Source organism: Microcaecilia unicolor, chromosome 3, assembly GCF_901765095.1.
Source record: "Microcaecilia unicolor chromosome 3, aMicUni1.1, whole genome shotgun sequence".
Lineage (NCBI taxonomy): Eukaryota > Metazoa > Chordata > Amphibia > Gymnophiona > Siphonopidae > Microcaecilia > Microcaecilia unicolor.
In genome coordinates, this window is record NC_044033.1 from 253962174 (window position 1) to 254033485 (window position 71312).

Consider the following 71312-nt stretch of genomic DNA (forward strand, 5'->3'; position numbering starts at 1 on the left):
CATATCCACCACCCTCTCTTTGAAAAAATACTTCCTGACATTAGTCCTGAGTCTGCCCCCCCTTCAACCTCAATTCACGCCCTCTCGTTCTACCACCTTCCTGTCTCCGGAAAAGGTTAGTTTGCGGATTAATACCTTTCAAATATTTGAACATCTGTATCATGTCACCCATGTTTCTCCTTTCCTCCAAGGCTTCTTATTCGTAACAAATTCCAGAAACAGGGAACAGCTATTAAAACAAAAAGAGATCCAGCACTGGCTTCACCTCCATAGGCTAAATCCTTTCAGAGAATCTTAACCAAAGCTAAGCTTCCCACGAGACACCCCCAGTTCTTTGTGATGCTCCAAAATCGTTTTGGCCTAGGGTGGCTGGTTGTTGAATTAAGAACACCAAGGCTCTGAGTTCAAATCCCTACCAGCTTAGATTTTCGCTCTAAAAAGGTCTGTGCAGGAGGCTGGTCACATTCTTAAGCTTCATTCTAGCCACAAGCCATAGGAGGGCGCCATTGCTTTTGCCATGGCACTTACTAGCCGATGTGCTCAGTGCTGCCCTCCCTGGGCTGATTTTCAAAACACAGATTGGATGCCACAATCCGGATTGCTCGACTTGCTGACACTGGACTGGAGGCTAAAATGTCAGCATGAGTTTGAAACGGGTTAAAGGATGGTGAGATCCCGGTTCATGGAGGCATTGAGCACTACTACATCGTACCACGTTGAAGCAAAGTGCAGCCAGGACACCACTTTGTTCAAGTACCTTGCGTACAAGGAAACTTCATATCTCTCACCTACATCCAGCAACTTCCCATGCTGTTGCGAGTTATCAAAAAAAAAAAAAAAAAAATATACACTCGAGTTCACTCCAGGACACGTTATAGAGACAGACAGCTACAGTGAAGCAGTTCTGTAATGGACGAGGCCCAACCATAGGAAGATTTCTGTCTGCTTAGTTAACACAAAACCTGTTTTACACCCTCACTGGTGACTACGGTGTAGAGGAGAGAAATCCCCCTCCGCAAGAAGGGAATGAATGTATTAATCTCTTCCCCAAATACTCCTCCTGTGTCCTTTGTCTGCATTAAGGACATCAACAGTCCTGCAAGCTTTCTGGTGTCTCTGGAGGGGTCTTTGCCCTTTGCACAGAGACAGCTGACACCGGACAGTACCCAGGTACACCCAGACAGTGACAGACCTCAACATGCACAGATGACTTACCCAGATATCTCAGAGCTGCCCCTACCGTTATCCTCTGCAAGATCACTGGCTACCAACCATCCTTCTCCTTCCTAAAAAGAGCAGCTGGTTTTTGCGGTCCACAGACCATTACAGAGCTTCAACTCCTATCCCCTTCCCTCCCTTCTGCCCACAGGCTGTGGGAACCCTTTCAGCTCTGGCAGAGACCTAGCTGACCACCCTCAGTAAAAGAGGAAAGATACCTCAAATATTGAAGAAAAAAAAAAAAAAAGCAGTTTTATTACAATCTACACAAAACTGTATCATTTACAAATCGATGCAATGCTTCCCCCCCCAAAAAAAAAAAAACCACACACACAGAAATATAACAGGGTAACAGTCAGACATGGCTGCAGTCTCTCACTAGGGTGGGGAAGGGGGCCGCTGACATAACTTTTAAACACTGACATCAGATCTTAGTTTAGGAGAGAAATGCACGAGAGATGTCTGCACCTCTTAAATCATAAGAGATGCTTCTTTTGGCATCCTGAAGGGACCTAGCAGCCGATCAGTGCAAGAGAAAACCTCTCATGCCGTAAGTAACAATGTTCATAGTGCCTGCTCAACTGATTCAAGTGGAGTAGGATGCACAGGCTGAGGGGGTGGACCCCCCTTCTTCTCTGCCCCTGTGGGACACTAGTTAAGGTGTTGCGTGCCTGGTCCAAGTTCTTATACACACATAATCTCGCTGCTCACAGCAACCCATCAGCTTGTTGCAAAGGCACTGAAGAATGAGACGACATCTCTTACACCATAAGAGACACTGCCCATGGAATCCTATTACCTTGTCGCGAAGGCACCCAGAAAGTAGGCAGATCGAAACGATGTCTCTTACATTGTAAGAGACGGCACTCACAGTGTTAGTTCCACTCATACAAATAGTGACAAACAGAGGAAGGTGGCGACCGATGCAGGGGCTGAGGGGCGCCCCCCCTGTTCTCCGGGAGGCCCGCCTAGGAGTAGCGAGCCAGCTTGTTGTAATCCTGGTCCAAGTTCCTACACAGACACATCGATAACGTCATGACAAAGAGCTGCAGGAAGAGAGAAAGACAGCAGTCAGTACTGTGGGCTGAAATCTCTGTGGACCATAAGGTATTGCGATTCCCCTCCCCCCCAGGTCCGGTGCACCTGTTGTGGCTGCCAAGGAATTTAGAGGAGGCCAAGGTCACTCAGCTCCTCAATAAAGATGCCTCAGGGCCTGTCACAAATATAGAAGGTACAAAAAAAAACCCCAAAAAGTATCGTGATCAACAGGACGCTTCCAAGACACCGTGGAGGCGAGTAAGAGATAAACAAACTTTATTATTTATTTTATTTATTTATTTGTTACATTTGTATCCCACATTTTACCACATATTTGCAGGCTCAATGTGGCTTACATAATACCGTGAAGGCATTCACCAATTTTGGTACGGGATTAGTACAAAATGTTGTATTGGGATAGGGAAGATAAGATTCAATCAAGTTGGGTTGAGGTAAAAGAGTTTGTCAATGTCCAATACGATCTTTGATAGTGAAGTGTTGCAGGGTTGAGTCACTTAAGTTGGGTCATTCGGATATTTAAAAAAGCAGGGTTAAAAAACTCAAAAGACTCGACACGGAGCCCTGTTTCGGTGAAAAAACGCATGCTTCGGGAGTCTTGTTTGTTCTGTGATTACTGAATGCACCAAGCATCAGCTTTAAAGTGGTGATAGAGACTATGAGAAGAGTCAATCTCAGTACTGCTGAACAAAAATGCTGAGGCCTGCCTCAGCATTTTTGGTGCAGGGGCCTAGCCAGACCTCGGCGGGAGGGGGGTCCACAGCCCGAGATGAGGGGGCACCTCCCCTGCCACTTTCAACTCCCTCTCCCTCCCGCCGCTGCCAGGTACCTTTGCTGGCGGGGGTCCCCAACCCCCGTCAGCCGAAGACCTCTTTAGTGCCAGTCTCCAGCGCGTTATTCAAAAGGAAGATTATTCCAATAGCAAACAGCTAAGAAAGAAAATGATTGAGAAAAAGCAGCTTTAAACTGCACCATTTTGGTTGAAGGAAAAGCTAAGAGTAAGTAACTACATGGTCTAGAGATTGTCCTAGATTTTAATACAGTCACCAACTGAGATCCACCTTCAGGGCAAGTACTCTACAAACACTTAAATACTAAACAAAGTGCCTTGAAAATGACCCCAGTCCTTACAGGCAACCAATGCAGTGTTTCCAACAAAGGACTTTTAATATCCAACCGAGTCTTCTGAACAATAAGCCTAGTGGCTGAATTCTGAATCATTTGAATTCTAGAAAGTTGCTTGGAGGACAGACCCAAATATAATGAGCTTCCATAATCTAAAAGTGATAGAATAGTTAGTTACATAGTAACATAGTAGATGACGGCAGAAAAAGACCTGCACGGTCCATCCAGTCTGCCCAACAAAATAAACTCATATGTGCTACTTTTTGTGTATACCTTACCTTGATTTGTAACTGTCTTTTTCAGGGCACAGACCGTATAAGTCTGTCCAGCACTATCCCCTTTTTGGAAAACAATGTCTTCCCAGAACACATAGCATGCTTCTACTCACCTTTAAGGCCTCTTCAGGGACTTTGTGCTGAATCTGTTCCAATACATACATATTAGCATGTAACGCCTGAGTTAAGGAACGGGAAAACACAGCACAATAGCAAAACTGAACCTGCTCATTAGCAACAGTGCTGGGCTAGAGAACCAAACGGTGCCGGTTCAGCGACAGGTATGTATGTTTGTTTGTTTGTTTAGGGTGGAAGGGTCCCCAATTCAATCAGAATCAATATGGGAGTCTGATGCCATGTATCTTCCTTTACAACTATCTGGGGAGTCCGGGGATTCCCCCCCCCCACCCCACACACTGCTCCCAGTCTTATCACAGCAACGGTCCTGAAGTTGTGTGGCCTAGTTGTGACAGAAACTATCTCCAGTCACTCCTGCTCAAGCCGGCCCCGCATCCAAAATAGCTGATGAGACTGCCAGGAGAGGATGCAGCAACCATTTTGAATGTGGAATTGGCATGGGCAGGAGTAACTGCCTCAACTAGGCCACTGGACCACCAGTGCTTAGTTGTACAATGATCTTAATGTGATCTTCTAAAAAGTAAGATCTTAGCAAGCGTAGCGGTTATAACTTGAAACAGGCTTTTCTAATTTGATCTGTGGCTTCATTGTTAAAGATGAATCCAGCATCGCTCCCAAAACTTTGGAGATTCTCTCTGCTTTGAACTTTCAAATCCTTGCTCAAAGCCCACCTCTTCAATGTCGCCTTCAGCACCTAACCACAATACCTCTATTCAGGAAATCTAGACTGCCCCAACTTGACATTTCGTCCTTTAGATTGTAAGCTCCTTTGAGCAGGGACTGTCCTTCTCTGTTAAATTGTACAGCGCTGCGTAACCCTAGTAGCGCTCTAGAAATGTTAAGTAGTAGTAGTAACTGAGATCCATCATCACCCAAGACTACCTGGGGAATTTTGGCTAAATCCTATGAAAACCATACTATCTTGGTCTTATCAGCATTAAGTTTGAGTTTAACCTTAGCTGACCATGCTTTAATCCTATTTATGCAACTGTTGATTTCATAAGAAATAGAATCTACAGAACATCAGGAGTCAGGACTCACAGAAACAGATCGCGAACGTGCCGGAGACCGGCGCTGAAGAGGTCTTCGGCTGGCGGAGGTTGGGGACCCTTGCTAGCAATGGTACCTGGCGGGGGAGGGGGGGCGGCGGCGGGGGCGAAAGTAGAGGGGGCCAGGGCTAAATCTGTGGGGGCCCATGCCCCCGTGGCCCTACCTAGCTACACCTCTGGCTTGGTGCATTCGCTAATTGCTAGTCTTTCTAAAGGTTTGATTTGGCTTACTTGCTTAAGCTGCCCCATCCATTGGCTTAGAGAACAAACAGACTCCTGAAGCAGGTGTTTTTTTTTGCCGAAACACGGCTCTGTGTCGAGTCTTTTTACACTGCTTTTTTTGAATAAAGTTTGCCTATCTCTTACTCGCCTCCAGGAAGCGTTGTGTTGATTACGCTACTTTTTTGAGGGTTTTTTTTTAAATCTTTACCCTGGTAGAGGATTTAGTTTCTCCACTTTTGTTGGGTTTTTTTTTTTTACAAATGTAGAATGGGCGGATACCCCATATCCTTATCTGGACCCTCCGTTCTTACCTTGCCAGCGTTCCCAGTAAAAGTCTCTGTGAGCCAGGGAAGGAAGAGTACATAGATGTTAGTAATGGAGGTTGGGGGAGGGGTGCAAGTGGTCATCAGCCAGCAACCCACCACCTTTGGAAAGAGTCACTTCAAGAGTTAGAAAGGTTTACAGACTTTATTGAAATATTGGAGAGGTGAGAAAGGACAGGACAGAGGAAATCACCGAGAGGTGAAATCCAACCCCCTGAGACACACGGCAGAAAGAGGGGTGCACAGGAAACATAAGCCCCCCTCAACCCCCCCCCCCCCCAAGAGTCACACACAGGAAAGAGCGTCCACCCCACCATCCCGCCCTCCAGAGACAAACACACACATACAAAGAGAAAGCAAAGAGCATGCCCCCCCCAGAGAAAAAACTCCCCCCCAGGGCACAGCACATGCTCTAAGCCACCTGACAGGGAAGAAAATCTCGCTGGAGGAGGAGACCCTTCTGATTTTCTCCTCAAGACACAGGAGCAGAGTCAGACACAGGACCTGCAGGGTCTGGGGAGAAGGGGGGTGGTACATTATATAACCATGCCCACCCCTGAAATGCTCAGCCCCTGCCCCCATGCACCTCCCGAGCTACTTAGCACCCCCAACCCTTCCTCCCACACTCTTACATCCCCTCAATTTCAAAATCCCACAGCAAAATACCTTCCCCATTCTCATGCACCCCCTCCTCCCCTAAATTTTTTCAGCACCACCATTCTGCAATATGCCACTTTTGTGGGGTCTGAGAGAATAGCACTGCCTACCACACCTCCTGCCCCCCACCTTCACCCCAGGGGAAAGCAGAGAGGACATAAAGACACTTCCTCTCAAAAAAGGCAGCATGATGGGGGAAGGGAAGGATCACGTGGTGGGGGAAGGCAGGGAAAATGGCATTTTAACATGCTCCAGAGTACCTGCCCCCCCTCACACTCCAAGGGACGATCGCGGTGGTGAGGTACCAACCTCCAGCAGTCCAACCCCCAGACAGACTCCCAGGATGGTATGTATGTTTCCAGATATCCAGGTCCGAATATTGATCATACAGCCCTGAAGAGAGAAGAGAACATAGAGGATAAGTTACTGGGCAGAACCGGGATACCCCGAGCATCGGCAGGTCCGGGCAAGACCAAGACTCACTCTGTGATAAACCAACCGGGAATCCTTCTCGGGGGCTGCACAGAAGCCCGACGAGAGCTGCTCGACGCTGCTGTTGCTGGAGGCGCTGCTGTTGCTGGAGGCAGGCGCCGGCATCGAAGCGTTGAGACAGGAGCAGGAGTACAACAGGCCGCTGGAGTTACTGACCCTCTGGTTCTCCTTCCAGTCTGTGGAAGCCAGCCAGCCACAGCACTGAAACTGTAAGAAATGGAGGCGAAGAGAGACTAAGCAGGAGACCAGAAAAGGAGACAGAATCCCCCCCCCTTTACCCCACCCAGCACTAAACACTCAGAAGCGGGTCAATGTCAGCTCAGGCTCAACACAGGTGCATTTGAGGAAACTACTTGGCTGATCTCCATCACCCAGACCATGCCGACAAATCAGCGCTAAATACGAACACCCAGGAACCGAAGCAAAACTGGAATCCAAGTCACCCCCAACACCACATTTCATCTCATCAGGGAGACTAATCCACTGCGTAGGGAAGAAAGTTTGGCTCTGCCATTTGTCCAGGCAGCACATCTGGGAGTTTAAAATCCGATATAAAGATGTTACAGGAAAATGATCTAAGAGCCCAATATATATATAAAAGAAACCCTTGAAAGATACAACCCCTCCTCCCTCAGCATTAAAAACTACTATAACAATTATTCAGTAGAAACATTCAACCAATTCACTCCAGAAATGTGGAGAGAAAAACTAAGCTGGAAACTCTGAGATATCAGTCTGTCTGTAGCGCAAAGAGCAGAGAAAAGGAAGTAGAAATGTATCTCCTCCTGTACTGAGCAAAATTCAAAGACAGAAGAGATGTTTCCCAAAGAGAAGAGCAATAAACAGAGAACAATGGACCACAAATTAAAAACAGAAATGTGTAGACACAAACTGAGCTGGAAACCCTGAGATGTCAGAGTCTGTCTGCAGTGCAAGAGCAGAGAAAGAAGCAGAAATGCATTTCCTCCTGTACTGAGCAAAATCCAGAGAGAAGAGACACATATCCAAAAGAGAACAAAGAAAAAAAACATAGAATGAGAGACCACAAATTAGACAAAAACCCTGAGATGTCAGAGTCTGTCTGCAGCACAAGAGCAGAGAAAGAGAAGCAGAAATGCATTTTCTCCTGTAATGAGCAAAACCCAAAGAAAGGAGAGACATTTTCCAAAGAGAACAGAAAAAAAACCAACAGAGAATAAGAGCCCACAAATTAAAAACAGAAATGTGCAGACACAAACTGAGCTGGAAACCCTGTGACGTCAAGAACAGAGATAGAGAAGAAGAAATGCATTTTCTCCTGTTCTGAGCAAACTCCAAAGAGAGAAGAGACACATTTCCCAAAGAGAAGAGAAAAAAACAGAGAATAAAAGACCAGAAATTAGAAAAAGAAACCTGCAAAGAAACTGAGCTGGAAACTCTGAGATGTCAGAGTCTGTCTGTAGAACAAGAGCACAGAAAGAGAAGCAGAAATGCATTTCATCAAAGGAGAGAAGAGACATTTCACAAAGAGAAAAGTAGAGAATAAGAGACCACAAATTAGAACTAGAAACCTGCAGACACAAAATGAGCTGGAAACCCTGAGATGTCAGAGTCTGTCCACAGTGCAAGAGCAGAGAAAGAAAAGCAGAAATGCAAGCAAAATACAAAGATATCAAACACATTTCCCAAAGAGAAGAAAGAGAAACATAGAATAAGATCACACATTAGAGTTAGAAACCCTAAAATGTCAGAGTCTTCTACAATGCAAGAGCAGAGAAACAGAAGCAGAAATGCATTTCCTCCTGCATTGGGCAAAATTCAGACAGGAGAGACATTTCCCAAACAGAACAGAGAAAAACAGAGAATAACAGCCCACAAATTAGAAACAGAAACGTGCAGACAAAAACCAAGCTGAAACCCTTGAGCCGTCAAGAGTGGAGAAAGAGAAGAAGAAATGCATTTTCTCCTGTTCTGAGCAAACTCCAAAGAGCGAAGAGACACATTTCCCAAAGAGAAGAGAGAAAAACAGAGAATTAGAGACCAGAAATTAGAAATAGAAACGTGAAGACACAAATTGAGCTGGAAACCCTGAGATGTCAGAGTCTGTCTGCGGTGGAAGAGCAGCGAAAGAGAAGTAGAAATGCATTTCCTCCTGTACTGAATAAAATCCAAAGAGAGAAGAGAGAAAAATAAAAAAGGAGCAGGGAAAACTGTCTAGTCCTGGGGGAAAGAACAGGAGCAGCAGCTGGAGCCACTGAATCTGTAATGTTCTGCCACTGGGCCAGACATGGGACAATCCAGCAACTGCCCCTGTCCCCTCTGGACCGTCATTATATTTCGCTGTGATTACTGCTGCTCTATCCTGTTTGGGGGGGTGGTATACCTTGTTTTTTAAAATTATTAAATAGTATTTCTATTCTGCACAGCTTTGGTCAACCTCTTGGACTCAGAAGGGCCATTTACAAATGTGACTTCTGTTTGATTTAGGTTCGGTCTTTTTGAGGAGAGAGCATCAGCAGCTGTCAGGACTTAAAAACGCTGCAGATGGTACAGCTGATGTACGAAAGGAGTTATGGAGGGGTGAAACAGTTCCCAGAGATACATGAACATGGAATTGACCTGCACAGTTTTCCTCAGACAATCTCAATTCCTCAGTTATGTCATGGTTCAGTGCAGGCACAGGCACGAATGAGGTGAAAGTTTGGACGCATTTTTAGCTGCTCTAAGAAGAGAATTTTCAACTGGGAAAAGCTACTTGGCTCCCGTATAAGTTTGCCAAAAACAAAGATTTCATTTTCAAAAGCTCAAGCCGAGAGCACCGGCAGAAACCTACCTGGGCAGCTGAGAGACAGGGGACAGGAGCAGGGTCTGGCACATACCTTGGTCTGGACAAAGTCCCAGCTTTCTTCCTTATCGCTCAGCTGGGATGCTGAACCATATTGGCTTATAATTGCCTTCACTTCAACTCCCACCATGCTTGTGAGCTGGAAAGAAAAACACAAGCCAATGAGGTCTAGCGGGAGCTTCTCCCAGTGGTGCCATGGAGTGGGGGAAGGGAAAGGACCTCTCAGAAGTGTCCTGACCTTGGGTTTTGGACAGGAGGAGACCTGTCCCTCCGTTTGAACTTCCTCTGAGCAGCAGATGTGCTGCCAGAGGATGTGGCAGCCAAGCCGGGGTTTAAGAAGGTTTAGACAAAGTTTCTGGAGGTGGGGGGTCCATTCATAATTATTAGGCAGGTAGACTTGGGGGGAGGGGGACCACCATCTTCTGGGAGTGAGCAACAGAGAACAGATCCCCCCCACATCGACCCAGCACAGCGCCCATTCTGTATTTACGAAGCCCCCTCCCCCCCACCCCCAGGCAATGCCCATGCCCTGGCATGTTACTTACAGTGTTCCTCTGCGTGTACACCAGCACTCCGACCGTGATCTGAGCTGCGAAGAGCAGAAGCAGAAACCCGAAATACTGAGAGAAAAGAGACAGGGGAGGGGAAAGAGGAGGACTGAAAATTACTCCGGTATGGTCACTTCTAGCCCTGCAGAGCCCTGGGGAAGATATATTGTAGGCTATCCTCCCCTCCTCTGGGGCATAAGGCCTCTCCATCCCTCCACCTCTTCAACCTCCCCTGTGCAATAGTTTCTGCACTTTCCCATAAGCTCTGGTTCTTACGTCCTTTGCTGCTGTTAACAGGGAGCAGGCCTCGCTGATGCAGGGACCCAGTTTCAAATCCCCTCTTGCGCTTCTTTAAGCTCTGATTAGATTTATTAATTTAACACACTTTTCATCACCAGTATTAAGGGGAAGGGGGGAGATACATGTAAAATTGCCTATCTTGCTCACCCCCAACCCCCTAATCAGACACACATATGCCCTTAAGTACATAAGTATTGCCACACTGGGACAGACCAAAGGTCCATCAAGGCCAGGGTCCTGTTTCCAACAGTGGCCAATCCAGGTCACAAATACCTGGCACGATCACAGAAAAGCTCAATACATTTTATGCTGCTTATCCCAGAAATAAGCAATGGATTTTCCCCAAGTCATTTTAATAACAGTCTATGGATGTTCCTTTAGGAAGCCGTCCAAACCGCGTTCCACTCCACTCATTATTTTATAGACCTCTATCATATCTCCCCTCAGCTGCCTTTTCTCCAAGCTGAAGAGCCCTAGCCGCTTTAGCCTTTCCTCATAGGGAAGTCGTCCCACCCCCTTTATCATTTTCGTCGCCCTTCTCTAATTCCACTATATCCTTTTTTGAGATACGGCGACCAGAATTGAACACAATATTCGAGGTGCGGTCGCACCATGGAGCGATACACAGGCATTATAACATCCTCATTCCCAAAAAACACTTCTTCAAATACCTCAGCCCCACTCAAAACACACACACATACAGAATCCCTCGTCATCAACCCGAATATCCCCCACCACATCAGGGCCGGTCTTAGGCAGAGGCGACCAAGGCGGCCGCATAGGGCCCCGCGCTTAAGGGGGCCCCGCGCAGGGCGCCTCAACTCTGCCTCTCCGCCCGACCCCCGCTCGGACCATATCATGACTTGATCCCGCTTGGCCACTCCGCTTCCGCCACCAGTTCGGTGACCACCCACCGCTGAGCCCGCTGTCAGCTCCCGCCTCCCCGGACCCCGACAGTTGCAGCGATGGCCCTGACAGACAGTAGGAGCGACGGCCCGGCCCCCGACAGACAGTTGCAGCTGGCCCCGGCCCCTGACAGAGTTGCAGCGACGGCTCACCCCAGCTTTTCACTTCCTGCTCAATGTCCCGCCTTCCTTCTGAGGTATTTCCTGTTTCCGCGAGGGCGGACGGGAGTCACTGAGCGGGAAGGGAAAAGCTGGAGCCTGGTTGGAGTTGAGCCATCGCCATCGCTGATGCGAGTCGACTTAAAATAAAGTGAAGTGGAGCTGGTCAGCTGGAGCAAGTTTGTGCCACTGCCTCCTGCACTGCCATTCCAAAGGCAAGCCAGGTATGATGATTATTAGCTTTTCTATAAGGTGGATAATAAAACCATGGAACCAAGATAATATGCTACCAGACAGTGATACCTAAATAATAAAATCCTGTGGTCAACTAAATTGAACGCATGGGATAGATTGCATTGTATAACAATCGCATTTTGACCTAGACTTAATAAAGATTTACCCTGTGCAACTATTTTCTGTACTATAATTTTTCCAGATCAAGCAATTTAACAATATACCCTGCCATTATTTTCACCAATAAGGGAATAGATGCAATTGGACAGTAATTAGCAAATTTTCCTTGGGGTTTTTAGGAGTAGGAGTTAAAACAATAATAGTAATGTGATGGAAAAACTCCGTTAGTTAAACAGTTGTGGAAACCATAGTCCCGTTCATGTGTTGTTCATAATTTATGCAGAACAGCTATCCAGGCTACAGCTCTTCTTGATAAATCTAGTATCCTTCATATTCATGGGCAAAAAGCCCTCCTAAAAAGTCAGTTGGTAGGTATATCACATAATACTTGTGACATCTCAAAATCCATGTCATGGTCTGCAGTTCCATTTACACAAAGCTGAGTTCTGATTTTAGCCACCTTTTCCTAAAAAAAAACTGCACTAATGCTGGGGGGGGGGGGGGGGTGGCCTTGATAGCATTGTGCTTATTATTACAATCAGTTTTGTTGTACAAGTTTAGCTTCATTTGCCTTTATTTGAAATTTCATAAATAAAAAATTTTGTAAAAATGGAATAAACTTTTCAATGGGGTGGAGCTAGGGTGGGGGTGGAGCTAGGGTGGGTGGGGCTAGGATGGGGCCCCAGCAAATTGGTCTGCATAGGGCCCCGCACTTGCTAAGACCGGCCCTGCACCACATCACTCCACAAACACCATCACCACCCATCACATACGCAACACCCGTTCCCAAAGGCTCGCAGGCCTCCCATCCCCCATGCATTCCCGACAACTCCCTCTTCCTTCCAACATATACCCCTGACATCCCTCTGCACCTCACAGACAGAGCCTCCACATCCTTTTCTGCTGCACCACCTCAAAAAATCTCATTGTGCTTTTCTATTCCGCTTGGACCAAAAAGAACGGCTCAAAGTAGATTACAATAAGAGGAAAAACTGAAATTAGGTAACATAACATAGTAAATGACAGCAGATAAAGACCTGAATGGTCCATCCAGTCTGCCCAACAAGATAAAGTATCACATACCATGTAAAATGAGTTTATGTGATACCTGAGTTTGATTTGTCCTTGGCTTTTTCAGGGCACAGACCATAAAAGTCTACCCAGCACTCTTCTTGTATTAAAATTTCTGAACCTAATGTTGAAGCCCCTTTAAATTTACAGTCCAGCCCATCCATATCTATTCAGTCACGATCAGGGCGTATACCGTAGAAGTCTGCCCAGCTCCCGTTTTGCTTCCCAATTACCGGTGTCGCCACCCAATCTCCACTAAGATTCCACGGACCCATTCCTTCTAAACAGGATTTCTTTGTGTTTATCCCACACGTTTGAATTCCATTACCGTTTTCATCTCCACCACCTCCCGTGGGAGGACATTCCACATATCCACCACCCTCTCCGTGAAAAAATACTTCCTGACATTACTCCTGAGTCTGCCCCCCTTCAACCTCAATTCATGTCCTCTAGTTCTACCACCTTCCTGTCTCTGAAAAAGGTTCATTTGCGGATTAATACCTTTCAAATATTTGAACGTCTGTATCATGTCACCCCTGTTTCTCTTTTCCTCCAAGGTATACATGTTAGGTAGTTTTCTTCGATTCTGTATCCTATACTATAACACTGACAGCTCATGCAATAGGAAAATATTTCTGAAACAAACACGGTTTCAACAGTCTGTGGTATCACAAATAGTTAGATTCACATTTTGCGATTCTAGTGGTTGAGTTTTCCCATAATTCTAGGTCAATATTAGTCATATGTTTCTTCACAGACTGCAATCTAAATGCACTGGAAAGTGATCTATTGAACTTAACTGTCAATTCAGGATGCACCAGGTGACTCACGAATACGTATATATTGGGACCAGACCAAGTAAAATTTTAAGCAGTTTAATTTTGAACCGTGTTTTGATAGGTAACCAGTGAAGAGATAACAAGGATTGACCCTATCCCATTTTATTTTTACCACCTTTTTGAAGGAATTCACTCAAGGCGATGTACAATAGGAATAAATCAAACATAAGCAATAGACAATTACAGCAGTAAAAATATTAAAATAACAATACAAAGTATAGCAAAGTTACTACTTACAATGTCAACACAATACATAATAGAGCATTTTAATAGACACTGTACATAAGTACATAAGTGTTGTCATACTTGGACAGACCAAAGGTCCATCAAGCCCAGCATCCTGTTTCCAACAGTGGCCAATCCAGGCAAGATCCCAAAAAAGTTCAATACATTTTATGCTGCTTATCCTAGAAATAAGCAGTGGAGTTTCCCCAAGTCCATTTTAAAAAATGGTCTATGGACTTTTCCTTTAGGAAGTCATCTAAACCTTTTTTAAACCCCGCTAACAGCCTTTACCACATTCTCTGGCAACGAATTCCAGAGTTTAATTACACGTTGAGTGAAGAAAATGTTTCTCCGATTCGTTTTAAATGTATTACTTTGTAGCTTCATTGCGTGCCCCTAGTCCTAGTATTTTTGGAAAGAGTAAACAAGCGATTCACGTCTACCCGTTCCACTCATTATTTTATAGACCTTTAACATATCTCCCCTCAGCTGCCTTTTCTCCAAGCTGAAGAGGGTATAAGATGGAACATATAGATGAGTTAGAAAATAAGGGGACTAATTTAAAGAAAGATGCACATGAGGTCAGAGAGGTGATTAAATATTATCTCTGCTAGGGTCGGAGTGGATAAACATGTCCTGCTGCAATATGTGCAGCCCATGATTTACAAAAATTCAATTTTGCAACTGCATTTTGTAAAGTTTATAATCTGAAGAATGGATCATCTTTTAATCCCAACAATACGATATTATAGTAATCTAATCTAACTTGTCTTATTTGTTGTAAATTACCAAAAACCTTTTTACTTAAAAAAATTATATGGGCTTCCACGTCAAATGGGCACTATATCCCATACCTCTGACCTCCTCCCTCACACACCTCTTTTCATAAAAGATTATTAAAATATCCCCTGAATTCTTTCTGCAGATGAAGCTCTGAACATCCTCTTCTCTGGGCAGAAAGGCCGATGGGCACCCTTCTCGGAGTACAAATGACGAGAACACCAAGAACAGTTCTGCTATTCTACTCTACTGGAGGTATCCTCTGCAGCACTCTTGCAGACAGAAAAAGAGCATTGCATGCACTCCCACCCTCCCCACAGTACCAGTCACACTTACAAAGTCACACTTACAAAGCCAAGAAGGCACTTGATCTCTTTCAGGGACCCCAGGCAGCCCAGGAAACCCAGTAGCATGGTAAAAATCCCCACACCGGAAAACACATAGGACCAGATCTTCAGTGCCAAGGACGCACCTGTGGAGAGGCGGGGAGAAATGTAATCAGAGGAAGAGAAGCAAAAGTCAGACATGAGGTGGTCAACCTTCCACGACCCGGTGAGCAGGTAAATTAATCAGATTACTTCATCCAGATCTTCAGCAGCGTTTATTCAGAACTATTCATCTGGTTCAAACTGCTGCTGACTAGATCGGGCTAATTTCTGGACAATGGTTTTTCCAACAGAATGTACCCACTGGCTGGCTGAAGTTTAACCACACTCCAGGAACTCACACATCCTTTTCTCGTTTCTTCTGGGCCAAAAGTTGCCCACACAAAACATAGAAACCAAATGGGGGAAAATTTCAAATGTCAGGGTCTATTGGGCTAACTGCAAAAGTCAGACAGATAAACCTTATCAACGCACACACCAGACACTGTGCCTTGACCCCCCTGTCTTCTCTCATATCTGCACGAGTCCATTTGCATGTGTGGGTATGCATATTCTCGTAGCATCTCAAGACAGGTCAGTGCCGCCTGACCCAGTCTGACAATACGCTCCTCTCCCTCCCTGCACAGGCCCTGGCCCACAGACAGGAAACATGAACTCTCTTCACCTACCAAACAACGAGATAATGCAGGTTCTGTCAAAAAGGATCCAGAGTCCAAAACTGAACAGCAGACCTCCCAGAACCTGCAAACAGACAGAAGGGGCGGGGAGGGGGGGGTCAGTAAGGATCTGTGTTGAATGTGGCTTACATTGCTGCTGTGTTACACCTGTCCTATTGTAGGGTTTGGGGGAGGGGGAGGGACTGTGTTTTCTGTGGTTTCCAGTCTGTATACAAAAGGGCTTTTAAGCACAGAATACTCACAAAGAAAAACAGATTGAACACAAAGAGGAAGTATTTGGTGACACTGAGACAGCCTTTTGTTGCCATGGTTCACGTCCTGTAAGAAAATTAAACCAGAAAAAGTTAATAAGGAGGGGACATATCTGTGGAGGCCTTGAGGGGTCTTGTGGAGGGGGCTCTCTCTAAAGCAGGGGCGAGGGTTGTCTTTGGAGGGAAATGAAGGTGTCTGAGCCTGGTCAGGCCACTCAGCTACAGGTTACAGAAGCGTGTGTGTCGGAAGTCATGACAATAACCGTGGTGGAAACCGAGGCCACTTTCAGCTCTGCTCATCTCACATCTGCTTTGTGCAGGAAGCAGCAGAAGAGAGAAACCAATGGGGGGGGGGGGGGGGGGGGGGAAGGGAGGTTCTATGCCCCACCACAGAATGTACACAGAGCCTCCCTTCTGGCTTTCCCCCCTTCGGTGGCTGCCACACAAGTAACACTTCCCCACTTTAACACATGACATCTTATTATCCTAAGAGTACTCCCCATTCCTTCAGGGCAGATTATAGGCCCTGTAGGTTTCATCTATGCCAAATACTGAATAGGTTGGTCTGCTCAATAAAGAGAGAGACCCCCCCCCCCCCCCCCGAGGAAGACGGGCACTCCTTCTCCCTCACTCTGTCTCCCTCTGAGACATGCCACCATCACACATGAATCCCGTATACAGTCATGCCTCCCACGCTGGGGCATGGAATAAAAACGCCCCATTACATAACGTCCCATCCCCGGCTTCGAGCCTGGGCACCTGTTTCCTTAAACTGCTCTTCTCAGCCCTAAATCCTCACCCGCTCTCCCGGAGTCAATCTCCTCTTCGGCTGTCTCGCTCTCTTTGGCTGCTTTTCACAACCTGTCTCTCCTTTCCTCCCCCTCTGACCCAGGGAGGAAAAGACATCCCACATTAGACCCTGGGGCCTCCAAATTGTTCCAGCATGTGAAAGAGGGAAAAAAATGAGGAAAAAGTCTGTTTTTGATTAAAAACCACTTGGCTGGATCCCATCCTTAGAGACTGTGATTTAACACCCGCCCCTCCCCAGTGCCTGCAGTGCACATGTACAGAGACAAGCAAAAGTGAACATACTAGACATTCACAGACCCACAAGTGAAGGTATTACAGCAGACACAGATAAGCACACGTAAAGACAAACAGGAGCGATCATGTGAAAACATGCCCGTGCAGTGAGGCACATGTGTGAACAAGATCCAGGTACCTTTGAATGAATGGCACATAAGTTATCCATCACCTAAGAGGGTTAGGGAGGAACATAGGGAGGGCAGGGGGGGGGGGAACTATGGAGGCAGGTAATGACAGGGGGAGGGGTACATGGGGTGGGGGGGGGGGGGAGAAAAGACCAGATGAATGGGGAATGAGATCCCATGATCACTCCTGGGGGCCTGAACCAAGGCAAAGGATGCATCCTGCCTCCCCCCCCACCTCCATGCAGGGGAAGTGAATGGGTGACAGCAGGGGAGGCAAGAAATGTGTGTGTGTTGTGGGGGGGGGGGGGGGGAGGAAACAGAGTTTGCTTTGCTCTGATTTTGCTCTGTGCCCAACAGGAACTGCATCCCACAGAGGCTCCTCCGGCTTCAGTACCACTTCCTGAAAATTCCTGTGGCAGAAAACACACCAGAAAACAACTCCGGCTCAGATTTACCAAAAGCTAGAGAGGCCCGGCACCTGCCCTTGTCTACAGCCAAAAAATACCCCCAAAAGGGAGAGAGACTCAGCACCTGTCCCCCATCTACCCCAAGAGGATGAGAGGTCCAGCAGCCCCCCCCCCCCCAAAGTACATAAAAGCATACTGGGTCAAATCAAGGGTCCATCTAGGCCACTATCCTGTTTTGAACAGTAGCCAGTCCCCAAAAGAAGCAAGATCCCTGCTATTGACCCCCAGGGAATAAGCAGCAGATTTACTCGGGTCTACCTTAATGTTTATGGACTTTTCCTCCAGGAATTTGTCTAAACCTTTCTTAAGTCCAATAAGAATATCCTTGTATTATTAAAAGTATTGACCAAGGCACAAGAAGAGAAGATTCAACAGCCCCTCAATTAAGTGCACCCAGTCATCTTCTCACTGGTTAACTCCCCCACCCCACCCCACCCCTGAAAAGCCTCTGGTGGGTAACTATTCAAACACTTGACCCTGAAACAGAAAACTAGAACTCAGCATCCAATCTATCCACTGTACTAAATATCTATTTCGACAGAGTTTTGTTCAAACTTCCTTGACTGGACTCTAAAATCAGAACCAGTGAATTAAAATGGATGTTTCCTACGACTCTGCCTTGTTTTTATCCTGAACAGTCCAGCCAAAATGACTTTCTGAAACTACTCCAAATAAAGATTAGGACACCAAAATTATAAGTACAGGTGAAATAGTCAAAAACTCAAGAAGATGCACAAGAAAAACTATTTACAAGAAAATATATTATGCTGTTCACAGCAGTAGAAACATTTTGTTCCCCACCCCCACATCTGTCCCTAGACTCAGGGATTCGGGCTGCATTTACCTGTCATGTTGAGGTCCAGCGTGTTAGATAAACATAATCCATTAAGGATGTTGGATTTAGCTCACCCCTTTCTCAGCTGAAGCTCAAGAGGAGTTTCATTCAGGTCCACCACCTATTTCCCTGTCCCCGGAGAGTTTACGGTCTAAGTCTGTACCCAAGGCAATGGAGGGTGAAGTGACTTTTCCTCCACGCCAGCCAAAATATACCCAAAAAAGAGAGAGGCCTACCACTTCCTCCTCTCCCCAATCTATAACCCAGAAACCCCCAAAAAAGGGCAAGCGGCCCAGCACTTCAACCCTCTCCATCTATAATCCAGAAATATCCCAGTTCCTCCACCCAGGGTGAGAGACCCATCTACAGCTAACAAATACCCCATTGAGGGCAAGAGGCATAGCACCTCCAACCCCCACCCGCTAATGTAAACACCCTGGGAGAAGTGGGAACACAGGTCCGATACCTGTGGGTGATCGCGACACCCAGTGGTTAAGAGAGTTGGAGAAATGGGTCCTTCTTTTTGGAATCGCTCGTCTCCACACGGCTCCCGCTGCAGCACTGGCCAAAGCGCTATGGAAGCTGAAATGCACTGCACAACCTCTGTTCCCATGAAATATTCAGAGCCCAGCCATCACACGATGCATTATTCATAGGCACAGATTCAAACAGCAAGACAGACAGGCAGAAGAGATCCACTCCTATTTGCCCTACACGTGAAGACAGACAGACAGACAGACAGACACACACACACGTCACACAGTAACAGACATAGGTTCTCATGTATGGAGAGAACCCACAGGCCAAACTCTCCACTCTCCTAATGGTTTTACAATAGGAAACTTAAGCTATAAACCATGCACCTCAGATCCAAATTATTACCCATTGGGGGGGGGGGGGGGAGCATGCTGTCTCTTCAGACTAACAGAAAACTCTTAAAAGTGAATGTAAAAACAGAGCCAAGGGCTCAGCTAAGCTGGATGATAAATGATAAATTCTTCCTTTTGTCATCAAAGGGGGGAGGGGGGAGGTACAAGGCCAGCATAGTTAAAAAAAAATAATATATATATATATATATATCCCAGGTGAGAGCAGGAGACCTGTATCCCCCATGTGTCCCTGCTCAGATTGTAGGGTGCAGTAACCCCCCCCCCCCCCCAAGGCTCTCTCCTATCTGCATCTATCTGCATCAGCAGGGGATGTGGGATGGAGGCACAGCAACAAAAAAGATATTTCCACAGACTGCAGCCTGAGCCTCCACCACAAGCAGCTCTTATCAGCTCAAAGAAGTTTCCTCTGCACTGCAAGTGGCCCCCACTCTACCCCCAGGCAGAGAGAGAGGAAGAGACCTATGAAAGACAACATAAAGGAGAGACAGACACAAAAGAAATACCCAGAGGGTATTGAAGGAATCTAAGGGACACAGAAAAGAGACAGGGCTGAAGCAGAGACAGCAGCATCCCCTGGCTCTGACTGCATCTCAGGAGAGGACATGCCAGGGTGGAGAGAAGAGACAGGGCTGAAGCAGACAGCAGCATCCCCTGGCTCTGAGACATCTTCTCAGGACATACTGGGGTGGAGAGACAGAGCTGAAGAAGAGACAGCAGCATCCCCTGGCTCTGAGACTGCATCTCAGGAGAGGACATACCAGGGTAGTGAAAAGAGACAGGGCTGAAGCAGAGACAGCAGCATCCCCTGGCTCTGACTGCATCTCAGGAGAGGACATGCCAGGGTGGAGAGAAGAGACAGGGCTGAAGCAGACAGCAGCATCCCCTGGCTCTGAGACATCTTCTCAGGACATACTGGGGTGGAGAGACAGAGCTGAAGAAGAGACAGCAGCATCCCCTGCCTCTGAGACTGCATCTCAGGAGAGGACATACCAGGGTAGTGAAAAGAGACAGGGCTGAAGCAGAGACAGCAGCATCCCCTGGCTCTGCTTCTCAGGACATACCAGGGTGGAGAGACAGGGCTGAAGCAGTCAGCAGCATCCCCTGGCTCTGAGACTGCTTCTCAGGACGTACTGGGGTGGAGAGACAGAGCTGAAGAAGAGACAGCAGCATCCCATGGCTCTGAGACTGTATCTCAAGAGAGGACATACCAGGGTGGCGAGAAGAGACAGGCCTGAAGCAGAGACAGCAGCATCCCCTGGCTGAGACTGCATCTCAGGAGAGGACATACCAGGGTGGAGAGAAGAGACAGGGCTGAAGCAGAGACAGCAGCATCCCTGGCTCTGAGACTGCTTCTCAGGACTACCAAGGATGGAGAGACAGGGCTGAAGAAGAGACAGCAGCATCCCATGGCTCTGAGACTGTATCTCAAGAGAGGACATACCAGGGTGGCGAGAAGAGACAGGCCTGAAGCAGAGACAGCAGCATCCCCTGGCTCTGAGACTGCATCTCAGGAGAGGACATACCAGGGTGGAGAGAAGAGACAGGGCTGAAGCAGAGACAGCAGCATCCCCTGGGCCTGAGACTGCATCTCAGGAGAGGACATGCCAGGGTGGAGAGAAGAGACAGGGCTGAAGCAGAGACTGCAGCATCCCCTGGCTCTCAGACTGCATCTCAGGAGAGGACATACCAGGGTGGAGAGACAGGGCTGAAGCTGACTGCAGCATCCCCTGGCTCTAGGACTGCTTCTCAGGACATACCGGGGTGGAGAGAGACAGGGCTGAAGCGAGACAGTAGCATCCCCTGGCTCTCAGACTGCATCTCAGGAGAGGATACTAGGGTGGAGAGAAGAGACAGGGCTGAAGCAGAGACGCAGCAGCCCTTGCTCTGCTGGCGCTGAGACACTGCTCAGGACATACTGGGGTGGAGAGACAGAGCTGAAGAAGAGACAGCAGCATCCCCTGGCTCTGAGACTGCATCTCAGGAGAGGACATACCAGGGTAGTGAAAAGAGACAGGGCTGAAGCAGAGACAGCAGCATCCCCTGGCTCTGACTGCATCTCAGGAGAGGACATGCCAGGGTGGAGAGAAGAGACAGGGCTGAAGCAGGACAGCAGCATCCCTGGCTCTGAGACATCTTCTCAGGACATACTGGGGTGGAGAGACCGAGCTGAAGAAGAGACAGCAGCATCCCCTGGCTCTGAGACTGCATCTCAGGAGAGGACATACCAGGGTAGTGAAAAGAGACAGGGCTGAAGCAGAGACAGCAGCATCCCCTGGCTCTGCATCTCAGGACATACCAGGGTGGAGAGACAGGGCTGAAGCAGTCAGCAGCATCCCTGGCTCTGAGACTGCTTCTCAGGACATACTGGGGTGGAGAGACAGAGCTGAAGAAGAGACAGCAGCATCCATGGCTCTGAGAACTGTATCTCAAGAGAGGACATACCAGGGTGGCGAGAAGAGACAGGCCTGAAGCAGAGACAGCAGCATCCCCTGGCTGAGACTGCATCTCAGGAGAGGACATACCCAGGGTGGAGGAGAAGAGACAGGGCGGAAGCAGAGACAGTCAGCATCCCCTGGCTCTGAGACTGCTTCTCAGGACATACCAGGATGGAGAGACAGGGCTGAAGAAGAGACAGCAGCATCCCATGGCTCTGAGACTGTATCTCAAGAGAGGACATACCAGGGTGGGGCGAGAAGAGACAGGCCTGAAGCAGAGACAGCAGCATCCCCTGGGCCTGAGACTGCATCTCAGGAGAGTACATGCCAGGGTGGAGAGAAGAGACAGGGCTTGAAGCAGAGACTGCAGCATCCCCTGGCTCTCAGACTGCATCTCAGGAGAGGACATACCAGGGTGGAGAGACAGGGCTGAAGCTGACTGCAGCATCCCCTGGCTCTAGGACTGCTTTCTCAGGACATACCGGGGGTGAGAGAAGACAGGGCTGAAGCAGAGACAGGAGCAGCCCCTGGCTCTCAGACTGCATCTCAGGAGAGGACATACTAGGGTGGTAGAAGAGACAGGGCTGAAGCAGAGACAGCAGCATCCCCTGGCTCTGAGACTGCATCTCAGGAGAGGACATGCCAGGGTGGAGAGAAGAGACGGGCTGAAGCAGAGACAGCAGCATCCCCTGGCTCTGACTGCATCTCAAAAGATGACATACCAGGGTGGAGAGAAGAGACAGGGCTGAAGCAGAGACAGCAGCAACCCCTGGCTCTGAGACTGCATCTCAGGAGAGGACATACAAGGGTGGAGAGAAGAGACAGGGCTGAAGCAGACCAGAATCCCTGGCTCTCAGACTGCATCTCAGGAGAGGACATGCCAGGGTGGCGAGAAGAGACAGGGCTGAAGCAGAGACAGCAGCATCCCCTGGCTCTGAGACTGCATCTCAGGAGACATACCAGGGTGGAGAGAGAGAGGGCTGAAGCAGAGACAGCAGCATCCCCTGGCTCTGAGACTGCATCTCAGGAGAGGACATACCAGGGGTGGAGAGAAGACAGGGGCTGAAGGCTGAGACAGCAGCATCCCTGCTCTGAGACTGCAGTCTCAGGAAAGGGCATACCAGGGTGAAGACAGGGCTGAAGGCAGACAGCAGCATCCCCTGCTCTGAGACTCTTCTCTGGACATACTGGGGGGGGGGGGGGAGTCAGGGCTGAAGAAGAGACAGCAGAATCCGGCCGGCTCTGACTGCATCTCAGGAGAGGACATACCAGAGTGGAGAGAAGAGACAGGGCAGCATCCCCTGGCTCTGAGACTGCTTCTCAGGACATACCAGGGTGGAGAGACAGGGCTGAAGCGAGAGACAGCAGCATCCCCTGCTCTGAGACTGCATCTCAGTGCAGAGGACCATGCCAGGGTGGAGAGAAGAGACAGGGCTGAAGCAGAGACTGCAGCATCCCCTGGCTCTCAGACTGCTTCTCAGGACATACCAGGGTGGAGAGACAGGGCTGAAGCAGAGACAGCAGCATCCCCTAGCTCTCAGACTGCATCTCCAGGAGAGGACATGCCAGGGTGGAGAGAAGAGGACAGGGCTGAAGCAGAGACAGCAGCATCCCCTGTCTCTCAGACTGCTTCCTCAGGACATACCAGGGTGGAGAGGCAGGGCATGAAGCAGAGACAGCAGCATTCCCCTGGCTCTCAGACTGCATCTACGGAGAGGACATACTAGGTTGGAGAGAAGAGACAGGGCTGAAGCAGAGACAGCAGCATCCCCTGGCTCTGAGACTGCATCTCTGGAGAGGACATACCAGGGTGGAGAGAAGAGACAGGGCTGAAGCAGAGACAGCAGCATCCCCTGGCTCTTAGACTGCATCTCAGGAAAGGACATGCCAGGGTGGAGAGACGAGACAGGCCTGAAGCAGAGACAGCAGCATCCCCTGGCTCTGAGACTGCATCTCAGGAGAGGAGGTGCCAGGGTCCACAGCCCAGTCATGTACCAGGCACAGAGGGTTGTACAGTGCCAGGAAGGCATATTCCTGCTGTTGCTCATCTTTTCCCAATTATGATTGCAAAAGGAAAGGGGTCGCACTCGCTGCAGGGGAGCAAGCAAGGGGCTGCATCAAAGGGGACGCAAAGGCCATGGGCGGTGGGAGTCCCCAGTGCAGCTGCGCGTGCACCAAACAGGAAACCCCTGCCATCCCCTGGGACCCGACTCCTAAAGCAGGGCCTGGGCTGTGCAAAGTCACCCACCAGAGGGGCAGACGGCAGCCTGGTATCGAGGGGCACAGGCAGGGAGCAACTCCATGGGCTACATACCTGTAGCTACCCCCGACTCTGATCCATCAGCTGGGCTGAGGCATGACATCATAATGCAGAGGTGATGTCACTATGTGGAAACGATGTCACAGACACACAGACATCCCCCCTGAAATCCCACGCTCCTCCTCAGGCTCTGGAAGGTCCTGCTATCATTGCCCAGAGGCCTTGCTAGAGGTCCCCAGGGGTCTCGTGCTGTCCGTCTCTCACAGGGGAGAAAGCCATGCTTCTAGAGAGGTGACCACCAGGTCCCAGAACAACCTTGCTTGGTTGCAAAGAATATGAATGGTCTTTGTGGACTACCAGGGGGGCTACAGAAAGGGAACTGGCCAGAACTGAAGGGTTTAAGGTCCAGCCAGCAGATTTGAGAAGCCTACCAGCGCGATAATGTAAAATTGTCTGTAGGACACTCATAAAGCCCAGGCTCCACAGTGTCACACAGGGAAGAGCTTGGACGCTCCAGACAAAACCTTCTCACGCAAGGGTAACGAGCCCGAAGGAAGGGCAAGGGGGTTAAAGTGGCCAGACGAGAGGAGAGTGATGGATGGCAGTGGTGAGGTCTGTGCTAATTAGTGGCAGAGCAGGAGGTTTGTCCAAAACCACAGTCTCCATGTGCGCCCGGACCAATGAGGTTTACCCCTTTAAACACAGTTATACATTAAGACCTTGGACTCTGGGGTCTAGCTACATCTCCAGCGAGATGGGCATTTATGGCGGATATCTCCATCCTCTGTGTATCACACAGTATGTTACACAAGAAATAAGTAACACTGCTTCCTGGGATCCTCCTTGTAGGGGAGGGTCAACAGACACATTAGCACAGGTTCCAGCCCTCAGTATCACGGCATAAGGAGAGGACCCCAGACCCAGGATGGAGGCAGGCCAGCTGGGGCTCAGGGAGGCAGATAGAGAATGACACCAGGACAAAGTTTGTCTCTATCCCCCCCCCCCCCCCCCCGGGTTGTCTCCATCCTCGTCCCATCCCCGCAGGTTCCGTCTCCGTCCCTGCGGGCCCCATCTCCATCCCCGTAGGTTCTATCCCATCCTCATGGTCTCTGTCCTCCCCTGCAGAAGCCTCAAACACTTATGATTTTATATTTAAATATTTTTAAGTATAAAAAGGAACAATAGCAGCTATAATTACCCCCCACCCCCACCTTTCCAACCCCAACAATAGCTAACTTCTACTACCCCAAGGAACCCTAATTCACCCTGTTAAATGTACATTCTGTAAGCTCTAGCAGGAGAGAAATATGCCCTATGAAGCACGGTTATGATTTTTTAATGTGTGAATGAATGTGGATTAATAAATCGTCAACAATCTCAGGATTCAGTATAGCTCTCCTGTCTTCCACAGTCCCTCCCGCAATAGAAGATGTGCTGGTAGCAGGAATGTACAGGATCCTCCATGCAAATTTTGCTAGCTGTGGCCAGCATGTTTGCTTGTTTTTCCAAAAGAATCAAAATATTGTCTACATCAATCAAACATAAATAACAGTCCAGTTCATTAACAGGCTTCAAAATAGAGCATGACATGGGGACAAAGTTCATCCCCATGGGCTCTGTCCCCATCCCATTCTCTAGTGGCAGACCTGAAGCAGCACAGCTGGGCTCAGGGTAGCAGAGAGAGGCAGGGACTTGATAACCCAGTTAAGGCTCAGGGGTGACAGAGAGGGTCAGCACAGCCTGGAGCTCACATCTGACTTGTGCAGTACCTACCGGCAAAGAGGCTGCAGGTCTCAGGACTCTCCGTTCAACACCCGACCTCCAGTGCAACCAGTGTCTCTCACTTCCTCCAAGTCTGTGCACAAGAGCAAAGTTTGTATTGCACCATCTGCTTTCTGCCCACGCACACCCCGCCCTGATGGGAGGGACTAGCCCCTGGGGTGGGGCCATGCAAATATTCTGCTCCTGATTGGCTACCAGAACATTCAGGCCGGCAACTGTGTCCACCCCTTAGTGGGCTGGATCCTGGCACATAGCCAGTGTGGAATGTGTCTGGTTGAACAGACTGGTCCCTTTACTGGATTAAGTGGGCTGGACTGGAGGATGCTCTGATCCCTATTCCCTGCCCTCTCCCCAGGGCAGAAGAAGCTCAGGATGTGTTTGCAGAGAGATCTCTGCTGCCTGTGATCTTTACCCTGGGCCAAAATTCACAACTCAGAGAGAGCGCCCACCGGTGGTCAATGAGCAGAGACACCCAGAGAATGAGACAAGCAACACCCACAGGCAGTCACTGAGCAGAGCTGCCAAGTTGCCCATTCCAGGAGGGAGACTTTTTGGCCAGTCCTGGTTTTAAACTTACATCCCAAAGCACTGTGGGACTTGTAGTCCATGATACTATCCATTGAAATCAGTGCTGCATGTCCCATAATGCATCGGGATGAGGTTGGCAGAAATCCAGGACTGGCCAAAAAGTCTCCCTCCTGGAATAGGTAATTTGGCGGCACTGACTGAGACAGGCAGCATCCACAGGCAGTCAATGAGCAGAGACACTCACAGGCAGTCACTGAGCAGAGAGATACAGAGAAAGAGACAGGCAGCACCCAAGGGGAGTCACTGAGCCGAGACACACACAGAAAAACAGGCAGCACCCACAGGGAGTCACAGAGCAGAGACACACAAACAGACAGCACCCACCCAGAGTCATTGAGCAGAGACCAGAGATAGCACCCGCAGAGAGTCACTGAGCCCAGAAACACACAGAAAAACAGGCAACACCCATAGGGAGTCACATAGCACAGAAACATATACACAGAGAAAAGGACCACACCCACAGGGAGTTAAACATCACACACACATATAGCCATGCAGTACCATAGGGACTCACAAAGTAGAAACACATAGCACCCACAGGCAGTCACTGAACAGAGATACACAGAGAGACTGAATGTTCTGTGACTCCCTTGTCTCTCTCTGCTCTATGACTCCCTGTGGGTGCTGCCTGTCTCTGTGTGTCTCTCTGCTCTGTGATTGTCTCTCTCAGTATATGTGTGTCTCTGGTCTGTGACTCCCTGTGGGTACTGTCTGTCTCTCTATGTGTGTGTCTTTGCACTGTAACCTGCCTGTGGGTGCACCCACAGGCAGTCACAGAGAGAGACACCCACAGGCAATCACACACAGAGAAAGAGACAGCAAGAGAGTCACTGAGCAAAGACATACAAAGAGGCAGACAGCACCCACAGGGAGTCACAGAGCCGACACACAGACACACCACCTCAGGGAGTCACAGAGCGGGGGCACACACACAGAGACACCCACAAAGAGTCATAAAGAAAAAAAAAGACACAGGGAGTCACAGAGCAAGCAGAGACTCCAACACATATGGTTCTTAAATGGGTGCCTTTCTCCTCTGTTGCAGACTTTGCTTTTTCCTCCTTGCTGAATCATCTGTCTGAAATAGCCTGAGTCACTTCACTCTGTTCCCTTCTTCCCATATTCAAATCCAGACGAAAATCTCATCTTCTCAACCTTAACAGATGGGATGGAAAATGAGGGGTACATGTGGCATCTGAAATATGATATTAAAAACAATAGAAATTTTTCGCACTAAATTCTCTGGAATTCATTGCCAGAGAATGTGGTAAAGGCGGTTAGCTTAGCGGAGTTTTAAAGAGGTTTGGATGGCTTCCTAAAGGAAAAGTCCATAGACCATTATTAAATTGGACTTGGGGAAAATCCACAATTTCTGGATAAGCAGCATAAAATGTTTTGTACTTTTTCGGGATCTTGCCAGGTATTTGTGACATTGATTGGCCACTGTTGGGAACAGGATGCTGGGTTTGATGGACCTTTGGTCTTTCCCAGTATGGCAATACTTATGTACTTATGTAACCACTTTTCTAGAATAAATACATTCCCAGTGACCCTCTTGTTTTTCATGTATATGTGTTTGGATTTGAAGGTAAGCTCTACGGAGCAGGAACTGTTTCTTATTGCTCTGCACAGACTGAAAGTGAGAAAGCAAAGGAGAGATGTCTCCTGCACATCCAGAGAGAATGCACCATCTTTAAACCATTCTCACCAATCCTAGTGTGACTCTGACTGGAACAGGCCCTTATTTTCTTCCACTTCAGATACTATCTCCCCACACCTTCCAACCTGTCCCTTGGCTCACCACCACCATTTCAGGGGTCCTCCCTCCCTCCTGACTCCCTTCACCATCACATCTAATGCTACAGCTGAACCTCCCTCTAAGAAGTTACAGTCATATGGGATTTAATTTACCACCTTACTCTGGGCACTAGAGGGCAGCACTAGAGCAGACTCTCTTATTGTTGCACCAAGTTCTCCAATGACATCATAGCCCCCCCCCCCCCCACACACACACAGCAGGAACCAATCAGAACACATGCAGTGTGATGCCATCAGTCAGGGCTGGTCTTAGGCAGAGGCGACTAAGGCGGCCGCATAGGGCCCCGCGCTTAAGGGGGCCCCGCGCGGGGCGCCTCAACTCTGCCTCTCCGCCCGACCCCCGCTCGGACCATATCATGACTTGATCCCGCTTGGCCACTCCGCTTCCGCCACCGGTTCGGTGACCACCCACCGCTGAGCCCGCTGTCAGCTCCCGCCTCCCCGGACCCCGACAGTTGCAGTGATGGCCCTGACAGACAGTAGGAGCGACGGCCCGGCCCCCGACAGACAGTTGCAGCTGGCCCCGGCCCCTGACAGAGTTGCAGCGACGGCTCACCCCAGCTTTTCCCTTCCCGCTCAATGTCCTGCCTTCCTTCTGATGAGGTATTTCCTGTTTCCGCAAGGGCGGACGGGAGTCACTGAGCGGGAAGGGAAAAGCTGGAGCCTGGTTGGAGTTGAGCCATCGCCATCGCTGGTGCGAGTGCGAGTCGACTTAAAATAAAGTGAAGTGGAGCTGGTCAGCTGGAGCACGTTTGTGCCACTGCCTCCTGCACTGCCATTCCAAAGACAAGCCAGGTATGATGATTATTAGCTTTTCTATAAGGTGGATAATAAAACCATGGAACCAAGATAATATGCTACCAGACAGTGATACCTAAATAATAAAATCCTGTGGTCAACTAAATTGAAAGCATGGGATAGATTGCATTGTATAACAATTGCATTTACCCTGTGCAACTATTTTCTGTACTATAATTTTTCCAGATCAAGCAATTTAACAATATACCCTGCCATTATTTTCACCAATAAGGGAATAGATGCAATTGGACAGTAATTAGCAAATTTTCCTTGGGGTTTTTAGGAGTAGGAGTTAAAACAATAATAGTAATATGATGGAAAAACTCCGTTAGTTAAACAGTTGTGGAAACCATAGTCCCGTTCATGTGTTGTTCATAATTTATGCAGAACAGCTATCCAGGCTACAGCTCTTCTTGATAAATCTAGTATCCTTCATATTCATGGGCAAAAAGCCCTCCTAAAAAGTCAGTTGGTAGGTATATCACATAATGTTGGAATGTAATTGTATTTTACATGCATTGCCTGTCACCTATTATTTCTCTGTGATTACTCTGTGACCTCTGATGTGAATTACTTAGAGAGGTCACACTGCTATGCAACTTCCTGTGGGGATTAGATACAGTAGACACAGCAGATGCAGCACATGGAGCACATGGAGCTCATGATCTCTCCTAACCTGAGAGGATCTATGGTGGTGTGAGCATCCATTACCATCTAAGCACATGGAAGGAGCTGATAATACAAATGTATAGTAATATGTATATATAAGCCTGTCTGATTATAATCTAACTACAAACTGTGAGTAAACAGATGTTTTGTTACTTCAACTTTAAAGTGACTCAGCAGTGAATTATTCTGGGGTGAATGAGAGAGAGATGAAGAAAAGAAATTAACATTTCTAAAGCTGAAGCTGTGTGTACTAAAATCTGCTAATTATTTACTACAAATAATCCAACAAAAGGGTTATGGGCCCAGGGTCCAGGAATTGAAAAAGAAGAGAAATATTACCAGGCAGAAAAAAAGGCCACATTTTTCTCTTAAGTTTTAAAGGAAAGATTCAGTCTGTCTCTCTCTCCCCCCCACACAGCAGACAGAAGGCTAAGAAAATGGCTGAGGGAAGAAATTCACCATTGTTCTATTTTCTCAAGGTGCCTAGATTAACTGAGTTTAATTATCGGCAGTGGGAACTAAGATTCATATGTCTCCTTCGAGCAAAAGGATTAAATATATGCTTAGACCAAGACAGAACAGCTGAAAATATGGCTGAATGGGACAATGCAAACTATTATGTGAAGTGCATGCTTTTGGAAGCTCTCTCAGAGAAACAAGCCATATTAGTGGAGGGAAAAGATACACCAAAGGACATTTTATATAAACTGAGAACTATGTATGCAACTACATATGCAAAGCAGCAACCAATTTGGTTAGCAGAGTTGAATGAAACCAAATTAAGGGATAAAAGTAAATGTAATGATCACATTATGCATCTTATGTCTTCATTTCAAAAGTTAGAACTTTCAGGAATTCCCATGTGTGATGCATTGAAAAGAGCATTTCTTTTTACCTCACTATCAAAGAAGTTTGATGTTTTTAGGTCTGTAAATGAGGCCATTGAAGGGCAATCTTTTGAACAGGCAACATCAAAACTAAGGCAGGAATGCATAATAAATGATTCTGAGGAGATGTGTTCTCAAAGCAAGTCAGAGAGAAATGAAACAAATTTCTTGGCAAAGAACAGAGGAAGGCGGAGCTATGGGAAAACTCCACCCAAGGGCAAGCTGATTTGCTACTCATGTGGAAAGGAGGGACATGTATCTAAATGGTGTAAGGAAACACAAAACACTCCCTCTAGCTCACCTAAGCCAATGGAACTAAAGAATTTTCAAACCAGGAAATGTATGAAGGACAAAGATAAACACAAGGGTTTTCTAATGGCAGAAAAATCTTTGACTATGGTAAATAATAATTCAAATGAAAGTACTTGGATTTTGGATTCGGGGAGCACATGCCATTTAACCAATTGTAAGGATTTCTTTCAGGAAATGTGTCCAGAGGAAGGTATTCTTAAAACTGCAAACGCAGGGACTGCTAAGATCCAAGCAAAAGGTATTGGATTCTTAAAATGCAAAGTGTCTAATGAAGTTAAAGAAATTCCTGTAAATGATGTCTTGTATATTCCCCAAGCAGTTTGCAATATGCTTAGTGTATCTACATTAGATAAGAAGGGATTTGTGATTCATTTTGAAAACAGTAAGTGCACAATCTCTAAAAATGATGAAGTGTATGCTGAAGCTTTTATGCATAATGATGTTTATAAGCTGAACATTTCAGGTGAAGCCTCACATATGGCGCAAGTAAGGAAGAATGATGGTAAATGTAGTCTGGAAATCTGGCATCGCCGCCTGGGACATCGTGATTCTAAGGTGATCCAGGATCTTTACAGTAAGCAACTAGCCACCGGCATTCAGATAAGTGCAGATGCTGGTAAAATGGAAAAATGCATAGACTGTGTTACTCAAAAAGGTGTGAGACCCTCATTTCCTGAATACACAGGAAATAGGAGTAATAAAGTGCTGGACTTAATACACAGTGACTTATGTGGACCGTTTAATATCCCATCATTGGGAAATAACAGATTTGTGCTAATATTCTTGGATGATTTCTCTAGATACTGTGTGGCCTATTTGCTGAAAGAAAAAAGTCAAGTCACAGACATGCTGAAGAAATACGTAGCCATGGTGAGCAATAAATTTGAAAGAAAACCAAAGGTTCTTCAGACCGACAATGGTGGTGAGTTCACTTCACAAAGCATGCGCACATTTCTAGAACAGGAAGGCATTCAACATATCACAACAGTAGCTTATACACCAGAGCAAAATTCTGTTGCAGAGAGAAAATTTAGGTCACTTGTGGAAATGACCAGATGTATGCTGTCAGATAGCAATCTCCCTAAAAGACTATGGGGGGAAGCCATTCTCACAGCAGTGTACCTACAAAACAGAATGCCAACTAAAGGCGCTGAGCGCACACCACATGAGACATGGCATGGTAGGAAGCCAAACCTGTCACACATAAGAACATTTGGAAGTACAGCATATGCTCATGACCAAAGCAAAGAAGGCATAAGCTGGATTCCACAACAGAAAGGGGCATTTTAGTTGGCTATGCTCCAGGACACAAAGGATATAGAATTTTGAATCTGAAAACTGGCATTGTTGGCATAAGACATGTTACATATTTTGATGAAAACAAGAGGGTTGATAAAGGCTGGATTATCCCAGATGAGCCTTATCATCCAGAATATGAAACTAGAACCATAATAGACATGCCAGTGTATATAAATGCCATACCAAGGCAGATGTCTGAAAGCAACTCACCTGTATCTAACGAGGAACAGGCAGAGGAAGCAGACACAGAAAGGATCATTGAAGAAGACAGTACAGTTGGAGAAGGGGAATCAATTGGAGAAGTACTCTCAGATATAGAGGATGCAGAAAGGTCAGACCAACCTGTTGTCAGACGCTCATCCAGGGAAAACAAAGGTGTTCCACCCCCAAGACTGTCTTACCTAACAAAGTCAGCAGAAGCTCAAGAGCCCTTAACATGGGATGAGATTGAGAAAATGGCAGCAGAAGAAGCTGCTGAATGGCATAAAGCTGCACAAGAAGAAATTGATGCATTGGATAAAAATAATACTTGGATTCTTACAAAATTACCTCCTGGCAAGAAAGCTATAGGATGCAAATGGGTATTCAAGTTAAAAAGGAATGCACAAGGAAAAGTGGAAAGGTATAAAGCCAGATTAGTGGCAAAGGGATATCTTCAAAAATATGGAGAAGATTTTGATGAAGTGTTTGCACCTGTAGTGAAACACACGACAATTAGAACACTTCTGAGCATTGCAGTCTCAAAAGGCATGCAAGTCAAACACATTGATGTGAAAACAGCGTTTCTTCATGGAGATATAACTGAAGACTTGTACATGGAACAACCAACAGGTTTCATAAATACAAAACAAAGACAGCTAGTGTGTAAATTAAACAAAGGTCTTTATGGATTAAAGCAAAGTGCAAAATGTTGGAATGATAAATTGCATGAAATATTGACAAATTTAGGATTTAAGCAAGGTGAAGCAGACAAATGCTTGTACACTAGGTGCACAAATGGACAATATGCATACATTTTAGCTTTTGTTGATGATCTGCTCATTGCAAGCAAAAGTGAGCAAGAGTACAAGGACATTGTAAAATGTTTAAACCACAATGTTGAGATAAAAGAACTTGGTAATGTGTCATACTATCTTGGTATAGAAATTGAGAAACAAAATGATGGTTCTTATCTTCTAAGCCAGAAGCAGAAAATAAATGAGCTTATTGAAAGTTTAGGTATGCAAGATGCCCAAGTTGTAAGCACTCCCATGATCACTGATTTTCTGAAGGATGAAACAGTAAGAGAACCTTTACCAGATAACATCCAATATAGATCAGCCATAGGTAAGCTTTTATATCTAGCTACCACATACAGGGCTGATATAGCAAATGCAGTAGGAATTTTGAGCAGAAGGGTCAGCTCACCTACCAAATCAGATTGGACTGCAGTTAAAAGGATGGTAAGGTATTTAAAGGGTACCATTGATTGTAAATTAAAGGTTTCAGCCAATAGTAATCCAAAACTAATATGTTACTGTGATTCAGATTGGGCAGGGGATCATTCTGATTATAAATCCACAAGTGGATATGTGTTTATGTATGGAAATGTACAAATTTCATGGGCCAGTCATAAACAAAGTATTGTGAGTTTGTCTTCTACAGAAGCTGAATATGTGGCTGTATCGGAAGCGTGCAGAGAACTGATGTGGATTGAAAAACTTTTACTGGATTTTGGAATAGCTGAAAAGAGACCAATCCAGATAATGGAAGATAATCAGAGCTGCATCCGACTGTCACAGAATGACAAGGTTCAGTCACGCACCAAGCACATCGCAACGAAATACCACAACGTGCGAGAGTTGGCGAAAGAAGGGGTCATCAGTCTACACTATTGTCACACCAGTGAGATGACAGCTGACATCATGACCAAACCGTTACCCAGAGAACATTTTGTGAATCTGCGTATAAAGCTTGGACTTTGTATGAATAAATAATTGCATGACAGTTATGCATGAGAAGGGGTTTGTTGGAATGTAATTGTATTTTACATGCATTGCCTGTCACCTATTATTTCTCTGTGATTACTCTGTGACCTCTGATGTGAATTACTTAGAGAGGTCACACTGCTATGCAACTTCCTGTGGGGATTAGATACAGTAGACATAGCAGATGCAGCACATGGAGCACATGGAGCTCATGATCTCTCCTAACCTGAGAGGATCTATGGTGGTGTGAGCATCCATTACCATCTAAGCACATGGAAGGAGCTGATAATACAAATGTATAGTAATATGTATATATAAGCCTGTCTGATTATAATCTAACTACAAACTGTGAGTAAACAGATGTTTTGTTACTTCAGCTTTAAAGTGACTCAGCAGTGAATTATTCTGGGGTGAATGAGAGAGAGATGAAGAAAAGAAATTAACATTTCTAAAGCTGAAGCTGTGTGTACTAAAATCTGCTAATTATTTACTACAAATAATCCAACACATAATACTTGTGACATCTCAAAATCCATGTCATGGTCTGCAGTTCCATTTACACAAAGCTGAGTTCTGATTTTAGCCACCTTTTCCTAAAAAAAAACTGCACTAATGCTGGGGGGGGGGGGGGGTTCATGATAGCATTGTGCTTATTATTACAATCAGTTTTGTTGTACAAGTTTAGCTTCATTTGCCTTTATTTGAAATTTCATAAATAAAAAATTTTGTAAAAATGGAATAAACTTTTCAATGGGGTGGAGCTAGGGTAGGTGGGGCTAGGATGGGGCCCCAGCAAATTGGTCTGCATAGGGCCCCGCACTTGCTAAGACCGGCCCTGCCATCAGTGACATGTCCAAACATGGCTGCCCCCCCCCCCCCCGAACAAAGCTTAAACTTCACTATTCAAAATGTCAAACACTCCATTATAGCCTGTCCCACCCCTACCCTGAAGAGCTCATACCCATCGGTGCTTCATAACTGGTAAGGACTTTTATCCCATACTAATGGATAATGCCCTGATGAGTCCCTTTTTGAGGGTAGTGCAGCCTGTCCATTCTCCAGTGGGTAGTTCCAGCATCTCAAAGCAACATGCCACTCTTACGTGGATAAAAGGGCTTCAGTGAAGTTTATTAACACAGAACACCAGTGTATGAACAGACACTTTTAATTTGTAGCTGAGACCATGGAAGGTAAAGTGATCACAAGGAGTCCAATACCTGAAACTGTCTCAGGTCCCAAAAGTTTGCCCCAGCCTGGCACTGGGATGCTGGAGAAGCAGGGAGAAAATTCCACCTTAAATTCTCTGGGGCAAGATTTGTGCAGTGTGAGGCTGCTGCCCTCTGGTGGTCTGAGCAGATACTGCAGTTCAGTAGGATGAGCCCCTCATGAGGCCACCAGCCCTGCCCCTAACCTGTCATAACTTCATTTTGCATTGTGTGGCTGTGGGAAACAGGCTCAGACATGTCTCTCAGCAAAGAATGTTGATACCATCAGATGCTTTCAAAGAATAAGTTTCCAACAGATGTCATGCTTCTAGGCAAGCATAGGACCGGCCTCTTGTCTTCCGTACTGGATCCACTGTCTTTCTACTTTCTTGGACCTGTTTCTGCAGCAGGCGTGAGCTACAAGGACGATGGTCAGAACCAGCACAGCTACGGCCAGACCCATGCGTGCTATATTCTCTTCTGTGAAATCACTTCTCCAGCCTGGGGGAAAAAACAAGAGAAAAACCCATGAGCGGAAACATGGCAGACAGTAAGCCAAGCTAGTCCCCAGGCTCAGAGATACCAAGTTCCCCGGTTCTAAGCCGGAGATGTTTTGGCCAGTCCTGGATTTGAACTTGAATCCCAAAAGCAGGGTGGAATGTGTAGTTCCATATCATCATGCTGATCAATCCATAGACTGGTGGGTTGTGTCCATCTACCAGCAGGTGGAGATAGAGAGCAAACTTTTGCCTCCCTATATGTGGTCATGTGCTGCCGGAAACTCCTCAGTATGTTCTCTATCTCAGCAGGTAGTGGTCACACACAGCAGCAGCTCTGGCTAGGCCTCCAAGCCTAATTTTTAGGTTTTGTTGAGTGCCTGGGGTTGAGGGCTCTTCTTGAGCAAGTGCAAACCTGGTGGCGCCAGGTCCCTCCTTTTCTCCCCCCTCCCGCTGGCTCCGTTAAAAAAAAAAAAAAAAATTTTGAACGTCCTTAAAGGCGTTTATTTCGACGTTTATTTAAACGTTTATTGCAGCTACTCACTGGGACACCAGGTCATTACAGCTCGGAGCGGAAAGCAGGTAATTTTTACCTTTTTATAGCGGGCAGGGGATTCCCCGATTGATCTCCACGTGGCATATGGCGTCGGAGGGCGAGGGCGCAAAGGGTCGCTTGGGCGCTTCTAGAGGGGATGCGGGGGTCTTAAAGTCTGATTCGCCCTTGTTGGGTGACAGTTTCGTGACCGATGAGTGTCCCGGTCCTTCCTCCGGTGTGGCGGTTTTTCCCGCCATAAACGCCCATCCCCCGCTGCTCGCCTCCGCCATCTTGGCCGGCCACGCGGCTCGGACGGCTTCTTCTTGGGCCGCCCTTGAGGTAGGAGACATTAATGCCATGAACGCCCTTAATTTGGGCGACGGCACAAAGGCGGCTAAAGTTAAGCGCCGTTCTTCCCGCGCGGCTCCTTCGCGGAGTGTCGCGCCGGACGCCATCTTGGATGCGCAGCATGTTTCTCCCCCGCTCTTGCGAGCGCCGGTTGAGGGTGCGTCTAGGGCTGTAGCCCAGGCTGCGGAAGTGCACAGTCTGGGGGGTTTCTCCCCCGAGTTTATTTTGCTGCTGCATCAGGCCTTCCTTATGCACAACGCTGCCCCTGCTCCCTCGTCTGGTAAAGAGGTTGAGGCCCCCGGAGGTAAACGCCCTCGGTTGATTCCCAGGCCTTGGAGGACTTTGTCTCCTCCGATGTAGATGAGGGCAGCGTATCTGAGTTCTCCCAACGGTCCTTTGCGGATTCCTTGGAGGAGACGGATCCCCGCTCGGATGGAGCGGATGACCCCTCTGCAGCGCGGCTCTTTAGCTCAGAGGATTTGCCCAACCTGTTAGTGCAGGCCATGGGCATTTTGAAGATTTCCTCTCCGGAGGACGTCTCTCCCTCAGCCCCTGTTGGCTCTGCCATTATGCTGGGGACGAAACGCCCGCCTAGAACCTTCCACGTGCATGATGCCATGCGCACCTTAATTTCGGCTCAATGGGATGTCCCGGAAGCGAGCCTTAAAGTGGCTAGGGCTATGTCCCGCCTCTATCCTTTGCCTGAAAGTGAACGTGAGGCCTATCTGTGGCCTACCGTGGATTCTTTAATCACTGCGGTGACTAAGAAAACGGCGTTGCCGGTGGAAGGTGGCACGGCCCTAAAGGACGCCCAAGACAGAAGATTGGAGGCGGCCTTAAGGTCGTCCTTTGAGGCGGCTGCTTTAAGTTTGCAGGCCTCAGTTTGCCGCTCCTATGTGGCCAGGGCGTGCCTGACTATGGTGCAGCGGGCTTCCCCCTCGGATCATTCCTTGAGGGCTGATTGGCCGGCCCTGGAATCGGGCTTAGCCTATTTGGCAGACTTGCTGTATGATGTCTTGAGGGCCTCAGCTAAAGGCATGGCTCAGACAATCTCTGCGCGGCGGTGGCTTTGGCTGAAGCATTGGTCTGCTGACCACGCCTCTAAATCCCGCCTGGCTAGATTGCCTTTTAAAGGCAAGCTGCTCTTTGGGGTCGAGCTGGACAAAATCGTGACAGATCTCGGCACGTCTAAGGGCAAGAAGTTACCAGAGGTCAGGGCTCGGGCTAGTACTCGCCCTGGTACCTCCAGAGGACGGTTTCAGGAAGCCCGTCGGTACCGCCCGGGCAGGTCGGGCTCCTCTGCCCCCTCTTCCTTCAAGAGGAACTTCTCCCCAAGCAGCATTCCTTTCGCAGAGACCGCCGTCCCGGAGGTGCTCCCTCCGGTCCTCCCCCAGGGTCTCGTACCCAATGACGGGGCCTTGGTCCACGCCCCAGTGCAGATTGGAGGACGGCTGTCCTCGTTTCTGGGCGAGTGGACCACAATAACTTCAGACGCTTGGGTGCTGGAAGTCATCAGAGACGGCTACAAGCTAGAGTTCTGCCGACCCTTAAAAGACGAGTTTGTACTCTCTCCCTGCAAGTCTCCGGTCAAAGCTGTGGCAGTGCAACAGATCTTGGACAATCTGATCCGCCTGGGGGCGGTCGTTCCGGTGCCAGAAAATCAGCTTGGCAAGGGACGTTACTCCATTTACTTTGTGGTACCAAAGAAAGGAGGTTCTGTACGGCCTATCCTCGACCTCAAAGGGGTCAATCGGGCCTTGAAAGTTCGGCACTTTCGCATGGAGACCCTCCGCTCTGTTATAGCGGCAGTGAAGGCAGGAGAGTTCCTGGCATCCTTGGACATCAAGGAAGCGTACTTGCATATTCCCATCTGGCCTCCTCATCAACGCTTTCTGCGTTTTGCAGTACTGGGCCGACACTTCCAGTTCAGAGCCCTCCCGTTCGGGTTGGCTACTGCTCCGCGGACCTTCTCCAAAGTAATGGTGGTCATCGCGGCCTTCCTGAGGAAGGAAGGAGTACAAGTCCATCCTTATCTGGACGACTGGTTGATCCGAGCCCCCTCTTATGCAGAGTGCGGCAAAGCTGTGAACCGGGTGGTTGCTGTTTTGAGCTCCCTGGGGTGGATCATCAACTGGGAGAAAAGCCAGCTGCGCCCGACTCAGTCCCTGGAGTATCTGGGAGTTCGATTCGACACCCAAGTGGGCAGAGTGTTCCTGCCAGACAATCGGATTGTCAAGCTTCAGGCTCAGGTGGACCGGTTCCTAGTAGCCTCTCCTCTTCGGGCTTGGGACTATGTGCAGCTGTTGGGCTCTATGACGGCCACGATGGAAGTAGTGCCCTGGGCCAGGGCTCATATGAGACCACTACAACAATATCTGCTGCAGCGATGGACTCCGATGTCGGAGGATTATGCTGTGCGCCTTCCCTTGGACCCAGCAGTGCGCAAGGCGCTGAGCTGGTGGACGCAGACAGACAAGTTGTCTGCAGGAATGCCTCTGGTGACCCCGGAGTGGATTGTCGTCACGACAGACGCCTCTTTGTCGGGCTGGGGAGCCCACTGCTTGGGAAGGACAGCGCAGGGGCTCTGGTCTCCTGCAGAGGCAAAGTGGTCTATCAACCTCCTGGAACTCAGAGCCATTCGGTTGGCGCTGTTGGAGTTCATCCCGGTACTGGCGTTGAAGCCAGTACGGGTCCTGTCGGACAATGCCACGGCTGTGGCCTATGTCAACCGCCAGGGAGGTACCAAGAGCGCCCCTCTAGCCAAGGAGGCCATGAATCTATGCCAGTGGGCGGAAGCGAACCTGGAACAGCTGTCAGCGGCCCACATTGCCGGAGTCATGAATGTCAAGGCGGACTTTCTCAGTCGCCATACCTTGGAGCCCGGAGAGTGGCAGCTATCTACTCAGGCGTTCTTGGGCATCACGAAGCGCTGGGGCCAGCCGAGCCTAGATCTGATGGCGTCATCGGCCAATTGCCAAGTGCCGCGCTTTTCAGCAGAGGACGGGACCCTCGATCCCTGGGAGTAGATGCTCTTCTCCAACAGTGGCCGACACAAGAGCTTCTCTATGTGTTCCCGCCCTGGCCCATGTTGGGCAGGGTGCTAGACCGGGTGGCAAAGCATCCAGGCCGGATAATCCTGGTGGGTCCAGACTGGCCCAGACGTCCCTGGTATGCAGACTTGATCAGGCTCTCAGTGGACCATCCTCTGCGGCTGCCAGTGGAGCAGGGCCTGTTGCATCAGGGTCCCGTGGTGATGGAGGATCCCTCCCCCTTTGGTCTTACGGCCTGGCTATTGAGCGACAGCGTCTGAGGAAGAAGGGCTTCTCAGACAAGGTCATCGCCACTATGCTGAGAGCGAGGAAGCGCTCTACATCTACTGCTTACGCCAGGGTTTGGCGTACCTTTGCAGCGTGGTGTGAAGCAGGCTCAGTTTCTCCATTCACTGCTCCAATTTCTTCAGTGTTGGCATTCCTGCAAGAAGGTCTGGAGAAAGGCCTGTCGCTCAGTTCCCTTAAAGTCCAGGTAGCGGCCCTGGCTTGCTTCAGGGGCCGTCTGAAGGGTGCTTCCCTGGCTTCGCAGCCAGATGTGGTGCGTTTTCTCAAGGGAGTTAATCACCTGCGCCCTCCTCTGCACTCAGTGGTGCCTGCGTGGAATCTCAACCTGGTGCTAAGAGCATTACAGAAGCCGCCTTTTGAACCCTTGTCGAGGGCATCTCTGAAAGACCTGACGTTGAAAGCAGTCTTTTTGGTGGCTATCACTTCAGCCAGAAGAGTTTCCGAGCTCCAGGCACTCTCATGTCGAGAGCCTTTTCTGCAGTTCACTGAGGCAGGAGTGTCTATTCGCACAGTGCCTTCCTTCCTGCCCAAGATTGTTTCTCGCTTCCATGTGAATCAGCAGCTCTGTCTCCCTTCCTTTTGTAGGGAGGACTACCCAGAGGAATACTCTGCTCTTAAATATCTGGATGTGAGATGAGTCATCATCAGATACTTGGAAGTGACCAATGATTTCCGGAAATCGGATCATCTGTTTGTCCTGTTTGCAGGTCCTCGTAAGGGTCTGCAGGCTGCTAAGCCTACAGTGGCAAGATGGGTCAAGGAAGCCATTGCAGTGGCTTATGTGGCCGCGGGGAAGGTGCCGCCTATCCAGCTGAAGGCTCACTCCACTAGAGCTCAGGCGGCCTCGATGGCAGAGGCCGGGTCCGTCTCCTTGGAAGAGATATGCAAGGCGGCAACTTGGGCATCGGCCCATACATTCTCCAAGCATTACCGCTTGACTGTGGCTGCACGGGCGGAGGCCCGGTTTGGAGCTTCAGTGTTGCGGTCAGGGATTTCAATGTCCCGCCCTGGGTGAGTACTGCTTCGGTACATCCCACCAGTCTATGGATTGATCAGCATGATGATATGGAAGGTAAAATTATGTATCATACCTGATAATTTTCTTTCCATTAATCATAGCTGATCAATCCATAGTCCCTCCCAGATATCTGTATTGGTTATATTCTGGTTGCATTTCAGGTTCAAGTTTAGTCTTCAGTTCCTGTTCAGGAGGACTTCGTGTTCAAGTTTTTTCACTTGGATTCTTCAAGAGTTGAGACGAGTTTGTGTTACAGTGAGCTGCTGCATTCCTCTCCCCTCCGTTTTACGGGGCTGGATTGAGACTTAAAATTCTGCCGGCACTCCCTCCCGCTTCGTGCGGCTGTAGGGCAGCTTTGTACCCCTCCTGCTTCGGCGGTGTTCGGGTCAGTCAGCTCCTCCCGCGGTTGCGGTTGCAGGATAAGCCAGATCCCCCCACTTCGGCGGGGTGGTGTCCCTCCCCCGCTCCGCGGGGATGAGCTGGACGGATTCCCCTCCCCCACTTGTGTGGGGATGAGCTGGGTTAATTCCCCTCCCCCGTTTCGGCGGTGGTGAGCTGGGCAGAGTGTCCCTTCGTGGGTGTAATTCTCTAAGTGCTGAGTCCTGCGGTTGGAGCTTTGATATCGACATACTGAGGAGTTTCCGGCAGCACATGACCACATATAGGGAGGCAAAAGTTTGCTCTCTATCTCCACCTGCTGGTAGATGGACACAACCCACCAGTCTATGGATTGATCAGCTATGATTAATGGAAAGAAAATTATCAGGTATGATACATAATTTTACCTTCTTAATCCTTCCCACTGAAAATCAGTGCTTTAAGTCCCATACTGCACCAAGATGGGCTGGGTCAGAAATCCAGGATTGTCCCAAAACCTCCAGCACGAACTGGGTAATTTGGCAGCTCTGCAGGCCATCCCCATCCATCTCTCTTGCCCCCTCTTGGGTTTTCAGCACATCCCCAGTGCATAAACCCAAGACAGATGTGCTTTTTGTTTAGGTCTGAGATTTGCATATACTGGTATCAACCCAGGCAAATTCCTTTTGAATATCCTGACATGGGGGGGAGGGGAGTGAGGCGGCCTATAGAACTAGCATGAGAAGCTAGTTGTTTCAGAGCCCTGGAATGGGTAAGCAGACCCTGCGAGGTGGAACGATGCACAATTTCCAGAGTCCATATCTGTTATACTGGCAAGAATGGCTTTGAAGAGTACTTGTGCGGGTTCTTCTGAATTAAAATTCAGAGCCCTGTAGGTCTGGAATATCCCCACACACGCTCTGACGTGTAACAGCATATTTTACGTAGTATATGGAGATGGGAATTGAGGCATTCAGGACAGGACATTCACAAAAGGTTCTGCCCAATGTGAAGCCTTTTGAAAAATACTCTCATGAGGAGCAGGAGGGCAAATGTATCTGTTAGCACATCCTGCGGGAGCAGCAATATGAACAAGCAGCATGCAGAAGTTATTCAAAGTCGTTAAATCGCGGGAGGATTGTGGAAAATTACAAGAGGACCTTACGAGACTGGGAGACTGGGCGTCTAAATGGCAGGTGACGTTTAATGTGAGCAAGTGTAAAGTGATGCATGTAGGAAAGAGGAACCCGAATTATAGCTACACTAGTAAGAAATGCCCGTTTCTGGAAAAAATGAAACGGGCGCTAGCAGGGTAATCCCCCCCCCCCCGTCCTCCCTCCCGAGTTGCAGACACCCCCTCCGTGCCTCCGTTCCGAGTTGCACACCTCTCCTCTTCCCCCGTTCGTCCCTCAGTGACGTGGTTGCGAGGGCCGCCCCGCCCTCAACGTCATCGCGTTTTGATGCGAGGGCCGCCCCGCCCTCAACATCATCGCATTTTGACGCGAGGGCCGCCCCGCCCTCAACATCATCGCATTTTGACGCGAGGGCGGAGCTACAGTGACTGGAGCCTGCAGGCCAAACCGGATATCTCGGGCGCCTCAAGTTTCCGGCTTGAGGCTTCAAAGTGCCTTTTATATATATAGATCATGCAAGGTTCCACGTTAGGAGTCACAGATAAAGAAAGAGATCTAGGTGCCGTCGTTGAAACCTTCTGCTCAGTGTGCGGCGGCTAAGAAAGCAAATAGAATGTTGGGTATTATTAGGAAAGGAATGGAAAACAAAAATGAGGATGTTATAATGCCTTTGTATCGCTCCATGGTGCGACCGCACCTCGAATATTGTGTTCAATTCTGGTCGCCGCATCTCAAAACAGATATAGTGGAATTAGAAAAGGTGCAGAGAAGGGTGATGAAAATGATAAAGGGGATGGGACGACTTCCCTATGAAGAAAGGCTAAAGCGGCTAGGGACCTTCAGCTTGGAGAAAAGGCGGCTGAGGGGAGATATGATAGAGGTCTATAAAATAATGAGTGGAGTTAACGGGTAGATGTGAAGCGTCTGTTTACGCTTTCCAAAAATACTAGGACTAGGGGGCATGCGATGAAGCTACAAAGTAGTACATTTAAAACGAATCTGAGAAACTTTTTCTTCACTCAACATGTAACTAAACTCTGGAATTCGTTGCCAGAAAAATGTGGTAAAGGCAGTTAGCTTAGCAGAGTTTTAAAAAGGTCTGGATGGCTTCCTAAAGGAAAAGTCCATAGACCATTATTAAATTGGACTTGGGGAAAATCCACTATTTCTGGGATAAGCAGTATAAAATGTTTTGTACTTTTTTGGGATCTTGCCAGGTATTTGTGACCTGGATTGGCCACTGTTGGAAACAGGATGCTGGGCTTGATGGACCTTTGGTCTTTCCCAGTATGGCAATACTTATAAACTTATGTACTAAGGAGCGCCCTGGCTCTCCCCAAATCTCTGCGTCTGCAGCCTTTATAAATTGTTGCTCCATACTGCATCAATACTCCACTGACAAATTCAGACCCCTCCCCACCACACACACACACACACACACACATCAACAAAAATGGAACCCCTCAAATCTCCCCCTGGACATTATCACCCCTCCCCACCCCCTTAACAAAATCAGACACTCCCACAAATCTCACCACTGGATACTAGTATAACCACCCCCCCATGCACCGCTATCAAAGCCAGACCCACTCGTACACACTCTTGTCAAAAGCAGACCCCCCCCCCCCCCAAATCCCCTCACAGGATATTAGTATCCCTCCCCCTGAAGCTTTCTGACAAAAGCAGAAGCCCTCCTCAACCCCCCCCCCCCCTCAGGCTGAACCCTTCAACAAACACTCTCCCAACCTTCCTTGGTGTTATCGGGGTTCTCCTTGGTGTGTAGAGGGGGGCAGGAACAATCCCGTCTGGCACCATGTTCAAAATGCCCTTATTTGATAGATTAACCCCAAGCAGTAGTACTGGGACAATACCACTAGAGGGCAAGTGGTTCCAGAGAGGAGCAACTGGGGATCACTCCTGCCCCTACTAGATATCAAGGAGACCCCTGGTAATACCCGGGGGAGGGTTAGGTGGGGGAGTTTTGCTTCTGTTGGTGGCGATGCTAATAGTGGAGGCAAGGTTCCTGGGGTGATACTGATTTCTGAGGGAGTAATAACCAAGGGTCCATCGAGCCCAGCACCCTGTCTCCGACAGCAGCCAAAAGAACAAGGATTTCTGTCACGTCTGTGGTCGTGACCCCTCTCAGGCTTACCTTATTTCTGGCGGTCAGTTTCTAAGCTGGCTTCTGTCTGGTCTTTCTGAGTTAGTTCTGTCTCTGTTTCTGTGTGCTGTTTCCCGTTCCAGACTTCAGCCCAGTCCAGTCCGGGTCTTCCGGCCTGCCAGACTTGCTTGTCTTGTTTGAGCCTGCACAGCACCCATAGCTGCCTGGTGATTGCTGCAGCTGAATCTCAGCTGCTGCTGGTCTTATTAGCCATGTTGGAAACTCTCTGCTTTGCCTTTGCATCGCCTAAGGTCCTGGTTTGTTGGTGCTTGCTGCACTTCTGCCTAGTCCAGTTTATAGTCTATATTCTGGCCTGATTCTAGTTTAGTCTTTGTGTAGCTTTGTGTTCTGTACTGCTTGTTTACTGTATTGCTTGTTTCCCAGTCTTGTTTCTTGTTCGTAGTTCGGTGTGTAGTTCTTAGGTTGTCTTCGTTTCTTATTCAGTGGCTGCCTGGCAGCTTCTAGTTCTGTCTCCTGTCTGTCTATCAGTGTTTCGTCCCTGTTTCAGTGGCTGCTTGCAGCTTTCAGTTCTGTCCCTAGTCTGTCTGAGAGTCCTAGTCTAGTTTTCTGCCTAGCCTCCCTGTGTGCTCTAGTCCCTGAGTGTATCCTGCTGGTATCCAGTTCCGGCCCTGTCCGGTAGTCCTGCCAGCCACCTGCACTCAGGGAATCAATCAGGTGAAGTCTAGTTGGCCCTGTCACAGTTCTGCCTTCTCCCTGTGTGGGGTGGTTTTGCCTGCCACTGCCGCTCCTCAGCAGTGGCCCAAGAGCTCACAATCCTAGTTCCTGCGTTTTTGTAAACGTGACAGAATGCAAAGGCCATGAGCTCGGCAAGATCATCCTTCCAGCTGGGCTTCCAGCCCACGACTGTTTTTTCTGTTGGCAGTCCGGGTCTAAGCCCAGGTCCAGCCCCTAGTTCCAGGTTGGATTTTGGTCTCGACCCAGTTTCTGCTCTTGATGAATTGATGACGCTCCGAAATTACCGTGATAACCTTTTTCTTGATCCAGCCTTGAGGAATACTCCTGAAGCTGCAGCTGAGAGAAAGCGTGCCTGGGGGGTTTGGGTTTTCTGCAAACCCAGTTCCGGCGATTGATTCTTCTATCATGTTGGCATACTACCACCACAAACTTCTCTTGGATCCGGCCCTGCGGGATACTCCGGAAGCTGACGCCGAAAGAAGGCGCTGTGAAAGGCCCGAATACAAGGCTTATACGTAGTTTTTGTGGAGCCTTCTGAAGGCCAGTCTCGGTTCAGTTCCTGATTCCAGTCCTGGTCCCGGGGCGGCTCTTATTCACAGATCCAGCCAAGATGCGGAGTCTACGCCGAGTTCCAGTTCCAGCCAAGCTGGTGAGTCCACTCCGAGTTTGAGTTCCAGCCAAGATGATGCTGAGTCCACTCCGAGTTTGAGTTCCAGCCAAGATGATGCTGAGTCCAAGCTGAGTTCCAGCTCCAGCCAAGCTGCTGAGTCCAAGCCGAGTTCCAGCTCCAGCCAAGCTGCTGAGTCCCAGCCGAGTTCAAGTTCCAGCCAAGATGCTGAGTCCAAGTCAAGTTTCAGTCCCAGCCGAGTTCAAGCTCCAGCCCAGCCACCCCTGGTCATGTTTTAAAGCTCCTCCGCAGGTTTCACCATTGTTACTCATGGAAACCTGAGTGCTCCCTTGGGGACACGGGAGCCTTGAGGGGGAGGTACTGTCACGTCTGTGGTCATGACCCCTCTCAGGCTTACCTTATTTCTGGCGGTCAGCTTCTAAGCTGGCTTCTGTCAGGTCTTTCTGAGTTAGTTCTGTCTCTGTGTGCTGTTTCCCGTTCCAGACTTCAGCCCAGTCCAATCCGGGACTTCCAGCCTGCCAGACTTGCTTGTCTTGTTTGAGCCTGCACAGCACCCATAGCTGCCTGGTGATTGCTGCAGCTGAATCTCAGCTGCTGCTGGGCTTATTAGCCATTTTGGAAACTCTCTGCTTTGCCTTTGCATCGCCTAAGGTCCTGGTTTGTTGGTGCTTGCTGCACTTCTGCCTAGTCCAGTTTATAGTCTGTATTCTTGCCTGATTCTAGTTTAGTCTTTGTGTAGCTTTGTGTTCTATACTGGTTGTTTACTGTATTGCTTGTTTCCCAGTCTTGTTTCTTGTTTGTAGTTCGGTGTGTAGCAGTGGCGTTCCTAGGGGCGCTGACACCCGGGGCAGTTCGCCGATGCGCCCCACCTCCCGGGTGCAGCACCCCCCCCCCCCAGGAACAGCGCGACCCCTCCCCCGGGTGCACGCCGCTGGGGGGGGGGCTGCGCGCCTGTCGGCTCTTCGTTTCCATGCTCCCTCTGCCCCGGAACAGGAAGTAACCTGTCCCGGGGCAGAGGGAGCATGAAAACGAAGAGCTGACAGGTGCGCGGCACCCCCCCAGCAGCGTGCACCCAGGGCGGACAGCCCCCCCTCCCCCCCCTTGGTACGCCACTGGTGTGTAGTTCTTAGGTTGTCTTTGTTTCTTATTCAGTGGCTGCCTGGCAGCTTCTAGTTCTGTCTCCTGTCTATCAGTGTTTCTTCCCTATTTCAGTGGCTGCTTGCAGCTTTCAGTTCTGTCCCTAGTCTGTCTGAGAGTCCTAGTCTAGTTTTCTGCCTAGCCTCCCTGTGTGCTCTAGTCCATGAGTGTATCCTGCTGGTATCCAGTTCCGGCCCTGTCCGGTAGTCCTGCCGGCCACCTGCACTCAGGGGCTTAACTCCAGAGGAACGGTGGTCAAGCGCAGGTGAAGTCTAGCTGGCCCTGTCAGAGTTCTGCCTTCTCCCTGTGTGGGGTGGTTTTGCCTGCCACTGCCGCTCCTCGGCAGTGGCCCAAGGACTCACAATCCTAGTTCCTGTGTTTTGGAAAACGTGACAATTTCGTCCCGCCCATCCCAGAAATAGTGGATTACTCCTACGTCCATTCAATAACATTCTATGTCCTTTTCCTCCAGGAAGCCATCTAACCTTTTTTTAAACTCTGCTAAGCCAAGCGCCCCAACCACCTTATCCAGCAATGAATTCCAGAGTCTAACCACGCGTTGAGTGAAGAAAAACTTCCTCCGATTCGTTTTAAATTTACTACACTGCAGCTTCATCGCATGTTGGAGGGTGTGGGGGAGGGACTTCCTTCAACCTGTGCCCCTGCCACTTCAGCCTGCCTTGGGGTGCATGTAAAGGCCGACGTGGGAATTGTCTGGTCTCCACAAGTATTTCCCTGTAAGAAACACATCTGTAGATGGTTCCGAAAGCTCAACTCATGCCCTATCCAAAGCTGCTTAAATTCTGTACGTTTTTTGGAAAAAGAGCAGCTTTTAAAATTGTTATTCGCAAAGCTGCTATTTTCACATGGAGATATTCTAAAACAAGAGCCTACCTCATATACGTTTCTCCGAGTAACCATCCTGAGGTAACATACCTTGGCTGATGGCCTCAGTCCGACTCAGGCCTATATCTGAATTAAAATCCGAATTGTTCCGCCTGAACGAGCAGTTGTTCATCACCTCCAGGTCAAGGCTGGCCACGGTGGGGAAGATAGGAGCTGTCCAGGCTTTACCTTTTCCTGAGGTCTTGGGTCCTCTTGATTGTAGACGAAGGATCCAGCAGGAACAGAGCAGTTCCCAGTAGGTGATCCGGTCCCCAGCGTATCCTGGAGAATTGGGGGCTTGTGAGGAATGTCTTGATAGGTCAGTGGTAAGAAAAATATAAAAAGATAGAGGGAGAGGGAGAAAGAGAATGCAGATTCAGCATTTACCACACCTGCATGTGATGGGATTGTTGATCTGAAGACTGCGGCCTACCTTCCACATTGATTCTCAGGGTGTCGCTGGGCTCAGACCAGAGGACAGGCTGTGCCAGGGTGTGGTAGTAACAGCGGTACCTCCCTCCGTCCTGGAGGCTGGCGTTCCGGATGTGAAAGACCACCGCAGCTGTGTGTCCAGTGGGGTCCTGCTCCTTGATGAGAATCCGGCCTTTGTACAGGGAGAACCTGACACCTGGGTATGAACACTGACACCAAACGGCAAAGTTCTCCCCCTGCAGAAGAACCGTGGCAGGCTGCACCGATATCGAGGGCTTGGGAAATGCCTCTGAAATTGAGAGAAAATAAAAAAAGACAACCTTAGAACCTGGGGGACGAATCAATCGGAAATGGTTAGGCCAAGACACGGGGAAGGAGTTTATAAGAGGAGGCAGAGGTAAATCATCCATAAAACAATTTATTATATAAAGATGCTGTGCCCTTATAAATAAATCCCTGAACTTACCCCCAGACAGCACGAATTCAGGCCTGCTCCGATGGAGTAAATGTGTACAGGTACCATGTGCATGCGCACGCGTATTTAATAAAACACACATGCACACTGCAGCTCCTCACAGACTCCATCAAGGGATATGCAGACTGAGTCCAGGGCCTCTTTTCAGTGATCATCCACGAATGCTTTTATTAAAGCCTTTTTCTGTGTAAAACGTACTTTACTCGTGGGAGCAGCTTTATAAAATTCACATCTCTGTGACTATGGACAAATAGCCGTAGAAGTGAGGCCTCAGAAGTTTAAAGATGTGCTTTAAGACATGATGTAGAAATTAATATTCTTTCTACCAATGAGTGAGAGTCCTTGTGAAGAGTCACTTAATCTCCCTATGCCTCAGCTCTAATCCCCGGCTCTGTCCCTGATTCTCTGTGTGTGACCCTGGAGTGAGTCACTTAATCTCCCTGTGCCTCAGTTCTAATCCTCGTCTCTGTCCCTGAGACTGTGTATGACCCTAGGGTGAGATACTTTATCTCCATGTGCTTCAGCTCTAATCCCCGGCTCTGTCACTCACTCTCTGCTGGGGGAATCACTTTATCTCCTTGTGCCTCAGCTCTAATCCCTGGCCCTGCCACTGACTCTCTGTGTGTGACCCTGGGTGAACCACTTAATCTCCCTGTGCCTTGGCTTTAATCCCCAGCTCTGTCCCTGGGTGTGTTTCACATGCGCATCTCATATAAAAAATCTCTCACTGGAGTGCAGGGGTAGAAATCTCTCTCCATGCAAAATACTGGGTTCCTGAAACCTGGGAGAAAGAATTTGGCATTTTGGCATCTCATTCCTGGATCATTTGATTATGTTGAAATATAAATCCCATCACTAGTTACATAACCCATCACATAACCTTATACTATTAAAAAAAAAACATTATCCCTTCTTGTTTTCCTCTTCAGGAACTTATGAGAATTGAATAATGTAGTTAACTGGAGTTAAATGTTCTGCTTCACCTCGGGCAGCTGTTTGGCTGAAGAGGTGAAAAATAATTCAGTTATGAAGCAGCTACTTGGTGATCACCCCAGACATGGCTGCACTTTATCCATTTGCCATCCAGGCTGGCTCAGCCATAGGCACGACTAGGCGGCTGCTTAGGGCAGCAGCTTCTAGGGGGTGTGTGTGATGGCAATGAGCAGCTGGCAATCAAAGATCGTGACAGCCCAAAGTCATAGAAACAACATTGTATGCTTTCACCAGAACAGAGGGTGGGCAATACCTGTTTATAACATGTAACATAGTAATATAGTAAATGATGGCAGATAAAGATCTGTACGGTCCATCCAGTCTGCCCAACAAGATAAACTCATTTTACATGGTATGAAGAATACCTTAGGCTTCTTTTCCCTCTGCCACTCTGTGCAGTGACCAAGTGAATGAAAAAACAAACAAACAAACAAACAAGCCTTGACTGGCATTTCACTGTGGAACTTCCCTAATGTCAGGGCTTTTTTTGAGGGGGTACTTGGGGCACCTTTTCCATTGTCTGCTAAAATTGACCCATGGTCCCCAACTTTTAACGAAAGAGCTCAGGCTCTACACACCGATTCTGCCTTGTCATAGATTCTGTGACTGGTTGCAGGGTGGGTCCCTCAGTGATCACCCCACCCCTGAATGTTGGCCTGGTATTTGAGTACCGGCATCTTTTTGCTAGAAAAAAAAACGCGCTGCCTAACGTTAGATATGTTACAATTATAGCAAGGCAAGCAGTGCCAGTGGAAGCATACCGGGCACCCGAGGGAAACCATGACTGTAGGGAAAGTATTGGGTTAATCATTTTTTACATATACAGCTTCTGGACAAGAAAGCACTGTAGTTTGTTCTTAGACATGCTTTTGGCTAAGCTTATAACAAATGTTAATCCAAGTTTAGAAGGTCTGATAGCGCTGCATGTAAAAGGACAAGAATGTACTAATTGTATATGTCATGAAGTTCATCGAAAAAGAGGTTACTGGGAAAATGAAAAATAATGATGCAGGTGCAGGATGAGGTAAGACACGGAGAAATGTAGATGGGAAACTGAGCAGATAGACCATATGGTGAGTGGCCTAGTGGTTAGGGTGGTGGACTTTGGTCCTGAGGAACTGAGGTTGATTCCCACTTCAGGCACAGGCAGCTCCTTGTGACTCTGGGCAAGTCACTTAACCCTCCATTGCCCCATGTAAGCCGCATTGAGCCTGCCATGAGTGGGAAAGCGCGGGGTACAAATGTAACAAAAAAATATATATAAGGGAATAGATAATTGAACAAACAGCTTAGGAATTGATCTAATGGAGTGGAGGAGTGGCCTAGTGGTTAAGGTGGTGGACTTTGGTCCTGGGGAACTGAGTTTGATTCCCACTTCAGGCACAGGCAGCTCCTTGTGACTCTGGTCAAGTCACTTAACCCTCCATTGCCCCAGGTACAAATAAGTACCTGTATACAATATGTAAGCCGCATTGAACCTGCCATGAGTGGGAAAGTGCGGGGTACAAATGTAACAACAAAAAAAAGGTATATACAGTGGGGGAAATAAGTATTTGATCCCTTGCTGATTTTGTAAGTTTGCCCACTGACAAAGACATGAGCAGCCCATAATTGAAGGGTAGGTTATTGGTAACAGTGAGAGATAGCACATCACAAATTAAATCCGGAAAATCACATTGTGGAAAGTATATGAATTTATTTGCATTCTGCAGAGGGAAATAAGTATTTGATCCCCCACCAACCAGTAAGAGATCTGGCCCCTACAGACCAGGTAGATGCTCCAAATCAACTCGTTACCTGCATGACAGACAGCTGTCGGCAATGGTCACCTGTATGAAAGACACCTGTCCACAGACTCAGTGAATCAGTCAGACTCTAACCTCTACAAAATGGCCAAGAGCAAGGAGCTGTCTAAGGATGTCAGGGACAAGATCATACACCTGCACAAGGCTGGAATGGGCTACAAAACCATCAGTAAGACGCTGGGCGAGAAGGAGACAACTGTTGGTGCCATAGTAAGAAAATGGAAGAAGTACAAAATGACTGTCAATCGACAAAGATCTGGGGCTCCACGCAAAATCTCACCTCGTGGGGTATCCTTGATCATGAGGAAGGTTAGAAATCAGCCTACAACTACAAGGGGGGAACTTGTCAATGATCTCAAGGCAGCTGGGACCACTGTCACCACGAAAACCATTGGTAACACATTACGACATAACGGATTGCAATCCTGCAGTGCCCGCAAGGTCCCCCTGCTCCGGAAGGCACATGTGACGGCCCGTCTGAAGTTTGCCAGTGAACACCTGGATGATGCCGAGAGTGATTGGGAGAAGGTGCTGTGGTCAGATGAGACAAAAATTGAGCTCTTTGGCATGAACTCAACTCGCCGTGTTTGGAGGAAGAGAAATGCTGCCTATGACCCAAAGAACACCGTCCCCACTGTCAAGCATGGAGGTGGAAATGTTATGTTTTGGGGGTGTTTCTCTGCTAAGGGCACAGGACTACTTCACCGCATCAATGGGAGAATGGATGGGGCCATGTACCGTACAATTCTGAGTGACAACCTCCTTCCCTCCGCCAGGGCCTTAAAAATGGGTCGTGGCTGGGTCTTCCAGCACGACAATGACCCAAAACATACAGCCAAGGCAACAAAGGAGTGGCTCAGGAAGAAGCACATTAGGGTCATGGAGTGGCCTAGCCAGTCACCAGACCTTAATCCCATTGAAAACTTATGGAGGGAGCTGAAGCTGCGAGTTGCCAAGCGACAGCCCAGAACTCTTAATGATTTAGAGATGATCTGCAAAGAGGAGTGGACCAAAATTCCTCCTGACATGTGTGCAAACCTCATCATCAACTACAGAAGACGTCTGACCGCTGTGCTTGCCAACAAGGGTTTTGCCACCAAGTATTAGGTCTTGTTTGCCAGAGGGATTAAATACTTATTTCCCTCTGCAGAATGCAAATAAATTCATATACTTTCCACAATGTGATTTTCCGGATTTAATTTGTGATGTGCTATCTCTCACTGTTACCAATAACCTACCCTTCAATTATGGGCTGCTCATGTCTTTGTCAGTGGGCAAACTTACAAAATCAGCAAGGGATCAAATACTTATTTCCCCCACTGTATATAACAGGGGAATTTGTATAGAGTCAGACAACAACCTACTACTTGTGTGTGCTGGATTAATCTCCTGGCCTTGCAAGTAATAAATCTACTTTAAGCCTGACTTGATCTCGTGGTGTTCGTGAGTATTGGTAAAACTCTTTTAACAATGACCCTTACTCTGACCCCTCATGGGTGCCCACCGGCCCTGGCTGCCACAATTCTAACATAGACATTAGGGAAAACTCCACAATAGAATGATTTCTCTTTCTTCTTGGTTCACAAATTCACCTGTTGAGATCCAGATGTTGTCGCTGAGCAGAGAGCTTCCATACTGGCACTGGTAGCGTCTGCCACTGCGGACAGTGAACACCACGCTCTGACCCATGGCAGGAGCTTTCAGCACTTGGACAGGGGTGGGACTGCCCTCTTGGTACAGCTTAAACAGGCCGCCTCGATGAGCCCAAGATGCTGAGCAATTGACCGTGTATCGTGCCTTCGTGCCAGGGACCTTCTGCCAGGAAATAAAGGCCGGCAGTCCGACTGGAACAAGCAGAAGAAACGGTACTTTCAGCACTGTCTTCAGCAGCAAACAGGGGTAAGACAGAAGCAGAGATAAGTTAGTGGGCATTTCTCTAGAGAAATAAAGATATCAGAGCCGCTGGTGGTCAGCGTGGGAATGTAGCTCTGGTCATGGCCAGCCCAGCCATTACGAATGACTAGGAAACTACCAAGGCAGCAGATTCTGGGGGCCATCAAATTCCTGCTGGACTCAAAGCAAAAGAACAGATCCTGACAATCAGGGGAACACCAGGAAAAAGAGATCTTTTTACCAGCAGGGAGGCTGGCAGTATTCAAATATTCCACTTACTCAGATTATTCTAGGAAGCAGTGGCGTACCAAGGGGTGGGGCGGTGGGCGCGGTCCGCCCCGGGTGCACGCCGCTGGGGGGTGCCGCGGCGCGCGCCTGCTCTGAGTTCGTTGACTTCGTGTGTTCGCTGCAGCTCCCTCTGCCCTGGAACAGGTTACTTCCTGTTCCGGGTCAGAGGGAGCTGCAGCGAACGCTCGAAGTCAGGGAACTCTGAGCAGGCGCGCGCTGCGGCACCCCCCCAGAGGTGTGCAACCGGGGGGGTCCGCGCTGCATCGGGGGGGGGGGGGTGGTGCACCCGGGGGGGCGGGGAATCACCCCGGGTGTCCGCCCCCCTAGGAACGTCACTGCTAGGAAGGATGGTGCTGGGTGGCCAAGGGTCCAAAAGTTCACTGGAAGGGGTGCAAGGCTGAAAGCTTATCTAGGGTGCCTAATACCATTGCACTGAACCTCTCTCCTGTGGTGGAATTTGAATTCCAATCCCCGAGATCTCCAAAGATGGTATATCAGCTACCCTGCAGGTGCAAAGTATAAATTGTCTGTCTCTAAAGCCCTCTTGTTCCTTATCCCCCACGGCCACATTCTGTTCCCTCATAGGATGATCAAAAGTCAATGCGAGCGCGCAAGCCCATTAGTGCCGTTTTTGTGCACACTTTTAACAACTGTGCACATTACATTCAAATGTTGTCAATCTCATGTAAATAAGGTCATTTCGCGTTCCTCCTGGATGATCGAAAGCTAGCGTCTCATGAACAGAGGTGTTGAACGCCGCTATGTCGAAAAACAGTGCCGCAGAATTACGCCAGGTCCTAGCTGGTGTACTTGTGGCGCAGGTCCCACCCCGAAAAAAACAACTTCAAAAACTTTTGTCTTTTATTTTTTTTTAAGAGTATATTCTTTGCTATGCCTCCATCCCTGTGACGGCAGTTGAGGAAGTCCAAAATATGGATATTCCTGTGAGAAGGACATCCATGCCTTTGCTGTGCTTCTGACACCCTTTTTATTTATTTATTTGGATTTTGGATCACAAGTAGCAGCAGTGGGATTTGAACTGGCCACTTCTGGATTGCAAGACCAGTGCTCTAACCACTAGTTCACTCTGCCACTCCTCCATTCTACTCCACTCCCTTGAAATTTGGCCATCCCTGTGGGGGGGAGGTATGTTTGTGACGAAGGCATGGACGTCCTTCTTTCAAACATTTTGGACGTCCTCAACTGCCCCCCCCCCCCCCCACAGGGATGGCCAAATTTCAAGGGCATGGAGGAGTGGCCTAGTGGTTAGAGGACTGGTCTTGCAATCCAGAGGTGGCTGGTTAAAATCTCACTACTGCTACTTGTGATCCAAAATCCAAATAAATAAAGCAGGTATTGGAGGCATAGCAGGCATGGATGTCCTTCTCACAAACATCCACATTTTGGACATTCGTAGCCTGGTGCGTCTGATTAGTGCACATGCATCCAGGCTACTTAGCTTCATTTAACTACGCTGAAGTACCGCTGCATATATCTGCATACATTAACTTCTGATCATGCCATAGCACAACACCGTGCTACTACGGCATTGGAAGAGTGGTATTTCCAGAGTGCTATCTGAAATAGCGCCAGGGTTTGATCATCTGCCTGTCAGTGATAATGTGAAAGGACCTCCAGAAGGAAGTCTGGCTCTAGACAAAGCAGAGAAGGAGCATTTTATAGTATAGTATTGCCACACTGGGACAGACCAAAGGTCCATCAAGCCCAGCATCCTGTTTCCAACAGTGGCCAATCCATGTCACAAATACCTGGCAAGATCCCAAAAAAAGTACAAAACATTTTATGCTGCTTATCCCAGAAATAGTGGATTTTCCTCAAGTCCAATTTAATAATGGTCTATGGACTTTTCCTTTAGAAAGTCATCCAAACCTTTTTTTAAACTCTGCTAAGCTAACCGCCGTTACCACATTCTCCGGCAATGAATTCCAGAGTTGAATTAGACATTGAGTGAAGAAAAAGTTTCTCCGATTCGTACTCACCGGCCAGCACGGTCCACCACAAGTCATGGGCACAGACTGGAAAATGAAAGTGCTAAAATTACAATTCAGACCGTGTTTTAGGTAAAACAGAAAGAGGCCACTGCATCTCAACCTCTGACTGCACACAGAGAAGGCATCAGAAACTAAATGAGAGCAGGACACATCTTCTCCGTGATGGTAATACTCACACGCTGAGAAAAGAAGAGCAGGGTTACAGAGAAGCATCGTGGATCTGGGAAGGATGAGCCAAGGAGACTGAGCTATATATAAAGACACAGATACATTCACTAGCTGAAGAGGAACTTGGATTGGGGGGGGGGGGGGGGGGGGGTTGGAGGGGGAATCAGCAACACGTGATAAGGAATCCACATGAACAATGTCTGTAGGACTTGGCTCTTTGTACTCTCACATAGATTCAGCAGGATTGGCAAGTCTGGATTTTACAAGATTTTGGGGATAAGAGCAGTGCGTTTTTTTTCTAGTGAAAAAGGTGCCAGTACTCAAATGCCAGGCCACCCTTTACAGATGGAGTGATCACTAAGAGACCCACCCCACAACAGTCAGGCCCCCTGCAACCAGAGAATCTATGACAAGGCAGAATTGGTGTGCATAAATTAGCAGGTGTGTAGGGCCTGAGCTCTTTCATTAAAACCTGGGGACCATGGGTCAATTTTAGCAGACAATGGAAGAGGTGCTGGTACTCAGTACCCCCTCAAAAAAAGCCCTGGATAAGGGAGAGTAGTGGAAGGACTCAGAGGGTCACATCGATGCCCCTTCAAAATGAAAGCAACAGATCAGTGATTAAATAGCCACCTTTAGGGGTCCTTTCTGATACTTTTATTGGGGAGTCCCTAATTGGAACCTCTGCCACCACAATGCACGACCTTAAAGCAGATGGAAGCAGGCTCCTCTTCAGCCTGGATGTGGCATCCTGGTCAGTTTCCATGCCTCTGTTCATGCCCCAGGGGTGGGTAGTAGTGGGCAGGGCTTCACATCTGTCTAGAATCGCCAGTGTGAGGTCAGGCGCGTCGGTTTTCTCCAGTTGCTTGAAAGGGTTTGTGAGCACATGTGCTGTCTTGGGTGGCACTCTGGGTACTGATGGAATCGTACACATCGCATTACAGATCAACATATCCCCCTTATTCTCTAGATGTGTGCGCATCATTTTGTGCTTAGCGTGAAAAGCTGCACATATTACAAGTAATAGAATAGGGCTATCGATGCACCTCCACTTAATTGAATAATCGCTGCTAATTGGCATTAACAAGCAATTATTAGCTGTCATTGTTAGTGTGTAACTGCTGGTAGTCACGATTCTACAAATTGAGTTTGCAAAATCCATAGCATGCAACTGCAAGGAGGGCGTGTGTACCTGGGCAGGGACTAGGCCGGCCAGCGAGCATGCCTAGCACCTATATGTACAGATTATAGACCTGCTAGCAATTATCCACTACACTGACAGCAGTTCAATTCAAAGTGAGCGTTTTACACCACTCATTCAGACAATACAAATCAACTAGAAACACATCTGAATCTACACGAACGTACCTAAATCTGCACTACCCAAGCTGCAAAGGACCCAAATACAAATCAACCTACACATCCAATTTCTCCTACATAAGCACACAACTGTGGAACGCATTACCAAAAGCCTTGAAAACCATGTTCGACCACCTAAACTTCCAGAAAAAACTAACCTGTTTAAAAAGGCATACCCTAGCAATCCATCATAAATGCCTGATCTCTGCAACACAACAGACCTAAAGTACGAAATGGACATAACACAATTCTTCCGTTGAACGATTCCCGAATGTGGCTGTGCCACATGAATTTTATCTTACCACAACAGCACTTTGTATTTGTTTACACCGAAGTATGCAAACGCCTCTCTGGTACTATGTAAGCCACATTGAACCTGCAAATAGGTGGGAAAATGTGGGATACAAATGTAACAAATAAATAAATAAATGTAGGCATTAGCAGCTAGTGTAACTGTGGACTTATGCTAGGATTAAGTACGAAATACAGAATTCATACTTAGCATCGATCATCCCCGCACCTCACTGTAGGTGATATTCTGAATGACTTGGTCCTTTCAGCTCATAACCCCCATTTTTTCTGCCCTACCCCCATGATGATTTTATAGTTTGCTTGCAGAGCCCTGAAATTTAGAGATTCAACCTTCTGACCCCTATTCAAGCTTGTGACCAGGTACAACCCCAAAGCCATTCATGTTGGATTCTGCTGCAGGCACAAACGTCCCTGCACAGCTACAATTGCTGAAATCTTTGCTGTAAAAGTGTAGGGGTGCAAAAATTCAGCTATGGCTCAGGAAATGTTGCAACAAGCCAGTGGAAGGCTGTGTCACTCTGAATCACACAACTGAGTCACACACTGGTGCCTTTCAAAATCCACCAGACCTCCTTCCCTTAAGGTCTGTAAGGAAGAAAAGTCCATAAACTGTTATTAAGGTAGACCTGGGGACAAGCACTGCTTATCCCTGGGATTAGTAGTGTTGCAGGAATTGATGCATGAATTTGTGGTACTTCAGGAGTCAAACAGCACACCAGAATGAGAGAGAAATCTTCTTTATTTGCCAGCAAACAAAATAGGACATCAGTTCTAGCTCTCTTCTCTTCTCTCAGCTCTCTGGATGTTATGGCTTCTGTCTCAGCTCCTTCTCTTTTGTTGTCTCTTCTTCTTCTTTCTTCTGACGTAAACTGCTTCTGCTCTCACTTATATACCGTTCTATCCCCCTCCTAGCCTAGCCCCCCCTTACTCTCCAGATGGTAAGGAATAGATTGATTACCTGGCCTCAACCAATCATTTCTATGCATTACTTAAAAAATATCAGTTACATAGGTTTAATATTTCTCAAACTGACCTGTGACCTGGGGCCCCTCACACCAGACATTTTGGCTCCAGAACTCTTGCATTTCATTATGATTGATTTCTCATATTCCTAGTCAACTACATACTAACTGCTAACTAAACTCTGGCATTCATTAAAGGGTCAAAGGCCAGTCTTACTTAATGGCATACAGCTATAGTTTGTTATTACTTTCAGGACCATTCCTACATTTACCTATAATTAATCAAGGAGAAGCTTTTCCTGACCTTTTTCACCCACCAGCTCCATACATTAAACCAGCCAGGACTGCAGATAAGTCAAAACACATGTTGACCTCTTCACTGCAGTCTTTGCTTAGAAAGTCAGACAAAGAGTTGGACAGACATTAGATTTAAAAAGGTATTCTACATATTAACTACACAGAATAAACATATTCTAAAATAAGCATCCTTATAAGACATATTCTAAAATACACAGAATCAGTATTCCTTATAACAAAATCTACATATCAAAAACTTCTAAACAGTATTTCAGCTTGCTTAATCTTTTAAACTACAGCATGTCTGGCTCATGCTTTGTTCATTCATAATAGTATACAGATGTGCCAGCATTAGCAATCCATCACTCACAAGGGTCTTTCTGACCTTTCTGCCCTGTATCCCGGCAAAGCTAGACATTTGAAAATCTAAACCAGATGACATTCCTCCATTACTTGCAGAACTGAGAATTTAAAATCAAGCTTTAATATCATTTCTTTTGTTCAAGCTGCCTCAGTAGCAGGGAATGTTCCTGGGATCCTTCCAGGTGCTTGTGATCTGGGCTAGCCACTGTTGGAAACAGGATACTGGGCTAGATGGACCATTGGTCTGACCCAGTATGGCTGTTCTTATGTAAAGAAGTCATGTAGCAAACAGTGGATGCAAAAGTCTCTTTTTGATTGGTGGACCTGCTCTGCTCTGGTTTCTGATTGGTCACGTTCCAATACCACTTTAGCTCCAAGGTCATAGAGAAAAACACAAGCTCTTGATGTTATCATTCAAAGAATATTGTCACTTTTTCCATTTTAACATCAAAAGGTTTGAGGTAATATGGAACCCTTTTATTAAATATCCTTTATAAGTTCTAAGAGCAAAAATTATATTGAAAATGTATTTATTTAAAACGTTAACTTTAACTCACTTTTTTTTAACATTGAATAGTCCTACTCAAAACGTTACATCAATAGTTTATTTTCACTTTGATAATTTCTTACTATAAATCATGGTATTATTTGAAACAAGAATCTTGAAGGCGAAGCAATACTTTTGGATATTTCATCTTGGACAGATTTTTACTAGTAATTTTCAGGTCTCTTTTAGTAGAGGAGTGTGGTAGCTGTGTTAGTCCACTCTTAAGGTTATCAATAGAAATCAAACAAAATAAAACATGGAAAAGAAAATAAGATGATACCTTTTTTATTGGACATAACTTAATACATTTCTTGATTAGCTTTCGAAGGTTGCCCTTCTTCGTCAGATCGGAAATAAGCAAATGTGCTATCTGACAGTGTATATAAGTGAAAACATTCAAGCATTACTATGACAGTCTGACAGGGTGGGAGGATGGGGGTGGGTAGGAGGTATGCATGGGGACATCAAACCATATCATTGATATTCTAACAGGATGGGTGTGGATAGGTGAGGGGTGGGGTGATCAACAGAGAAATACAGCTTTATGGTTTATAATGGGCTAAGAACCCCAGATCCTTGTTAAGTCCTTTCTGTTGGGTGTTAAAATTTTCAATCATTCTGACTTCAAAGGTCTTACGTTCTTGTATGGTTTTAAAATTACCTTTCAGGATTCTCACTGTGAAGTCACTGGTACAGTGTCCTGGTCTTTATTCAGGTCTCTTTTACAAAGCGATTGGTAGCTGTACTGCCACTTTGCTGCATGCTAAATTGGTCCTACCACCAGGCGGAGCCCGGCAGTAGTTCTGGCTTCCAGCAATTACGGTGCTAAAAAATACTTTTGTATTTTCTACCTCAGGAGGGCATGCCCGGCAGTAATTGCTGCCCAGTTACTGCCAGCTACCGCCGGAACCCCTGCCGCCTTCTTAAATAGGTGGTAATGGCTCTCCCAGGAAATGGCTGCAAGCCAATGCCTTGGCTTAGCGCTTGGCTGTTTTGTTTAGAAAAAAAAAATGTCTTTTACTGATGCTGGTAAAAGGGGGACTCCATGCGCAGATGCCACCGCAGGGCCCCCTTTTACCACTGTTTGATAAAAGGAGCCAAATGTTAGTTGGCTACCTGTTTGTTGTATTTGGGGTATGATTAGATTGTAAGCTCTTTGAGCTGGGACTGTCTTTCTTCTATGTTTGTGCAGCGCTATAGAAATGCTAAATAGTAGTAGTAGTAGTATGAACTGAAAGGACCAAGTACACACGATTGCACTATTGTGTTTATAATTATTTGTCATTGGATCAATATTATACTTTATTACATCTTCTCTCTCTCTCTCTCTATATATATATATATATATATATATTTTTTTTTTATTATAAAAGGCAAGACCAACGTTCTATGAAGCCTCCAGCCGGAAGTGTGAAGCGCCAGAGATATCTGGTTTCCCCATGAGTGAAGGAAAACAGCACAGCACGAAATCCCTCTCTCTGTAACAGTGAAGGACTCAGAGGGGGAGGGGAGAGAGATGCCCTCACTCTCTCTGTAACACAGAACAGCAGGAAACTTAACACTGAAGGACTGGACTCCAAGGGGGGAGGGAGAAGGGAGAGAGGGCAGAGAGCAGGGACACACACTCCCACATGCACACTCTGAAGAAAACCTTGCTAGCCCCCCCGTTTCATTTGCATCAGAAACGGGGCTTTTTTACTAGTATTCAATAAAACGTATTACAAAGAAAAGAAAAACACATCGTCTTTCAGCTGCGTTTGTTGCAGGTTCCAACAACATTAAAACTCTCAGTGCAGAACTCTACAAAAATCAAATGAAATCTATTATGACATGGGAAGTGTCTGCTGGCTGGAGAGAAAACGATCAGGATCTACGCACAGACAGAATGGCGACATTCCAGACTGAGGCCCCTGAGAAAGGCTATTGGAGCAGCAGAATGAGGCTCGGAATCTTTGCGAGGTTATTGCCGCTCCGGAATGAGGCTTGTTACTCGGAGAGACAGTATTGGAGCACGAAAATGAGGCTTGCAATGCACAAGCCAAAAAATCCAAAAACAGAACAATATCCTAATGAACCTTGAACGCTCATTAGTTGACCAGTGAATAAATATCACACGAAGTTGAACAGAGTGGCTCCAAAACCCATAAAAACATTTCCCGCAGCCGCCGGCCTTCAAGAGTAGCCCAATTAACGGGTAACCCGCCCACCCGGCGAGTTTGTAAACTCCATTTCCCAGCATTCCCTGCTGCGAAAATAGAAGCCAGTAGCTGCTAAACTCCAAGTCCCAGCCTTCGCGGCGCCGGAAACAGAAGCCAAACGGCGCTTGATAAGTATTCGCTGTGTTGGAAACGGTAGTTCTCCTTGGACAGATCATCTTGCAGCCACACAAATTGAAGTGACTCCCCGTGACGTCACAGTCCCGGAACTCTCAAAGCATTTATCTTTAAAAAGAGCATTAACGTATGAGCTCGTGGTAGCCCACGCTCCCCCACACCATATAAATACCCAGCTACTCCGCCCCCTTGACAGTTCTTTTAAAAAGCTGGCGTCAACTGCAGGGTGGGTAGGGTGGGTTTGTGTGGCTGCAAGATGATCTGTCCAAGGAGAACTACCGTTACAGGTAAGCAACTTATATTTCTCCATGGACAGAATGCATCTTGCAGCCCCACAAATTGAAGACTCCCCAGCTACACAGGTAACAGTATAAACAGTCAACACATCAATTAAAAAGTGAAATAAACTGGTACCTGTGGCAGGAGGAGGTGGTAGTTGACGCCTCAGACACCGGACGATAACACTGCCTGTCCAAATTCTGTTTCAGCAGACGAGGCAGCATCAATACAGTAGTGCTTTGTAAACACATGCATAGTTGACCATGTGGCAGCCCTACATATATCCAATAAAGGTGTCCTTTGCAAATGAGCCATTGTGGCCGCCTTGGCCCTCAGACGATGAGCAGTGACATGTGGAATGTCTGTGAAAACTCCTGTTGAGTGAGATTGGGCTTGTTGATAACACAAAGCAATGCACTTTGCGATCCATTGCGACAAGGTGTTTTTGTTAATTGGTTTCGGATGCACAGTAGACCTCCAGGACAGGAACAACTGAGACGGTCGATTTATACACTTTGTTCGCCTAAGATAGATACCAAGAACTCTCAGACAATCCAAAGTGTGAAGTTGTCTGTGCTCCTCAGCTTCATGCGGTGGAGGATAGAAAGACGGTAACACAATCATCTGATTCAAATGATAGGGCGAGACAATCTTTGGTTGAAATTTAGGATGCGTACGCAAGATAACCTTATCATGCAGCAGCTGTGTGTACGGGGGGTAATGCACTAGTGCTTGAACTTCTCCAATGCGACGTGCGGATGTTAGTGTTATAAGAAAGAGAGTTTTCCACGCAACATATTTCATTTCTGCACTGTCCAATGGTTCAAAAGGTGGTCTCATGAGTGCAGTAAGCACCAAGTTAAGATCCCATGCTGGCGCTGGTGGACGAAGCGGGGGGTACAAGTGTAGAACCCCTTTTAGAAACCGCTTAGACAGTGAATGCTGCATAAGCGTGCGGTTGTCAACAGTATCATGCATCACTGATAGAGCTGCCAAATGAACCCTAATGGATGAGTAAGACAAACCAGATTTCGCAAGATGCAGAAGATATTCTAGAACATGCGAAATGGATACTGTTTGTGGAATGAAGTGGCGAGAGGAGCACCACAGAGTGAATCGTCGCCACTTTGATTCATAGGACTTTAATGTAGATTTCTTTCTGGAAGCAATTAAAACCTGAAGTACTTCCTGCGAAAAAATCAAAGACGTTGCGGACCCAGAAAGCACGCCATAAGTTTGAGTGACTGGGGGTCCGGATGTAGAAGAGTGCCTTGGTTCTGCGTGAGCAAATCTGGAACCAAAAGCAACGGAATTGGAGGTTGTTGGAGCATCCGCAGCAGAACTGGAAACCAGGGCTGACGAGGCCAATGCGGTGCCACTAGAATGAGAGAAGTGCCGTCGCACTTTGCCTTCTGTAAAACTTTTGAAATGAGCGGTAGCGGAGGGAAGGCGTAAAAGAGACCTTCCGTCCAAGGGATCTGGAACGCATCTTCCGCTATTCTTCTCCGACTGGGAAACCTGGAGCAGAATTTGGGACATTTGGTGTTCTGTGGGGACGCAAAGAGGTCGACTAGAGGGTGTCCCCACCTGTTGAATAGTTCTTGTGTAACAGTGTTCTTCAGTGACCACTCGTGCGGCAGGAGCTGTCTGCTGAGCGAATCGGCCAGTAAGTTCTGCTTCCCCGGTATATAAGCTGCTGCTACCGTGGATTGCAGAGTCAGAACATGCTTCCAAATCCGCATGGCCTCCTTGCACAGCTGCCATGAGCCCATGCCTCCTTGCTTGTTGATATAAAACATTGCCACTTGGTTGTCTGTGTATATTTGAATATGTTGATGACTGAGGTGTTGCTGGAAAGCTTTGAGAGCGAGTCTTGCTGCTCGGAGCTCCAGAAGATTGATGCTGCACTGGGCCTCCTCCGGGGTCCAGAGGCCCTGTGTTTTGTGTGGTCCATAATGCGCACCCCAGCCCAGCTTGGAGGCATCTGTCGTAAGACAACAGGTGGGTTGTTTGTGGCGGAACGGCATACCCTGTAAAAGATTCGGTGGAAAAGTCCACCACTGAAGAGACGCTTGCACGCTGCCTGGCCACGGTATTAGCATTGATAGTGGATGCAGGGCTTGAACCCAGTGGTCTCTCAGCTGCCACTGCAGCGTCCGCATATGCAACCTGGCATAACATACCACCGGTATTGCGGCTGCCATGTGGCCCAGAAGAACCAACACCTCTCGGGCTGTGACATGAGTGTGCCCGGACAGCAGGTGTATGAGCTTCTGGATACGCAGGGCCCTCTCTAAAGGCAGATATGCCAACGCCCGTGGCGTATGGAGCGTTGCCCCTATAAACTGAAGGGTTTGCACCGGTTGCAGCTGCGACTTCTTGTAATTGACCAGAAAACCCAACACTTGCAGTAACGTTAAAGTTTCCTGAAGGGCTTGAGTCGTCTCTTGAACTGAGGAAGAGGATATCAGCCAATCGTCTAAGTAAGGAAAAATTGCTATTCCTCTCTGGCGAAGATAAGAGACGACAGTGATGACACATTTTGTGAAAACCCGTGGAGAAGAGGACAGGCCGAAAGGCAGTACCCGAAACTGGTAATGACTTGTTTGCATTTGGAAACGAAGGTATCTTCTGTATGCCTGGTGGATTGGGATGTGCAGATATGCATCCTGAAGGTCTAATGAAACCATCCAGGCATGCTGATCCAGTAGGGGAAGGATCACTTGTAACGTTGTCATTCGAAACTTCTCCTTCTTGATGTAGGTGTTGAGGGGTCTCAAGTCTAGGATCGACCTGAGACCACCTTTTTTCTTTGGGATTACAAAAAATCTGGAATAAAACCCCGTGTTGATTTGAGTTTGTGGAACTGGCTCGATTGCCCTGATTTGGAGAAGACGGGCAATTTCTTCCTGGACCCATTGCTGATGGGTTGCTTGAATTGGTGAGGTGACAATATGGGAATGTGGTGGAGTCTTTACAAAATTTAGGCGATAGCCGTTGTTGACAATTGAAAGGACCCACTTGTCGGAAGTGACCAGGGACCATTGTGGGGCAAAGTGCTGCAGACGGCCCCCCACCGGCCAACCCTGTGGCAGGTGGTCAAAGGGAAGGTAGGCTCTTCGGAGCCCCAGTATTGACTTGTTTTGGGGGTCTCCGTTCCATCTGAGTTTTTTTGTATTGTTGATACTTATTTGGTTTGCTGTTATATTTGGAGGATGAGCCATACTTATTTGTATTGTATGGTTTACGGTAAGCAAATCTTTTTCTTGATTGACTATATGAAGGGCTAAAAAAGGGCCGTTGAGCTGAAGAACGAGACTGATTAAAGCTGTCGTCTTCTAGTGTGTCAAGCGTGGTAAAATCCTGCTTGATGTTGTCGATTATGTCCTTGACCTTGTCTCCAAAAAGGTTATCGCCCAAGCATGGGGCATCCGCCACTCTGTTGTGGACATCCTCACGGAGTCCAGATGCTTTCAGCCAAGCCAGCCGTCGTGTGGAAATACCGACCGCGGCCCCTCTCACAGACGTGTCGTACGAGTCATGGGCGGCGCGGATCAGATTCGTGGCACACTCGTCCAGATGATGCAAGGATGGTTGTAGCTGAGCCTGGATGGGAGCTGGCAAGGAACTGACAACCTTGGTCAGAGCTTCCAGGACAGTGAATTGATACTCTGAGTAATGAAACATATGGAGGCCTATGCGCGCATTTAGCATCGTATTTTGGTACATGCGTTTCCCCAACAAATCCATTAGCTTCATGTCCTTAGTGGGGGGGAAGTTGGAATGATCCCTGGAGCTTCTGTGCTTCCGCATGGCTGAGCAAACCACAATGGATTGATGCGATAATTGTGGTTTTCCAAAGCCAAACGCCTCCTGCACACTGTACTTAGTGTCGAGACTCTTTTTTGTAGGTGTTACGCTGTAAGGTGTGGACCATATGGCCCTATGCTGTTCCGCTAGGACATCGTGCAATGGCAGAGCGATTATTTCCTTTGGTGCTTCTTTGTAGCGAAGCGTCTGTAACTTTTTAGATCTAGGGTCTGGCTGGGTCGTGGACTGTATGCCCAGTGCTGCCGCTAGGCGATGGAGAAAATTCGGGTAAGAGACATCTTCGGGTTGAGACGTCCTGGACGGCTGTGTTGGTGAAGGGTCAGATAGCAAACCTGGCGTGTCCGCTCCTTGATCAGAGGGACCTGCCGTAGAATGCTGTGAAGAGGAGTCATAATCAGAAAACAGCTCCGCTGCCATAGACGCCGAGGTAGACACGGACGAGGTGCGACTGCGGCGAGGCTGCGCCGAATCTGTTGTCGGTGGGTGCGTATCTTGACCCTGATGAGTGTGGTGCCGCTGCAAAAAATCCCGAAGCAGATGCATGAGATCCTGGTTGTTTGAGTGCGAAGGTGAAACCTTATGTTCCCCGGACATGCAAACTGCTGCATCCTGCTGAGAACTTGTCAGAGGCTGTGCAACTATGTTTTCCTGAGGTGAGAGATAGGGGAGTGCTTGTATAGCCCTGTTTGCTGGCATAGGTGAAGAAGTACAGGCTGTCAGATGCTGAGGGGAGGAGCTGTAATGCTGATCAGAGGAGTGGGAGGAGCTTTGGCGATGACGTCGCTGGGAGTGGGTGGAGCCATGATGACGGTGCCGATGGGAGGGGCTTCGGTGCCGACGAGAGGTGGAAGTACTTCGTCGGTGCCGATGAGATGCAGGAGATGAGTGCTTCGAGTGCAGACTCGGCTCCGAGCGCTTCCTGTGCCGTGGAGGGGACACTTCGCTGCAGGAAGACCCAGCACTAGCTGTTTTGGAGGTGAGCTGCTGAAGGAGCTGGGGAAGGGCAGTTTTGGGAGGCTGTTCCACGTTTTGATGTAGTCGCTTTAACTGAGCCTGTTCCCCTTGTGAGTGGGGAGACGTAGGCTGTCGAAGATCAGGCACGGCCCGCATTTTTAGCTGCCTGAGCTTCTTGGTGCGGGGCAGCATGCTGGCACAGGCGGAACAACTAGTGTTGAGGTGTGCCCTGCCGAGGCAATGTACACACCGGTCGTGGGGGTCAGTAGCTGACATCTTCCCATTACATACGGTGCAGCGTTTAAATCCCTGTTTGGGTGGCATCGTGGGGAAACAATTCGCTGCGAAGTTAAATTGACGAGAAATTTTTGAAAAGTAAAAGTAACAAGAGGTTGATACGGGACGGATCGTCGCGGAAAAGAAAAAACCGTCAAGGGGGCGGAGTAGCTGGGTATTTATATGGTGTGGGGGAGCGTGGGCTACCACGAGCTCATACGTTAATGCTCTTTTTAAAGATAAATGCTTTGAGAGTTCCGGGACTGTGACGTCACGGGGAGTCACTTCAATTTGTGGGGCTGCAAGATGCATTCTGTCCATGGAGAACTTATGTTTCCCAGAGCCCTTTCTATGCACTGATATTTTGCAATGAGGAGTAAAAGAGCAGAGTTAGAATATTTTTCTTTTTTTAGTTTGCAATAAATTTTCATCTAATTTTCGTGATATAATGTAAGAAAATTTTGATGAAATCTGAATATCCACTAATTTGTATATTAGAGCACAACCATGCAGTCATGGCTATACATTTATGCAAGAAAATTTATTCTTTTAACTACTCATTTAAATTTTTTTTTGAGTAAGGAAATACACAACTGCCATTCTAGGACTGTTAAGAATTCTGATAATCGAGAGTATATTTACATATACCTATACATACAATTGCATAGAAGTGGATTTATTTTATGTTTCTTCATCAATGTTTTGGCTCAATCCCCTTCTACTTTTTATACAAATACAGACATATTGCTGCAGGGTTGTACAGCCTGATCTGCCTTTCTTCTTGGACTTTTCAAGTTACATTCTGTATGAATTGTATCCTGTATTTTTACTGAGATGCACTAATTACAAAATTTAGGATCTTTGTTTTTAAAGCTTTTCTGTCCAGGTTTTTTTTTTTTTTTTTTACACAGTTCATGCACTGGTAAAATGCCTCCATGTGCCGAAAAGCCCTTAGAAACAAACAATTTGCTTTTCTAAGACGTGCGATGTAGCACTTTTCAAACAATAAGCTTGCACACACTGATTGCAATTGATCCATAAGACTAGCTGTAAAGTGTTCACACTTCCCCACGGGTCTCAGCAACTGGCTTCCTCTTTCTCTAGGACTTAGAAAAGGGCTACTGCGCATGGCAAGCCACAGTTGGAACTTTTCCTTCAAGATTTCTAAAGCAAGGCGTAAGCAGCACTCTAACAAAGAGGTGCACAGTCAGTTCTAATATGCACCCTCCTCTGCCCAGGTTGCAAACTCACTTCATGTTTGCCTGATAGGGTTTCTCAAGTGCACGTTTTACCCCGCTGTATGTAAGGGCATGTAGTTCTGATTTCCAAACTGGATTCCGTAAGAAAAGCAAGAGAAGTCCCTGAGTGGAATGGGGTAATGTGGACTAGATCAAATCTGTCAAGCAAATCTAAAACCGGTCAGCAAGCCTGCCCCCGTCTTTGAAAACCTTTTTACTCAACACTGAAAGACAACTACTGTAGGTCAGCAGCTGCTTTTAATTAAAAATTGTTACAGTTAACCTTCACACCCTGTACACATATAACACAATTAAATGAAGCAACGACTCCCTCACAATGAGGATCAGTCAGGCACAACCACCGAGAATTCAGTGCCTCGCCCTGCTACACATTTTAAAGAGAGTCTGATGAATTAAACAGTTCCAGCTTTTCCTCAATCTCAGTTAAGAAGTCTCTAACTTCTAGAGTTGGAACCTTAAAAACCTTTCAACCAGGAAGGTTTTCCTACGAGTTTACAGTGGAATACAGAAACAAATTTGTCTCCACAAACAATATTTACCTAAGCTAACTAAGAAGCATCATTTACATTCAGCCTACCCCCTCCTGGGAGGGAGGTGGAGTGAGTAACAGTGTAAGTCTCTGCACAGCTCTTAAGAGACAAATCACCCAAATTCATTTTATTCAGTGCCTTCTCTTCTTGTCCTGCGTGCATGGCTGGAGAAATCCCACCTCACTGCTGTGGCTATCGTCAGAAACATCCATGCCAGCAAGCTCAGAGCAATTCCTCCATCTCACATCTGTTTTTACTTTTAGGTGACCTGTTCATCTGCTCCTGGACTAACACCAGAAGCAGGTGGTGTGTCTCCACTGACCCCATAGGTGGGCTTCACTTTTGCATGGGGCTATTTTTCATCCCTTTGATTTTCAGGAACTCAGCCATGCTGGAGAAATATTTCTGATTCGCTTCAGCCACCTTCTTCTCAGCTGCCTGCGGATTCACAATCTCCAAGCCCTAGAATTGCCAAAGAGACAGACGCTGACTGTTAGACAGGAATGCTGGAGAATTAAACTGTCTGCTCAGTCTACACCCTGTTAACCTCCCCTCCACATCAGAGAGACGTAAAAGATGGTAGAGGCGTTCAAGTTACCCAAGAGGGGAGCCCAAAGCCACATTATTGAGCCTTTCACTGAAAACGGTAGAGGCATCTCAATGCTCAGAAACCCCAAGCTCTCGTTGTTCCCTCTCTAATACTACCCTTCCCCGATTGTATTTCTACTGTTCTAGGATATAGCCTTCAGATGTTTCTGTATGTCTTCATCTTTAAGTGCATGGTAAAACTAAAAACCCTCTCTACCAACTGCCCATGTAACAGGGGCTTTACAGAAGTTGCTATGGCGGTAGGGGAGGTGGTGTGGTCACCCCTCTGGGCCTCAATGTGCACCATGAGGGAGAAGGAAGGCATGGCATCACCTAGGACATGCCAACATTCTGATCCATCATTGGCATCCTCCCGACAGCAGGTGCTCTGAGCTATGCAATATCTACAGTGAGATATAAACCAGCAACCAGACAGAAAGAGGCCTGCCTTACCTGTAGGGGTGTGAAGGCCACACTGGATGCTGTCCCTGAGGAGCGGTCCCGGATGGTCGATTTCCCTCCATATACCATGCTTTGCTTCTGTAGAGTGCGCTGGTAATGAGAAAAAAAAAAAGTATATACACACACACGGTAAAATGGGGTAAAGAACAGATGACCCTCGCGTATGTCTTGTCCCTTCACTGGGGATGGTAAAGGATCCCTCTCACTATAGCTCAATAATAGATTTGTTTAGCATTAAAATGGATTTCAGGTTACACACTAGAACTGAAATTGCTTTGAAAAAGTTACCACCTCATCACAAAAAGTTGAAGACACTGGTGCAAAACATACATTACATCTTATTACTGAATTTTCAGAATATCCTTCTGAAGTGTAGATCTGAGCAGTCTACCCACTTGTTCCGTGCTCAGTGTAAAGACTGCGCTCTCTGAAGAGAAGATTTTGGAGTGAATACAAGGTCCCAAAGAAAGGACAGTCCAGGGTCCCGTTACCTGCAGTGTTTTGGAGATTCGGGCCTTCGTGGCCTCATTGACCTGTGCCTGTCGGATCCTGCCACTCCCCGATTTTCCCAGGTGTCCCAAGCTGAACCCTAGGTCTTCTTGGTACGCATCCTCTTCAATCTTGCAAATGGAGGGGGGGGGGGGAATAAAATACAGCAATGTGAAAACAAGTTGGGTAACTGGTACTGTCCTTGATTATTCCAGCTTCATCCCCTTCACTACTAGCCTGGTTTAGAGCTAGTCCAAAGCAGGGCTAGAAGGTGGTAGAAGGAATAGAAACCAGCCACAAGTGTGTCTGAAGCTAGGAGGCCTTGTGATTACACTGTGCACACAAAGATACTAGGTATAAGAGGGGGGGGAAAAAACC

At 47.7% G+C, this 71312-nt stretch overlaps 3 protein-coding genes across 5 annotated transcripts in view; all 3 read right to left on the bottom strand.

Moving 5' to 3' along the window:
• Positions 1-1478: 1478 nt before the first annotated feature.
• On the bottom strand, positions 1479-25854 carry CD37 (CD37 molecule). Of its 2 annotated transcripts, none has more exons than XM_030197878.1 (9): positions 25746-25854; positions 15866-15941; positions 15615-15687; positions 14911-15032; positions 9925-9999; positions 9414-9518; positions 6547-6762; positions 6373-6456; positions 1479-2264 (listed from the first exon to the last, which is right to left on the bottom strand). In XM_030197878.1, exons 2-9 carry the CDS (start codon positions 15929-15931, stop codon positions 2187-2189), a joined length of 819 nt encoding a protein of 272 aa, XP_030053738.1. In that variant the 5' UTR covers positions 15932-15941; positions 25746-25854; the 3' UTR covers positions 1479-2186. The 2 variants fall into 2 exon arrangements, with proteins under 2 accessions (XP_030053738.1, XP_030053739.1); XM_030197879.1 differs by lacking the exon at positions 25746-25854 and adding an exon at positions 16674-16775.
• A 22365-nt stretch (positions 25855-48219) lies between these two features.
• LOC115464603 (immunoglobulin superfamily member 1-like) lies at positions 48220-56183 on the bottom strand (the record flags this gene model as incomplete). Its single annotated transcript, XM_030194964.1, has 5 exons — positions 56102-56183; positions 55914-55949; positions 53325-53576; positions 48461-48748; positions 48220-48338 (listed from the first exon to the last, which is right to left on the bottom strand). Coding segments are annotated over exons 1-5 (732 nt in total), but the record flags the coding sequence as incomplete, so codon positions are not given.
• Positions 56184-68470: 12287 nt separating this feature from the next.
• Positions 68471-71312, bottom strand: part of LOC115466558 (U4/U6 small nuclear ribonucleoprotein Prp31) — a 14623-nt gene continuing 11781 nt past the window's right edge. For both annotated transcript variants that reach the window (XM_030197881.1, XM_030197880.1), the window contains exons 12-14: positions 70937-71065; positions 70437-70535; positions 68471-69857 (exon numbers count right to left, since the gene is read on the bottom strand). In XM_030197881.1, coding sequence (XP_030053741.1) covers positions 69732-69857; positions 70437-70535; positions 70937-71065 — 354 coding nt within the window. In that variant the 3' untranslated portion in view covers positions 68471-69731. The remainder of the gene's footprint in view (positions 69858-70436; positions 70536-70936; positions 71066-71312) is intronic.

Coding starts and splice junctions, on each gene's coding strand:
- CD37 (XM_030197878.1), bottom strand. CDS start 15,931: ATGGCAACAAAAGGCTGTCTCAGTGTCACCAAATACTTCCTCTTTGTG. Junction 15,033..15,614: donor CTGCATTATCTCGTTGTTTG/GTAGGTGAAGAG, acceptor GCCTCTCCACAG/GTGCGTCCTTGGCACTGAAG. Junction 10,000..14,910: donor TCAAGTGCCTTCTTGGCTTT/GTAAGTGTGACT, acceptor CTTTTCTCTCAG/TATTTCGGGTTTCTGCTTCT.